Source organism: Indicator indicator, chromosome 37 (genome assembly GCF_027791375.1).
Source record: "Indicator indicator isolate 239-I01 chromosome 37, UM_Iind_1.1, whole genome shotgun sequence".
Classification (NCBI taxonomy): Eukaryota; Metazoa; Chordata; class Aves; order Piciformes; family Indicatoridae; genus Indicator; species Indicator indicator.
Window position 1 is genome coordinate 114,998 of NC_072046.1, and position 65,003 is coordinate 180,000.

The 65,003-nt window shown below is 53.0% G+C and overlaps 1 protein-coding gene across 1 annotated transcript; it reads left to right on the top strand.

Moving 5' to 3' along the window:
• Positions 1–27,715: 27,715 nt before the first annotated feature.
• MAPT (microtubule associated protein tau) lies at positions 27,716–60,147 on the top strand. The gene is made up of 16 exons (XM_054396412.1): positions 27,716–27,754; positions 28,112–28,184; positions 29,447–29,533; positions 30,886–30,972; positions 33,197–33,262; positions 36,505–37,386; positions 40,536–40,582; positions 41,908–42,087; positions 44,394–44,520; positions 45,156–45,206; positions 45,864–45,964; positions 50,675–50,767; positions 50,905–50,997; positions 55,935–56,016; positions 56,816–56,928; positions 59,905–60,147. Exons 1-16 carry the CDS (start codon positions 27,716–27,718, stop codon positions 60,118–60,120), a joined length of 2,337 nt encoding a protein of 778 aa, XP_054252387.1. The 3' UTR covers positions 60,121–60,147.
• The last annotated feature ends 4,856 nt before the right edge of the window (positions 60,148–65,003 follow it).

A 65,003-nucleotide genomic window follows, 5' to 3' on the forward strand; every position in this document is an offset into this window, starting at 1 on the left:
CCTTGCTTTTCTTGTCTCCTTGGTTTTCTCATCAATCTTTCCTGTCCTCTTTCCCATCCATTTTCAGTCTTGCCTGGCAGACCCAGACCCACATTCCTCTGCTCTGCTCTTGGGAGCTTCCTCATGAGGCAGCTGGTGCTTGCCTGGCTCTTGCCTTGGGCATGAGCTTGGAGCTGGAGTTGCTGAGAGCAAGATGGGGCCCAACTTCCTGAGGGATCTGCTGGGCTTCCAGCATTGGGAATCCCTCCTCAGCAGCTCTGCTGAGCTGTCATCACTGGGTTTGTAGCCTACTTGGCAGGAGCTTTGCCTTTCCCCCCTGTTCTGTGTGAGCTGAATTATCTTGCCAGCTCCTCCCTTCCTCCAGGTTCCTCCAGGCAAGAGGGGGAGAGAGTCATGAAGACTGCTTAGTAAAGCTTAATCTCTCAGATGTGGCACTGCTTTTCTTGTGCCTGATCACAGGGTTTATTGTCCCTGCTGTCTGAGGGCCATGCTGAGCTCCAGAGTGTGTTTCGTTAGTCACTGTCACTCAGGTCCTCCCCTTGCAGAGGTTCTTTTGCCTCCATGCCTTGGTTTGCTCTGTCACCATCCAAAAGCTTCTTGGTGCTTCAGTTCTTAAGCAGCAGAATCCTGTGCTGTAGTGGTGGCAGAGTCTGTGTGCAGCTGAAAAGCATCTTACCAAGCCCTGGTGGCAAAAGGGCTTGAAATGGCCTGGCTGAGGTACCAGAGAGCCCTCCTTAGCAAGAGGGAGCTGGGTGTACCTGGGTGATGCTGAGGGGGGATCCAGGTGTGTAAAATGAGGTTTGGGATGGATTTGGGCTCTGTGGTCTGCAGGGAGAGAAGTGCCCTGAACGCTTCCCATCTGTGAGAATGAGGATAGCTGAGAGGCTGCAGTGTCTGGGGCTGGCTTTGCTGCTGTCTCATCTCAGTGTGAGAGCAGAAGCCAGCAGCAGCCTGCTCCCTGCCTCCCTTGATAAGGAATGACAAAGCTCTGTGGCTCTAGGTGTGGCCAGAACCTCCTCAAATAGTCTGTTCATGCACAGCAGTAAAAGAAGCTGAAATGCCAGCATCCCTGTTTATCCCAGCCTTTGTATTAGTGATTTAGAGAGAGAGCCTGTGACCTTCCCCACCATCAATGGATCCCTTGTAACCTGAGAGCAGCAGGAATATTATTTTAAGCAAGAAGCAAGGCTCTGAAGCTTGCTGTCCTTTTCTGCATATCATCCCTGTGACAGCAGAGCTGCATTTAGAGCTGAAAGGGGATAAAAAATCCCTGAGCAGACTGATTGCACCTCATTTATTTTTAACAAAGGTACCAAGGAAGATTCAGTTTGAATTCCTCAACTCGAGGCAGTCTGAAATGTGGACAATTTCCACTCTTCATCCTTGTGGAAAGGGAAAAGAGGCACCCACTGGGCTGCCAGCTGTTTTCTAGGGTGGATTTAAACCACAGGGGTTCTGCTTTTTTGTTTTTAAACTGGTTCCCCCCTTTAGCCTTTGGGTTGGGAGGGGACAGAATGGTTTTACAACTCCTTGGCTTGAATTTATGGTCCAGGTTCCCGTGTGGATTGTCACTCTTCATGCTGCCTGCATCTGCTTTCGTTGCCAATCTGCTCCTTGGCTTAGTAAAACTAAAACCGAGGCAAGACAGATTGCAGCCTGATTGCCATCCCAAGTGGCCCAAACTGGGTCAAACCCAGCTGGAGGGAGACATCCAAGTGCTCCACAGGGATGTGTTTTGTGGTGAAGGTTTTTCTCTGCTGGTTCATCCTTACCTGACAATCCCTCTCGTGCCTCAGCAGGGTGCAGGATCTCTTCCCTCAGTAGGAAAAACAAAGGGACAAAGGCAGCTGCTGTTGGGTTTTTGGTTTAGAAGCAGGAGCTCTGGCTCTCACAGCATGTTAGGGGTTGGAAGGGACCTCTGGAGATCATCCAGTCCAAGCCCCCTGCCAGAGCAGGAGCACTCAGGGCAGGTCCCACAGGAACACATCCAGGTGGGGTTGGAATTCCTCCAGAGGAGACTCCACAACCTCTCTGGGCAGCTTGCTCCAGGGCTCCAGCACCCTCAGAGGTAAAAAAAATTTTCCTTCTGTTCCTGTGGAACCTTCCCTGCTCCAGCTTGCCCCCAGTCCCCCTTGTCCTGTCACTGGGCATCCCTGATCAGAGCCTGGCTCCTTCCTCCTGATACATCTTGCCCTGCACATCTTTATCCCCAGCAATGAGGGCAGCCCTCAGGCTCCTCTGCTCCAAGCCTCAGCTCCCTCAGCCTGTCCTCACAGGGAGACTGTTGTGACCCTTTTGAGGGAAGAATGTTTTTCCTGCTGTTATGCAATAGCATGAGGAGGGAGATGCAAATGTGGTGATGAATGTCCTGTTGTTTGTGTCTTCTGGCCTGAGGAAAAAAACCAAACAAACCCCAAGACATCCAGAAAACACACTCTGACTTTTGACCTCATCTGAAGTGTCTCCTAGTCAGGAAAAGCAAAATCAAAGCAGAAAAGCCAAACAGGAGCCAAAATCACCTTCTCTGAGCCCTGTCTTGTGGCATAGTGACTGCTGGGGTGAGGTCAAGTCCTGTTAAAGCCTCAAAAGCTCCTGAGATCTGGCAGGTTGGTTTGTTGCTAGGGTAAGGGAGCAGTGTGTGAGGAAGGCATCACCCTTGCCTGCCCTGCATTTATAGAGAGACCATCCTGACAGGGCATCCTGCTGCCCTCCAGTGCTGTCACTCATTTCTGGGTTGCTGGAACTGAACCCCATGAGGCCAGAGGGTGTCTGGTGCCCGGTTTGGGTCTCAGTGGCTGTGGACAATCTGTGGTAATGGTTTGTGACAGCAGCATGTAGAGAATCTTTGTTCTACTGCTGTGGTCTTCCAGGCAAGCTGGTAGTGCCTGCTCCTGCATGTGTGTGTCTGAGACACTTGTCCTGGGCTGCCCCAGGGGGACCTCAGAGCTGCCTTCCAGTACCTGAAGGGATCCTGCAGGAAGGCTGCAGGGGGACTTCTCATCAGGGTGTCTAGAGACAGGACAAGGGGGAATGGTTTGAAGCTGAGGGAGAGCAGGGTTAGACTGGAGCTGGGGAAGAAGTTCTTCAGTATGAGGGTGGTGAGAGTCTGGAGTAGGCTGCCCAGGGAGGTTGTGGATGCCTCCTGCCTGGGGATATGTTTAAGGCCAGGTTGCAACCAAGTCTAGTTGAGAGGCATCCTTGCCCAAGGCAGGGAGGTTGGGGTAGATGCTCTCTGAAGTCCCTTCCAACCTGAGCCATTCTGTGATTCTCACTGCTGCTGAGGGCAGTGAGCATCACTGCTCAACCCAGCTGCCTGGACACCCTTCCCTCCCTGTTCCTTGGGGCAGTAGTGGAAGCCTCTTTGCTGCACCACATTTCTGCGTGGGCACTTTTGCAGCCAGGAGCTCTGCAGGCTTGGATCCCATGGAATTCACACAGTTCTCCCTGGGAAGACTCACCTGACTTGGCTTCTTCCCCAGGACAGGCTTTCTGTCACTGCAAGAGCGATGCCAGCCACGGTGGCGTGACAGTAGCTGGAGCAGATGGTGCTGTTGTCATCAGTTTAATTTCTATCCATGTGTTGAACCAGCTCAAAATAACTTTTAAGAAATGAAGGCCCAATCTAAGAAGACACCTTGGATGTTTTCCTTGCCATGAGGAAACCTCCTGGGACAGTGGTGTCCACAGCACTTTGCTGGCTCTGTCGCATCCTCTCCGCCTAGGATTGCTCACCAGAGCTGTGCCAGGAGGAATTGTCTATATTTAATACCTTCATTACTGTGGCAGCATTGAATATTCAGAGAACTTTTGTCTGGGTGCAGCAAATGTTGTCAGCTCTGTGAAATCAAAGCACGAGGAGCAGCTGAGATCAAAAGCAAGCAACAAACTCCTGCCTCGTGGCTTGGCAGAGTCTTTCTCAAGCTGGAGGCAAAACCTGGAGGGGCTCAAGGTGTGGCTGGTGCTGGCCTCCCACACTGTCACAGAACAGCATCATAGAAGTGTTGAGGTTGGAAGAGACCTTTGAGATCATCCAGTCCAACCAGAGCTCACAATCCCACCACTGCTGCTAAGCCACTGCTGCTGAACCACATCCTTCAGCACCACATCCATCAGTCTTAAGTAGCTCCAGGGGTGGGGACTCCACCACCTCCCTGGGCAGCCTGATCCCGTGCCTGAGAACCCTTTCTGGGAAGCAGTTTTTCCTAACATCCAACCTCAATCTCTCTCCTCTGCATTGGTGCTCCAAAGCCAGGCTGAGAGAATCCACAGCACCACTGTCATGCACAGCTTCTGCTTGTGAGGGCTTCAGTTTCTGCTGGTTTAGTGCCTTCAACCATCTCTCAGTGAGATGTTGGAGGTAGTGTGAGGCATAAGGACCAAGCAGTGTGAGCTGAGCCTGGTTTGCAGCCTTGCTCTGCCCAGTTTTGAGGTGAGGTCCTTGTGCTTTGGTTCTTCCCATGGTCAGGATAAGCAATAGCCACACACCATGTGTCTTGCTGCTCTGAGGCTGAGGAATCTATTTTTTTTCCACCATGTGTTTTAGGCCCTTCCTGTGGTGCTGTTACCATCTTGGTTGAGGTGCTAGGACCAGGGGGAATGGAGCAAAACTAGAAATGGGGAGATTCAGATTGGATGTTAGGAAGAAATTCTTCCCCATGAGGGTGGTGAGACACTTTTTAGGGTGTGGGGTAGTGACAGGACTAGGGGGAATGGATCCAAGCTAGAGGAGGGGAGATTTAGATTAGACCTTAGGAAGAATTTCTTCCCCATGAGGGTGGTGAGACACTGGCACAGGTTGCCCAGGGAGGTGGTGGAAGCCTCATCCCTGGAGGCTTTTTGCAGCCAGGCTGGATGTGGCTCTGAGCAACCTGATCTAGTGTGAGGGGGGTTGGAACTGGCTGATCCTTGAGGTCCCTGACAATTCTGATTCTATGACAGCAAGTTCCCAAATCTTTGAGTCCATTTACAGGTGCAAAGGAAGTTTCCTCCTCATTGAATTTTCTTAAGAAGTTTCTGGTTGCACATTGATTCTTTCTCAGTGTCACCATCCTAGCCCTGAACACAGCAGCTTCATCTGGAAGGAGTGAAGGGGAAGGAGATGGTGCACAGCCTGCTCACTGCTTGCTCTGAGGCCAGCTGGCTAGAGCAGCTCCTGTGAAGTGCAGGATGTGGCCCTTCCCAGTGCAGGAAGGCTTAGTGCTGCTTGCGTGTCCCTGGGGGCTCTGTGCATTGCAGCAGAGGTGTCTGTTTTCTTCTGCAGCAAAGAAAGGAAAGACTCATGGGGCTGGCAGGAAGGCAGCTGAGTACTGCAGGGGCAATTTTTGCACTTAAAAGGAGAACATTTAGGTTAAACTCTTGGGTGCAGAGTGTGCCCATGGCGTGCGCGCTCCGCAGGCAGCTCGGGGCTCGTGTTTGATCCCATGGCCACACCAGGCTTCAGGCATTGCTCTGTCCCCTGGCTTTGGTGCACCAAATGGATGCTGCTTTGTAAGTGTGCCACCACAAGACTGCCTGCAGAGAAGGGAAAGGAGCAGAGCTCTTTGCTTCTCCCACAGGCAGTGGTCTGCACCGGGTCCTACAGCGCACGGCTGAGCTGCAGAGCTGTGAAATGGAGGTGGTGCTGGGGAGCTGGGGTGAAGGTGCACAGCAGAGCTGCTCTCAGGGGCTTGCTGTCACTAACCTGCTGGCAACACCTTCATCTGCTGCTTGGGTTGCTCACATCCCACACTTGCTGGGTGGAGGGAGTGCCCAGCTGAGAGCTCAGCCTCATGCAGTCCCCAGCCAGCGTGGGCATTTTCACCCTGCAGTCTGTTGGTGTCTGGCTGGCGAATGGGGAACCAATTTTGGGGGTATTTCTCAGTGTGGTGGCTTGAAATTACCCTCCCCCCCCCCCACCCCAAACTCATTTGGAGAATTACCCCCAAAATAAAGTTGCCAGAGCAGCTCAGTTGGACTCAGATGAAGCTCTACTAACAAGCAGACTAAGATCTGGAAATGTGAAATGCAATGAATATATACAAAACATACAATATTTACATGTAGTTACAATTTATAAACAACACAAGAACCCCCCCTGGACAAAGCCAGGGGGTTACCAATAGCTTTCCACCCTCTTCCCCCCTGTACAAAGGAAAAGAGAAAAAGAGGAGAGGAAAGCAGGGAGTAGCTTGTTAGTAGTTAGGCACAAGAAGAGTGCAGCCAAGGTCAGCAACAGCCAAGCAAAAGCAACCAGCTGGTGTCTGCTAGAGTGAAGAGCCAAGAAAAACAGAGAAAGAGTTAGTTTATACAACTAACTTTATGTTAGTTATCAGACCAGTAGAATTATTTAGCCCTTATCATTATTTTTCTTTCACCTCCAGTGGTGGTTTATTCGCATTCGACCACTTTCCACTGAAGATCTGGGGAGAATTCCCTAGGCAGCAGCCTAGAACTGCCACACTCAGCTCTTGGATGGAATTGCGTTTCAGGAGCACGTCAAGGAGGGTGCAGCAGTGCTCAGTGCCCTCCCAAAGCTGCTGTGCTCAGGGGGAAGGGGTGAGCCTGATCTGCAAGCTTCTCCCTGCCCTGGGATGTGTTGTGGTACCCACTGGAGCATGAAATAATTCCAGCCACTCTCTGACATGGTATTTATGGAGCAAATTGGGATAACCTTGAGAAGCTGCTGGCCTGGCCACCCGACTAGTCCTGCTCATGGCAGATTGCAAGTGTCCCCAGAGCAGATGAGCCCTGCCAAGCTGCTTTTACCACCCACTGCTTGTGAAGGGACCTTCCTCCACTGCTTATCGTGGGAGCAGTTCCCTGTCAGTGGCAGAGGAGTGTGGCAGCTGTCAGCCAGTGGGGATGGGTGATGGGTGGCTGTTTGTCTTCCTTCTGGCAGTGCAGTCCCTCAGGAAAGAAATTTCTCCCTCCTGGAGGCATGGTTTGATAGCCAAGGCAAAGGGCAGTTCTGATGGGATGGAATTCTGTCCTGCTGTCCACTGCCTGAATTCATTAAGACTCCAGTGGTGGGTTTGGGAGCTTTTCTTCCTTTTTTTTTTTCCCATTCCCCATCCAGGCACACAGGGATATTACTTTTCTGCTCTTGCTGGAAGGTTACATGCTAAGAACACCTTGATTTGATGCCCTCAGCACAAGAAGGACATGGACCTGATGGAGTGTGCCACAGAAATGATCAAGGGGCTGGAACACCTCTGCTGTGAGGACAGGCTGAGGGAGCTGGGGGTGTTCAGCCTGGAGAAGAGAAGGCTCCAGGGAGACCTTAGAGCAGCCTTCCAGTGCCTGAAGGGGGCTACAAGAAAGCTGCAGGGGGACTGCTTGAAAAGGCCTGGGGTGATGGTTGGAAATGAGAAGAGATTTAGGCTGATGTTAGGAGGAAGTTGCTTAACAGGAGGTTGGTGGAACACTGGAACAGGTTGCCCAAAGAGGTGGTTTGGGCCCCATCCATGGAGATAATCAAGGTGAGGCTTGATGGGGCTCTGGGTAACTTGATCTAGTGTAGAATGTCCCTGCTCACTGCAGGGGGGTTGGACTGGATGACCTTTGGAGGTCCCCTCTGACCTGGGGTAGTGAGCAGGCTGGGGCAGCAGCACCTCCCAGTACCTGCTGAGGCTGTCCAAGGACTTGGCTGTGCTGCCATGTGCACAGCAGCTCAGCCACATCTCCATCCCCTCCTTTGGAAGGCAACACCAGGCTGCCACCATTTTCAGTGGAGTCAGCCACTGCTGGAACGAGTTGGAATGCTGGTGAGCCTGCCTTAAAACCTGCAGCAGCAGGGAAGATGCTCTGATTTCCAGCAGGCTGGGCTGAGCCTGGGATGGGAAGAGTCAAAGGGAATTAGCTGGTAAATAAGATCTCCTGCCTTCTTTTTGATCCTCTCAATGTGTTCAACTGCTTAAAGGCTTCCCAAGCAAGCAGGATTTTCGGGGAGGAAGATTGTATCCACCCAGAGACCATCTCCTGGCTCTGTGAACTGCACGATCCTCTAGCAGGGGGCAGGGAAGAAATCCAAAGGTAGCCTGGTAAATCCCTACCAAAGAGGCTTCTCTTCCTCCTCTTCACAAACACACAGGCCAAGCTTTACTTTTTTTCTTTTTTGCTGCCATGTAAGCCCTACTGATCAGAGCTTTAATCTAGCTAAGGTTAGTGGACTTAGAGGCAGCCTGATCCTCGCAGGGTGGTCAGATAAGCCAGGCACAAAGTGAAAAAGAAAGGAGGGGTAGGAGAGCGAGGAAGGGAGACACCAGCACTGGCAGGAGATGCTGCAGGTTGACACAGAGGTGCACAGGGTTCAGGTGAGGTGAAGGTGGAGCTGTCCTGATGTCTCTGTAGTGTCCCAGAGGAGCTTCCTCTGATTTCTCCTCTCAAGGGCTGCTCCACAGAGCCCTGCCTGAAGGAGAACAGCACAGCTGGGAGCACACAGGCTGTGGTGGCTGTGGGAGCCTGCCTTCCATTCTGCCTTGACCCCAGCCTGCTCCTTGCCAAGTCTGAAGCCTTTCCACCTCCATTCCCCGTGCAGGGAAGGTGGGAATGACGATCCCTTTGGCAAACCACCACCATGCTCCTGTCAATAGCAACTGATGTAAGGTTTAAGGTTAATATTCCTCCATCGCACTTTGTGTTCCCTGGAGTGATTCCCAGCACATCCTTTGTCCTGGAAGGGGCCAGATTTTTGGTTCTCTTTCATTTGGGCAGAGGAGAGACATGGAGGGAGAAGCATTTCCCATCTCCTGAGTCCAGCTTCGTTTGCAGCTCAGGCTGTGGGCTGGAGTTGTGTGTTGGCTAATCTGGACTCCTAATTGCCACCCAGCATGGAGGCAGCTGCTGAGCTGGGCCTAAGCTGATTTGGGCTGGCAAATTCTGTTAGTGTAATTCTCAGCAGCACAGAGGAACGTGTCAGCACGAGAGCATCCCTTGGCTTTTCTCTAGCATGCCCCAGAGACCTCTGCCAGCTGGTGACCCCAGCAGCTAGCAGGCAGAGCTCTGGGCTGTGGGGAGCTTGGATTTACTGATGGCTGCCTGAGCTCTTGTGCCTTTGAGCCCAGCTTTTCTGTTCCCTTTTGATGCTGTTTGTACAGAATCAGGGCTTCTCATTCCTTGGACTTTTCCTCGCCCTGTCACCACCCTCACCTTTCCCCATCTCCCTGCCATCAGCTGCTGTGGGAGTCATTTGTTCCCCAGTTGCAGCAACCTTCATGTCCCAAATGGGTGTGCATGAAGCCAGTGGGACCACCCTTGCTGTGGTGATGCTTCTGTGCCTCAGAGCTCTTCTGCTGTGAACTCAAACCCATCTCACATCTGCATGGAGGATTTTCAGCCCTTAGAGAAAGGTGTCAACAGTTCCAATGTCCCCTTCCCCCCCTCAAGGAGTCAGTTTAACTATAGCATGGAAAAAAAGTGGGGAAACCCATGAAGAAAGAAACATTTTGGAGACTTTCTTCTGAGACTCTTTATTTTGCATCTCCTTTCTGCCGTTCTGAGAGGCCTTTATCTGTCTTTGAACCTGAAGGAGGTTGTTCTAGCCTCTTGAGTGGATAACTTGAAACTCCTCAGAGTTCCTCAGCTGGCTGCATATCAGGCAGTGCCTGCCATCAGTGAGCTCTCCATCCATATTCCTTCCTCTGTCAGCTTCTGGGAAAAACAGTGCTTGGAGAAGCACACAAAGGAGATGAAAAGCAAGTTGCTCATGAATTATGAAGAGCCTTTCAGGCTGATGTTGTTTCACAGGGCTGTCATTCCATTTTAATTAAGTCATTCAGATGGCAGGAGGCTGGGTTGATTTTTTTTTTTTTTTTTTAAAGCCCTGTGGGTGTTTGATCACCTTTCAGAGGTAACACTGAAAGGTGTTTGTTCAATTTTTGTTTTCAGGTCACTAGGGTTGGGTGCTGCCTGCCTGCCCTTACTGATTAAATAATGGAGGAGGAAGGCTGAGCCCAGGGCACCACAGCCAAGGGAATCAGGGAGCTGCCTGGTTGGAAAAGACTTTGAGGTCATTGAGTCCAGCTATAACCCAGCACCTCCCTGTTCCCAATTGTTAGATCATGTCCCTAAGCTTCTCATAAAAACATCTTTTAAACCACTCCAGGGATGGTGACTCCATCAGCCTGTTCCAATGCCTCATGGCCACATCTGGGAAGTATTTCCTAGTATCCAACCTGAGCCTCCCCTGGCAACCTGGAGCCATTTCCTCTTGTCTTATCACTTGGTACCTGGGAGAAGAGGCTGGCCCCCACCTCACTCCAAGCTGCTTCTCAAGGAGTTGTAGAGAGCAGTGAGGTCTCCCTTCAGCCTCCTCTTCTCCAGCTCTCCCAGCTGCTTCTCACAGGATTTATGTTTAAGACTCCTCCCCAGCCTCATTGTTCTTCTCTCCTATGAAGAGAGACTGAGACCTGTTCAGTCTGCAGAAGAGAAGGCTGAGAGGGGATCTGGTCAGTGTCTGAGGGGTGGGTGTCCAGATGAAGGTGCCAGGCTCTTTTTGGTGATGCCCAGTGATAGGACAGGGAACAGTGGCTACAAACTGGGAGACAGGAGGTTCCACCTCCACATGAGGAGAAACTGGAGCAGGCTGCCAGGAGAGGTTGTGGAGTTTCCTCTGAAGCCATTCCAAACCCACCTGGATGTGTTCCTGTGTGACCTGCTCTGGCAGGGGGGTTGGAGTGGATGATCCCTGGAGGTCCCTTCCACCCCCTAAGATTCCGTGCTCCTGTGTGTCTGGAAGTCAGCTGGCTGATCATTTTGTGGCTGGTGTGAAGGATGGAAGCTGCTGGGTTGTACCCTGGGATGAGTACTAGAGTGTGGAGCTCCCAAAGCTCTGTGCTTGCCTGCTGCTGTCTCTTCCTTGGCTCTCTCACCAACGTGTGGCTCTTCCCACCCCACGCTCAGCTGCCAACAGCTCTGCCAGTGCCTGGTTTATTTTGGGCCAGCTCTGTGTGTAAATGGAGCCCTGGGCTCCTGATCCCTGGCTTGCTGCACCCTTTGGCTTGCTGCAGATCCAGGCTCTCCTGCTGTGATCCCACAGCAGCTCTCAGGTGCTGTCCCCTCCATCCCTGGGCCGTGGCTGGAGGCCTGTGTGGTGGTGTTGGGCGCAGGGGTGAGTGGGGTGCAGCTGCTGAGCTGCTTCCCTCAGGCAGGCACTGAGGGAGCACTCATCTCCTGGCACCAGCAGGGCAGTGGGGGTGCAGTTTTGTGCCCCTTTGTGAGTGGCAATGATGTCGTCTGGCACAGCTGATGCAAGGCTGGGTGCCACCAAAGCACAGCTGTGTGGTCCCTGGCATCTGCTTTCTTCCCCCTCTGCCTCTGGCCCCCTCTCAATAGGGCAGTTGTTTTCAGCTCTGCTTTTAGTCACCTTTCATTGCCAAGAAGCCTGCTGCCAAGGGATTAAGGCTTTGGGCTGCCTAACTTTGCTTGGGAGCTAAATCTTCCCAGGTGGAGAGGGCTGGAGTGGTTTGCAGGTGGATAGCCCAACCCCAGTGCTCAAGGTGTGGTCTCACCAGTGCTGAGTACAGAGGGATAATCAATTCCCTGGTCCTGCTGATCCAAGCCAGGATGCTCTTGGTCTTCTTGGCCACCTGGGCAGACTGCTGGCTCGTCTGCAGCATTTCTCTGCTGGGCAGTTCACAGCCACTCTGCCCCAAGGCTGGAGTGTTGCATGGTGCTGTTGTGACCCAAGTGCAGGACCTGGCATTTGGCCTTGTTGAGTCTCATCCAGCCTGTCCAGGTCTCTCTGTGGAGCTTTCCCACCCTCCAGCACATCAACACTTCCTCCCAGCCTACTGTCATCTGCAGAATTATTGGGTGTCCTTGAGGGCTTCCAGCTCAGTGATAAAGATATTAAAGAGAACTGACCTCAGTACTGAGCCTTGGGGAACACCACAGCAGTTCCCTGCTTCTGCTTCATCCACTCTGACTTAGGATCACTTGCTGGAGCTGCAAGTTCATCTGTGTTCATCCCACTTTGCACAGACCTTCCCTGTTCTCCTTCCCTCTTTATGGAATACTATTTGCAGCTGATCTTACAGTTCCTCTTGGAAGAGAGGTGCAGCAGTTGCTGGGTTTGGACCAGTTTCCATGTGTGGGTGGTGCTGGGCTGGGAGGTTGCCATGGATTGAGCAGTTGGCTTTACTCAAAGCAGTGCTACCCCAGCTGGGCTTCTGCTGTAGCTTTCCTTCTGCTCACAGGCCAGACCAGGCCACCTCAGTGATGCCTTCAGGCCTAGTAAGCTCCTTAGAAAATAAATTTGCAGCCTAGGCAGTGGGAGAACAGCTGTGCTCTCAGTTCTGGCTGAGTACTCTTGGACATGAGTGCAGGACAGTGCCATGGATGTGGCTGGGATATCTCAACTCATCCTCTCACTTCTGGTCAGTTCTCCTGGATGTGAGTGCAGGACAGTGCCATGGATGTGGCTGGGATGTCTCAACTCATCCTCTCACTTCTGGTCAGTTCTCCTGGACGTGAGTGCAGGACAGTGCCATGGATGTGGCTGGGATGTCTCAACTCATCCTCTCACTTCTGGTCAGTTCTCCTGGGCATGAGTGCAGGACAGTGCCATGGATGTGGTTGGGATGTCTCAACTCATCCTCTCACTTCTGGTCAGTTCTCCTGGACGTGAGTGCAGGACAGTGCCATGGATGTGGTTGGGATGTCTCAACTCATCCTCTCACTTCTGGTCAGTTCTCCTGGGCATGAGTGCAGGACAGTGCCATGGATGTGGCTGGGATGTCTCAACTCATCCTCTCACTTCTGGTCAGTTCTCCTGGACATGAGTGCAGGACAGTGCCTTGGATGTCACTGGGATGCCTCAACTCATGCTTGTTGCATCTTGCAGCTGAAGCAAGGTCAGGCTGGCTGCAGGCTGGCACTGAGACCTTTGTGGGTGTTGGAGAAAAGGAGCTGTGGGAACCATCACTTAAAGCCTTCCTGTCAGGTCTTTGCAGCCTCCTGTGAGAGGAGAGATGCTGCTTTCAGGATCCTTGCCAAACTCCACAAGGAAAATTGTATTTATTTCCTCTCTGAATGTCTTGTGGCCCTTGAGCTGACTAATAGCTCTCACTTCCTGACCTGAACTTCGATGCTGTTGATGGCTGTTAGGGGTTGGCATCATTTCACTTAAGGCTCTTCATTACTGGACATACTTTGGGAGTGCAAATTGCTCTCTTGGCTTTTAGCCCCTAACACTTAGCACAACACAGGCCTGCAGGGACTGTTCCAGAGCCTGGTTCAGCCACAAAATGCTGGTCAAACACTGCCAGAGCTGCTCCTGCTTACCACAGTGTTGCTCTTAGCTGGGTCATGAGGTGCATCTGGAGCTGACTGATGGTCTGAGTGCCACAGACCCTGCCCTGCTGATGGACCATGCACACCTTCAGCCCACCATGGTGACAGCAAATTGGAGGATTTTGTCTTCTCCCTCTAGGTTATGCCAGTCTGGGGGTGGGCATGGCAATATTCAGCTAGTTGGAGGCCACTGGTTGTAATCCTTTGTCGTAGAGAAAGCAGCTGCAAGGCTGGCAGTGAAATATGCCACATGCCAGCCTGCATCTCATCTAACTGGTGAGAATGGCAAAGCAATTGCAGTTGGGGGCAGGAGATGCCCAGCATGTCACCAGTTTAAGCTCAGCTCCCAGGCAAGCTGGGTTTATAGAGTTACAGAATCAGAGAGCTGTTTAGGCTGGAGAAAACCTTTAGGATCATTGAGTGCAAGGTTACCCCAACACTGCCCAGGTCCCTGCTAAACCATGGCCCTCAGCACCTCATCTCCATGGCTTTGAAACCCCTCCAGGGATGGGGTCTCCACCACTGCCCTGGGCAGCCTGTTCCAGGGCTTGACAACTCTTTTGAAGAAGAAATTCTTCCTCATGTCCAACTCTGCCTCCCCTGGCACAGCTTGAGGCCATTTCCTCTCATCCTGCCAACTGCTGCTTGTGAGAAGAGACCAACCCCCACCTAGCTCTAGCCTTCTTTCAGGGGGTTGTAGAGAGTGAGAAGGTCTCCCCTGAGCCTCCTCTCCTCCATCCTGAACACCCCCAGCTCCCTCAGCTGCTCCTCCCCAGCCCTGTTCTCCAGACCCTTCCCCAGCTTTGTTGCCCTTCTCTGGACCAGCTCCAGCCTCTCAATGTCCTTCTTGAAGTGAGGGCCCCCAGACTCAACCCAGTACTCAAGGTGCAGCCTCAAGCAGTGCCCAGAAGAGGAGGACAGTCTCCTCTCTGGTGCTGCTGGCCACACTACTGCTGATAAAGCAATTCCAGGTGCTGCCCAGGACCCTAACTGGGTGGCACACACAGAGCTACTGCTGGGCTGAGGAGGGGAACAGCCTCTTCTCCTTGGTGGCAAGTGACAGGACTGGAGGAAATGGCTACAAGCTGTGCCAGGGGAGGTTCAGGCTGGATGTTAGGAAATAATTCTTCACTGAAAGGGTTCCCAAACATTGCAGTGGTCTGCCCAGGGCAGTGCTGGAGTCACCATCCCTGGAGGTGTTCCAGCAGCCTGTGGAGCTGGTGCTTAGGGACATGGTTTAGTGCTGACCCTTCAGTGCTGGGTTGAGGGTAGGGCTGGATGAGCTTGGAGGTCTCTTCCAACCAGAGATGTTCTGTGGGTCTGTGAAATTAAGCCTGTTCCTTCTGCTCCCCCTACTCACCTCCTCCTCTGCCTCCCTGAGCAGCTCAGATGGATTGCTGAGTAGGGCTGAAAGGCAGGTCTGGAAAAGGGAGGTTGGGAAGAGCTGTTAATTATGGGATGGGCTGCTGCTTTATAGATAGTGCCCCTGGTTAAGAAGAATAGTTCTGCTGGAAATGGATAAGATTCTTGGGAGGGTTTGTGCTTTATCTGTCACACGTAGAGTGCTGGCCAAGTTTATCTCTGCACAGCTCTCCTCCTGCTGCAGTTGTTCAGTACTGAGCCCCCTTCAAGGTGGGGCTGGTTTTACAGTTTTTAGAATATTGAGGGTTGGTTGGTTGTTTTTTTTTTTCCCTCATTAATGTTATGTTTTTCCCCAAGAGGGATTTCCCCCATCCCCCATTGGAAAAGATTAAAAAAAAAAAAAAAAAACAAACCCAAGGATTATCTTTATAGACTTCTTCAGAATTCAAAGCAGTTCCTCAAGCACACAATTTTCAGGGCCATCTTTGTTTGAAGAAGCCACATCTAAATTGTGCAGTTTTAATGAGCTTTCAATTTTCTACACTCACATGAATTTATTACCTGAGTGAAAACCCAAGGCAAAGCTGAGACTTTCCCTCTAGAAGAAGAGGAGCTCTTGCACAGAGGCAGTTTAGATTTACTTCTTGGTTTCAGCAGGAGGCTTCTGTCCCCGAGCTGTGTGGTTTTAGTGAGCAGTGTGGTGGTTGTGTCCCCAAGCTGTGGTTTTAGTGAGCAGTGTGGTGGTTGTGTCCCCAAGGTGTGGTTTTAGTGAGCAGTGTGGTGGTTGTGTCCCCAGGCTGTGGTTTTAGTGAGCAGTGTGGTGGTTGTGTCCCCAGGCTGTGGTTTTAGTGAGCAGTGTGGTGGTTGTGTCCCCAAGCTGTGGTTTTAGTGAGCAGTGTGGTGGTTGTGTCCCCAGGCTGTGTGGTTTTAGTGAGCAGTGTGGTGGTTGTGTCCCCAGGCTGTGGTTTTAGTGAGCAGTGTGGTGGTTGTGTCCCCAGGCTGTGGTTTTAGTGAGCAGTGTGGTGGTTGTGTCCCCAAGCTGTGGTTTTAGTGAGCAGTGTGGTGGTTGTGTCCCCAGACTGTGTGGTTTTAGTGAGCAGTGTGGTGGTTGTGTCCCCAGGCTGTGGTTTTAGTGAGCAGTGTGGTGGTTGTGTCCCCAAGCTGTGGTTTTAGTGAGCAGTGTGGTGGTTGTGTCCCCACGGTGTGGTTTTAGTGAGCAGTGTGGTGGTTGTGTCCCCAAGGTGTGGTTTTAGTGAGCAGTGTGGTGGTTGTGTCCCCAAGGTGTGGTTTTAGTGAGCAGTGTGGTGGTTGTGTCCCCAGGCTGTGGTTTTAGTGAGCAGTGTGGTGGTTGTGTCCCCAGGCTGTGTGGTTTTAGTGAGCAGTGTGGTGGTTGTGTCCCCAGGCTGTGGTTTTAGTGAGCAGTGTGGTGGTTGTGTCCCCAAGCTGTGGTTTTAGTGAGCAGTGTGGTGGTTGTGTCCCCAAGCTGTGGTTTTAGTGAGCAGTGTGGTGGTTGTGTCCCCAAGCTGTGGTTTTAGTGAGCAGTGTGGTGGTTGTGTCCCCAGGCTGTGTGGTTTTAGTGAGCAGTGTGGTGGTTGTGTCCCCAGGCTGTGGTTTTAGTGAGCAGTGTGGTGGTTGTGTCCCCAGGCTGTGGTTTTAGTGAGCAGTGTGGTGGTTGTGTCCCCAAGCTGTGGTTTTAGTGAGCAGTGTGGTGGTTGTGTCCCCAAGCTGTGGTTTTAGTGAGCAGTGTGGTGGTTGTGTCCCCAGCTGTGGTTTTAGTGAGCAGTGTGGTGGTTGTGTCCCCAGGCTGTGGTTTTAGTGAGCAGTGTGGTGGTTGTGTCCCCAAGCTGTGGTTTTAGTGAGCAGTGTGGTGGTTGTGTCCCCAGGCTGTGTGGTTTTAGTGAGCAGTGTGGTGGTTGTGTCCCCAGGCTGTGGTTTTAGTGAGCAGTGTGGTGGTTGTGTCCCCAGGCTGTGGTTTTAGTGAGCAGTGTGGTGGTTGTGTCCCCAAGCTGTGGTTTTAGTGAGCAGTGTGGTGGTTGTGTCCCCAAGCTGTGGTTTTAGTGAGCAGTGTGGTGGTTGTGTCCCCAGGCTGTGGTTTTAGTGAGCAGTGTGGTGGTTGTGTCCCCAAGGTGTGGTTTTAGTGAGCAGTGTGGTGGGTGTGTCCTCAGACTGTGGTTTTAGTGAGCAGTGTGGTGGTTGTGTCCCCAGGCTGTGGTTTTAGTGAGCAGTGTGGTGGTTGTGTCCCCAAGCTGTGTGGTTTTAGTGAGCAGTGTGGTGGTTGTGTCCCCAGGCTGTGGTTTTAGTGAGCAGTGTGGTGGTTGTGTCCCCAGGCTGTGGTTTTAGTGAGCAGTGTGGTGGTTGTGTCCCCAAGGTGTGGTTTTAGTGAGCAGTGTGGTGGTTGTGTCCCCAGGCTGTGGTTTTAGTGAGCAGTGTGGTGGTTGTGTCCCCAGGCTGTGGTTTTAGTGAGCAGTGTGGTGGTTGTGTCCCCAGGCTGTGGTTTTAGTGAGCAGTGTGGTGGTTGTGTCCCCAGGCTGTGGTTTTAGTGAGCAGTGTGGTGGTTGTGTCCCCAGACTGTGGTTTTAGTGAGCAGTGTGGTGGTTGTGTCCCCAGGCTGTGGTTTTAGTGAGCAGTGTGGTGGTTGTGTCCCCAGGCTGTGGTTTTAGTGAGCAGTGTGGTGGTTGTGTCCCCAGCTGTGGTTTTAGTGAGCAGTGTGGTGGTTGTGTCCCCAGGCTGTGGTTTTAGTGAGCAGTGTGGTGGTTGTGTCCCCACGGTGTGGTTTTAGTGAGCAGTGTGGTGGTTGTGTCCCCAAGGTGTGGTTTTAGTGAGCAGTGTGGTGGTTGTGTCCCCAGGCTGTGTGGTTTTAGTGAGCAGTGTGGTGGTTGTGTCCCCAAGGTGTGGTTTTAGTGAGCAGTGTGGTGGTTGTGTCCCCAGGCTGTGGTTTTAGTGAGCAGTGTGGTGGTTGTGTCCCCAAGCTGTGTGGTTTTAGTGAGCAGTGTGGTGGTTGTGTCCCCAAGCTGTGGTTTTAGTGAGCAGTGTGGTGGTTGTGTCCCCAGGCTGTGGTTTTAGTGAGCAGTGTGGTGGTTGTGTCCCCAGCTGTGGTTTTAGTGAGCAGTGTGGTGGTTGTGTCCCCAGCTGTGGTTTTAGTGAGCAGTGTGGTGGTTGTGTCCCCAGGCTGTGTGGTTTTAGTGAGCAGTGTGGTGGTTGTGTCCCAGCTGTGGTTTTAGTGAGCAGTGTGGTGGTTGTGTCCCCAGGCTGTGGTTTTAGTGAGCAGTGTGGTGGTTGTGTCCCCAAGGCTGTGGTTTTAGTGAGCAGTGTGGTGGTTGTGTCCCCAGGCTGTGTGGTTTTAGTGAGCAGTGTGGTGGTTGTGTCCCCAGGCTGTGGTTTTAGTGAGCAGTGTGGTGGTTGTGTCCCCAGGCTGTGGTTTTAGTGAGCAGTGTGGTGGTTGTGTCCCCAGGCTGTGGTTTTAGTGAGCAGTGTGGTGGTTGTGTCCCCAGCTGTGGTTTTAGTGAGCAGTGTGGTGGTTGTGTCCCCAGGCTGTGGTTTTAGTGAGCAGTGTGGTGGTTGTGTCCCCAGGCTGTGTGGTTTTAGTGAGCAGTGTGGTGGTTGTGTCCCCAGCTGTGGTTTTAGTGAGCAGTGTGGTGGTTGTGTCCCCAGCTGTGGTTTTAGTGAGCAGTGTGGTGGTTGTGTCCCCAGGCTGTGGTTTTAGTGAGCAGTGTGGTGGTTGTGTCCCCAGGCTGTGTGGTTTTAGTGAGCAGTGTGGTGGTTGTGTCCCCAGGCTGTGGTTTTAGTGAGCAGTGTGGTGGTTGTGTCCCCAAGCTGTGGTTTTAGTGAGCAGTGTGGTGGTTGTGTCCCCAGGCTGTGGTTTTAGTGAGCAGTGTGGTGGTTGTGTCCCCAGGCTGTGGTTTTAGTGAGCAGTGTGGTGGTTGTGTCCCCAGGCTGTGGTTTTAGTGAGCAGTGTGGTGGTTGTGTCCCCAAGGTGTGGTTTTAGTGAGCAGTGTGGTGGTTGTGTCCCCAGGCTGTGGTTTTAGTGAGCAGTGTGGTGGTTGTGTCCCCAGGCTGTGGTTTTAGTGAGCAGTGTGGTGGTTGTGTCCCCAGGCTGTGGTTTTAGTGAGCAGTGTGGTGGTTGTGTCCCCAAGGTGTGGTTTTAGTGAGCAGTGTGGTGGTTGTGTCCCCAGGCTGTGGTTTTAGTGAGCAGTGTGGTGGTTGTGTCCCCAGCTGTGGTTTTAGTGAGCAGTGTGGTGGTTGTGTCCCAGCTGTGGTTTTAGTGAGCAGTGTGGTGGTTGTGTCCCCAGGCTGTGGTTTTAGTGAGCAGTGTGGTGGTTGTGTCCCCAGGCTGTGGTTTTAGTGAGCAGTGTGGTGGTTGTGTCCCCAGGCTGTGGTTTTAGTGAGCAGTGTGGTGGTTGTGTCCCCAGGCTGTGGTTTTAGTGAGCAGTGTGGTGGTTGTGTCCCCAGGCTGTGGTTTTAGTGAGCAGTGTGGTGGTTGTGTCCCCAAGCTGTGGTTTTAGTGAGCAGTGTGGTGGTTGTGTCCCCAGGCTGTGGTTTTAGTGAGCAGTGTGGTGGTTGTGTCCCCAGGCTGTGTGGTTTTAGTGAGCAGTGTGGTGGTTGTGTCCCCAGCTGTGGTTTTAGTGAGCAGTGTGGTGGTTGTGTCCCCAGGCTGTGGTTTTAGTGAGCAGTGTGGTGGTTGTGTCCCCAGGCTGTGGTTTTAGTGAGCAGTGTGGTGGTTGTGTCCCCAGGCTGTGGTTTTAGTGAGCAGTGTGGTGGTTGTGTCCCCAGGTGTGGTTTTAGTGAGCAGTGTGGTGGTTGTGTCCCCAGGCTGTGGTTTTAGTGAGCAGTGTGGTGGTTGTGTCCCCAGGCTGTGGTTTTAGTGAGCAGTGTGGTGGTTGTGTCCCCAGGCTGTGGTTTTAGTGAGCAGTGTGGTGGTTGTGTCCCCAGGCTGTGGTTTTAGTGAGCAGTGTGGTGGTTGTGTCCCCAGCTGTGGTTTTAGTGAGCAGTGTGGTGGTTGTGTCCCCAGGCTGTGGTTTTAGTGAGCAGTGTGGTGGTTGTGTCCCCAGACTGTGGTTTTAGTGAGCAGTGTGGTGGTTGTGTCCCCAGGCTGTGGTTTTAGTGAGCAGTGTGGTGGTTGTGTCCCCAGGCTGTGTGGTTTTAGTGAGCAGTGTGGTGGTTGTGTCCCCAAGGTGTGGTTTTAGTGAGCAGTGTGGTGGTTGTGTCCCCAGGCTGTGGTTTTAGTGAGCAGTGGTGTGTCCCAGGTGTGGTGTGTGGTTGTGTCCCCAGGCTGTGGTTTTAGTGAGCAGTGTGGTGGTTGTGTCCCCAGCTGTGGTTTTAGTGAGCAGTGTGGTGGTTGTGTCCCCAGCTGTGGTTTTAGTGAGCAGTGTGGTGGTTGTGTCCCCAGGCTGTGGTTTTAGTGAGCAGTGTGGTGGTTGTGTCCCCAAGCTGTGGTTTTAGTGAGCAGTGTGGTGGTTGTGTCCCCAGGCTGTGGTTTTAGTGAGCAGTGTGGTGGTTGTGTCCCCAGGCTGTGGTTTTAGTGAGCAGTGTGGTGGTTGTGTCCCCAGGCTGTGGTTTTAGTGAGCAGTGTGGTGGTTGTGTCCCCAAGGTGTGGTTTTAGTGAGCAGTGTGGTGGTTGTGTCCCCAGGCTGTGGTTTTAGTGAGCAGTGTGGTGGTTGTGTCCCCAGGCTGTGGTTTTAGTGAGCAGTGTGGTGGTTGTGTCCCCAAGCTGTGTGGTTTTAGTGAGCAGTGTGGTGGTTGTGTCCCCAGGCTGTGGTTTTAGTGAGCAGTGTGGTGGTTGTGTCCCCAGGCTGTGTGGTTTTAGTGAGCAGTGTGGTGGTTGTGTCCCCAAGCTGTGGTTTTAGTGAGCAGTGTGGTGGTTGTGTCCCCAGGCTGTGGTTTTAGTGAGCAGTGTGGTGGTTGTGTCCCCAGGCTGTGTGGTTTTAGTGAGCAGTGTGGTGGTTGTGTCCCCAGCTGTGGTTTTAGTGAGCAGTGTGGTGGTTGTGTCCCCAGCTGTGGTTTTAGTGAGCAGTGTGGTGGTTGTGTCCCCAGGCTGTGGTTTTAGTGAGCAGTGTGGTGGTTGTGTCCCCAAGCTGTGGTTTTAGTGAGCAGTGTGGTGGTTGTGTCCCCAGGCTGTGTGGTTTTAGTGAGCACTGTGGTGGTTGTGTTCCCAAGGTGTGGTTTTAGTGAGCAGTGTGGTGGTTGTGTCCCCAGGCTGTGTGGTTTTAGTGAGCAGTGTGGTGGTTGTGTCCCCAAGCTGTGGTTTTAGTGAGCAGTGTGGTGGTTGTGTCCTCAGACTGTGGTTTTAGTGAGCAGTGTGGTGGTTGTGTCCCCAAGCTGTGGTTTTAGTGAGCAGTGTGGTGGTTGTGTTCCCAAGGTGTGGTTTTAGTGAGCAGTGTGGTGGTTGTGTCCCCAGGCTGTGTGGTTTTAGTGAGCAGTGTGGTGGTTGTGTCCCCAGGCTGTGGTTTTAGTGAGCAGTGTGGTGGTTGTGTCCCCAAGGTGTGGTTTTAGTGAGCAGTGTGGTGGTTGTGTCCCCAGGCTGTGTGGTTTTAGTGAGCAGTGTGGTGGTTGTGTCCCCAGGCTGTGGTTTTAGTGAGCAGTGTGGTGGTTGTGTCCCCAGGCTGTGTGGTTTTAGTGAGCAGTGTGGTGGTTGTGTCCCCAGGCTGTGTGGTTTTAGTGAGCAGTGTGGTGGTTGTGTCCCCAGGCTGTGTGGTTTTAGTGAGCAGTGTGGTGGTTGTGTCCCCAAGCTGTGTGGTTTTAGTGAGCAGTGTGGTGGTTGTGTCCCCAGCCTGTGGTTTTAGTGAGCAGTGTGGTGGTTGTGTCCCCAGGCTGTGGTTTTAGTGAGCAGTGTGGTGGTTGTGTCCCCAGGCTGTGTGGTTTTAGTGAGCAGTGTGGTGGTTGTGTCCCCAGGCTGTGGTTTTAGTGAGCAGTGTGGTGGTTGTGTCCCCAAGGTGTGGTTTTAGTGAGCAGTGTGGTGGTTGTGTCCCCAGGCTGTGTGGTTTTAGTGAGCAGTGTGGTGGTTGTGTCCCCAGGCTGTGGTTTTAGTGAGCAGTGTGGTGGTTGTGTCCCCAGGCTGTGGTTTTAGTGAGCAGTGTGGTGGTTGTGTCCCCAAGCTGTGTGGTTTTAGTGAGCAGTGTGGTGGTTGTGTCCCCAGCTGTGGTTTTAGTGAGCAGTGTGGTGGTTGTGTCCCCAGGCTGTGGTTTTAGTGAGCAGTGTGGTGGTTGTGTCCCCAGGTGTGTGGTTTTAGTGAGCAGTGTGGTGGTTGTGTCCCCAGCTGTGTGGTTTTAGTGAGCAGTGTGGTGGTTGTGTCCCCAAGCTGTGTGGTTTTAGTGAGCAGTGTGGTGGTTGTGTCCCCAGGCTGTGGTTTTAGTGAGCAGTGTGGTGGTTGTGTCCCCAGGCTGTGGTTTTAGTGAGCAGTGTGGTGGTTGTGTCCCCAGGCTGTGTGGTTTTAGTGAGCAGTGTGGTGGTTGTGTCCCCAGGCTGTGGTTTTAGTGAGCAGTGTGGTGGTTGTGTCCCCAGGCTGTGTGGTTTTAGTGAGCAGTGTGGTGGTTGTGTCCCCAAGCTGTGGTTTTAGTGAGCAGTGTGGTGGTTGTGTCCCCAGGCTGTGGTTTTAGAGAGCAGTGTGGTGGTTGTGTCCCCAAGCTGTGGTTTTAGTGAGCAGTGTGGTGGTTGTGTCCCCAGGCTGTGGTTTTAGTGAGCAGTGTGGTGGTTGGGTCCCCAGGTGTGGTTTTAGTGAGCAGTGTGGTGGTTGTGTCCCCAGGCTGTGTGGTTTTAGTGAGCAGTGTGGTGGTTGTGTCCCCAGGCTGTGTGGTTTTAGTGAGCAGTGTGGTGGTTGTGTCCCCAGGCTGTGTGGTTTTAGTGAGCAGTGTGGTGGTTGTGTTCCCAAGGTGTGGTTTTAGTGAGCAGTGTGGTGGTTGTGTCCCCAGGCTGTGGTTTTAGTGAGCAGTGTGGTGGTTGTGTCCCCAGGCTGTGGTTTTAGTGAGCAGTGTGGTGGTTGTGTCCCCAGGCTGTGGTTTTACCTGTGCTGGATTCTATGGTCCTGCTCTGGCAGGGGGCTTGGACTCAACGATCCTTGGAGATCCCTTCCAACCCCTAACATCCAGTGATCCTGTAATGCTTCTACCTGGGATGGTCAATAGATGGAAAGAGGGAGAGAATGACGTTCAGCAATCATTGGAGAGGCATAAAATGTCTTCAGAGATGATGGTCCTGGTGAACTGGACCATATGATTACAGGTCAGGGATTGGAACAGGCTGCCCAGGGAGGTGATGGAGTCCCCATCCCTGGAGCTATTCAAGAAACCTGTGGCCATGACACCTGGGGCCATGGTTTAGTGGCCACGCTGGTATTGGATTGAAGGTTGGACTTGACTTTAGAGGTCTTTTCCAAACAAAAGAAATCCTGAGTATTCCAGGTCCTGCTGGGGGAGCTTTGCAGCACAGAGACAATGGTGGTGGCAGCTCACAGTCAGCCACTCAAGTGCTTTGTGTGCTTGGGGTTATTTATTTGTTCATCAACTGCTGATGAAATTTCATCAGCCTCATTGTGCTGGGCTTAAATCTCAGCCCTGCCAGCCTGGGAGGGAGGGAGGGAGGGCAAGCTGCAGGGGAGACCTCACTGCCCTCTGCAGCTACCTAAAAACCAGGCTGTAGTGAGGTGGGGGTTGGTCTCCTCTCCCTAGGTGACAGAATGAGAAGAAATTATACAATGGTCTGGGTTGGAAGGGACCTCCAAAGGTGATCTAGTCCAACCCCCAAATAGCCTGAAATGGAGGATTAGGTTGGACATGAGGACCACTTCTGTCCTGCAAGAGTAATCAGGGATTGGCACAGGCTGCCCAGGGAGGTGGTGGAGTCCCCATCCCTGGAGGTGTTCAAGAAACCTGTAGCCATGGCACTTGGGGACATGGTTTGATGTCCATGGTGGTGCTGGGTTGATGGTTGGACTGGATGATCTTAGAGGCCTTTTCCAGCCCAAACAACTCTATGATCCTGTGATTCTCTGAATGCTGCACAGGACAGGCAGTGCTCATCAGAAAGGCATCTGGTGAGTGGGCACATCCTCAGCTGGAAGCAAGATGCTACAACAACCATGTGGGAGCTGGATTCCCCCTCCCTGCCCCTTACATCCTGCTGGTTTGGAGGAGATTTTGTCCTTCTCCACCACTGACTGCCACACACAGTGGCTCAGGAGCAGGTTGATGCTGCTCCTCTGCCTGCCCCACGTTGCAGACATGGTGAGAAGGCAGAGCTGTGCTTCATCTCCATTGCACCCTATGGACAAGGGGCAATGGATATAAACTACAACACAGGAGGGTCCACCTCAGCATGAGGAGGAACTTCTTCACTGTGAGGATCACAGAGCACTGGAACAGGCTCCCCAGGGAGGTTGTGGAGTCTCCTTCTCTGGAGACTTTCCAGCCCCATCTGGATGTGTTCCTGTGTGACCTGTGCTGGATTCTATGGTCCTGCTCTGGCAGGGGGGTTGGACTGGATGATTTTCAGAGGTGCCTTCCAACCCCTAACATCCTGTGATCTGCTGGGAGCTGCTTCTGCTCTGTGCAGCAAAATGGGCAGCAGCAGTTCCCCCCTCCCCCCCCAAATCACTGTGCCCAAATTAATGAGCAGCCAGGGCCTTGTGCAAGCTGCAGCCAGCCTTTAGGTGCTCTCAGGGTCCTGTTGAGTGCTTTTCTGATGGATGATTGTGGCTTTTGGTGGTGCTTTTTTTTCTTCCCCTTGGAACAGAAAAAGCAGCTCGCTCTTGTCTCTGAAAAATTAATGGCTGCATCATCCAGAGCCCTCCTCCAGCTCTGAGATGGCTGAATCCTGCCATGTGTGGAGCTCAGAGGAGCAGGGGCTGCCCCTGCCTGGCTGTCAGCAGCACAGCATTAAAAGGTTGTGGTGGGTTAAAATTCTCCCCCCCACCCCCCAGCATTAAGTTGAGCCAGACCAGCTGAGTTGGAAGCAAATGAAAGCTGCATTTACAAGCAAAGCTACAATCTACAGTGAAATGCAAGGAACCTGTACCAAATATACAATATTGGCAATATTTATAGGTATTTGCAATTAATAAACAGCACAAGGACCTCCCTGGCCAGAGAGCAGGGGAAGCTCATAGCTTCTCCTTCCCTGCTACCTCTTCCCTCCTTGTACACAAAGAAAGGGATGAGTAAAAGAGCAGAGAGATGTTAGACTTAGCCAAGGTCAAGCAGAAGCCAGCAGAAGCACAAAGTTGGTGTCTCCCAGCCTGAGGAAGCAAGAAGAGAGAGAAACTGTTTTGGTACAACTACTTTAAGTCCCTTATTTCTCCAATGGGATTGTTTAGAGCAATTACTCTTTTCCTTTGCACACCCAGTAGTGACTAATTTGCATTCTACTACTTTCTGTTCAAGATCTGTGAGAAAAATGTTAAAGGCATAGCCTAAAAGTACCCCCAGGGTTTGCTTGCAAAGCTCAGAAGCTAGTGAGGTGGTCAACACTCCAGTGGAACAGCCCTGGCACTGGCAGGGCAGTGAGGCTGCAGTCAGCCCCAGCCCCAGCAGCAGCCTTTGCTGAATCATTGGGTGCTGCCTCTGTGCCAGGCTGGGAGAGAAGCTAAATGCTCTATTCAGAGGTCTTTGGCTGGGTCAGATGCTGTCCATGGAGCCAGGAGATGAGGCTGTGTCGGGGTATGTGAGCTCACTGCTTGTCAACTTAGGAGTCCTCTCTGGATGGTGTCCCAGGAAAGCCTTGTCCGGAGGCAAGGAAGGACTAAGTCATAGAGTCACAGAATCCTGGCACAGGTTGCCCAGGGAGGTGGTGGAAGCCTCATCCCTGGAGGTTTTTGCAGCCAGGCTGGCTGTGGCTGTGAGCAACCTGCTGTGGTGTGAGGTGTCCCTGCCCATGGCAGGGGGGTTGGAACTGGCTGAGCCTTGAGGTCCCTTCCAACCCTGACAATTCTCTGATTCTATGAAAAGACCTTTAAGACCATTGAGTCCAACCATGAACCCAGCACTGCCAGGGCACCACTAACCCATGGCCCTCAGCACCACACCTGCACATCTTTTCAAGCCTTCCAGAGGTGGGGAAGGTATTTTTCCAGTGAGATCTTTCCAGGGAAGGAGGCTGGGGGAGACACTAATTGCTCTTCTCCAAGAATCAGGTGGGAGGAAGAGAGAGGAGGAGGCAGAGTAAGAAAACACAGTGTAAGCCTCTTTTTTTAAACCCAGCACAGCAGATCTGTCAGTGCTGTGCCTCTGGCTCTGTGGCTGGGAAGCAAAGATGGCAAAATCTGGAGATGTTTAGTGAACTGGGCTGGGCTGGGTGGACTCTTAGGCACCCCCAGTTGTGAGTGGGATGGGAACTGCTTCTCCTGTTCAGCTTTTCTTACCAGCAGACAAGGGAAACTGCAGTAGCCAATGCTCTGTGTGTGTCTTTGGGGCAGAGAGGTCTCTCCTCTGGCCGTGTGGAGGCACAGGAGCAGCACTTGCTGTGGTATTTAACGCTCAATTTCATGCCCAAGTTGCTTTTGTGGCCTCTTCACTAGGCTAACATTCTATTTTAGTGTTCCAGTGCTAAGTAGACCTGTAAATAATATCAGTCAGTGGCCAGATGAGACCAATCAATATGATCCTTTGAGCTCTGGAAGGAGGAGGGCAGCCAGATGTCCAAATAATTAAGGCCCCTCTATTTTGGGGGCAAAAATGAGGTACTTAATTATTTCCTATTTTAAACTTCCTTTTTTTTTTTTTTTTTTTTTTTTTTTTTTTTTTTTTTTTTTTTTTCTTTTATGGCTGATTTCCTTCCAGGACAGGTTCTCATATTTCCTTGGTACAGTTTTCTCAAGTGGCTTTGTTAGCTGCCTAAGGTAGGAGTGAAACTGCACAGTCATCTTGCTAAGGCTTTAAAAAAAAAAAGCTGGGTGAGAGCTCTGGTTCCTAGCACTTGGAGTTTTTCTCTTGGGTAGTTCCATACATCCAGTGAATTTATTGCCAGTAAACATAAACCACAGGGGTTTGCTTCCCTGCTGCTGGTAACCTGAGCTTCATTGCTGGGTTTGTTCACTGCTGTGTGATTAGGCTAATAGGTGGTCGTTAATCACTGCCAATAGCCCTCCTTGTAGCAGCAGCTATTAGGAAGGCAGCTAAAAGCAATGCCTCTCCGATGGGAGAAAAAAGCAGCTCCTGCTTCACAGAAGTGGAGGATGTCTGCTGGCAGCTTCGTTTCCTTTTGCAGATAAATGCAAATTAATGAACCCATTCTGTGCTGTAGCATTTTCCTCCTTCCACTCCAGCATCCAGCCCCAGCCCCGTGCTGGATTTCTGAGCGCTGCCAGAAGGATTCAGGGTTAAGCAGCCCTTGGGCTGTCCTCTCAGACCCACAGCCAGGCAAGACCCTCTTAGAGAAGAGTCCCTGCTCCAAATCCATCCCTGGAGAGTCCTGTGTGCCAGTTTCGGGTTGGTTTGAAGGTGGTCAGTATATGGTGGTAGCTGTGTGTCCCTGCTGGGTGTATCCACAGGGATGGGAGACATCCCTTGGTGGCAGGATCACCCCTTGCCAGCAGACACCTCTGCTGAGGGACTGAGGAAGCTGGCAAATGCTGAGCTTGGAGCATGCAGCAGAAGCACATCTGCATTAAATATGCTGCTCTTAGGAGACAAAAGGGTGGCCAAGCAGTGTCCAGGATGGTCACTTTGCTCAGGACATCATAAATACCTGTGGAATTTTGATGTTGGAAGTGAGCAGAGGTTGCCTCCATACTTATTGTGATGGAGGCAGTGACTGGCACATGCTTTGGCTTGGGCACTTTCCCTTGGTTCACATGGAACATTTGCTCCTTTATATATTTTTATGCTCCTTTTCTGTATTTTTTTATATATAGGTTTATATCTCTCATGTTTTCCTTTGGCCTCATACCCAGAGGTGAATTTTCCTGTCCTCCAGGTGTGGATTGCTGTGACCCCCTGTGCTTGGAGCTTGGTGCAGCTCTGTTGAAGACTGGTGTCTGGCTGGGCCAGCCCTATTAGATCCCAGTTTGGCATTTTAGTAATCCCAGTTTGCCATTTTATTAATCCCTTCCTTAGCACTCCCTTCCTGCTGTCCTCCCCCACTTTGGCTGGGGCAAACCATGTTCCTGGTGGATCTGGAGGCACTAGGGTTAGATGTGGTGTGAAATCCTATAGGTACCTTGAGCTGTGACCTTCTCTGAGGACAATGCTGAGATTTCAGGGCTCATCAGGCACAGGGAACAAATCAGACACCTACTTGTAGTGACTGAAAAGATGGTTGGCTGTTGCTGGCTGATGGCTTGAAGTAGGACATCATCTTAGGGCTCTTTTCCAACCAAAACAATTCCACGATCCCATGACTTAATGCTCCTGGAAAGTGGTGACAGAGCAGAACTGCCTGGTGGAGCCACAGGTGGGAGCACAGCAGCTGCAGGGCTGCAGGTGAGGGCTGTTGTGTCAGGTTTTGCTCAGGGCTGTCTGTTCTGCCTCTCCTCCTCAGGTATCTTGGCTGAGAGACGGTGGAGCAGCGTCAGGACCTCACCATGATGGAGGATCACGCAGCGACCCAGGAGAAGCACATCCCATCAGGTGAGAGGGTGTGGAGGACCTGCCCTGTTCACTGCTGGGAGAAGAATGACCCAAGTGTGGATGGAGAGCAGGGCCAGCGTGTGAGGGCTCCTTGGAGGAGAGGATCTGTGTGTCTGGAAGGCTACTGTGGCTCAGCTGGCTGCAGCCAGCCAACAGGAGGTAGCCTGCAAGACACTCTGAGGTTCACAGCTGCAGGAGAAGGCAACCTCTAGTACCCAGAACAGTGAGGGTCTTCTTGCTGCAGTTTGGCAAGTGTGTGTTTGTGTCTTCACTCCCTGGTTTGCTATAAGAATTCAGCACTGCTTTTGTTTGGAGACACAGCTCACAGGTGCTGCTTGCTGCCTGCTTTTCTCACCTGCACAGGGAAATGGGAGGGAACTGGGCAGAGAGCTCTGGGAGTGGAGGCCATGCCCCATATTTCAGACCTGCATTTCTCAAGAAGTCTTTTCCTTTCTCATTCCACTTGGAAACCCACCTAACCCCAGCAAACCTGGGGGGACTCACTCCTGGCTATGCTCCATCTAAACATCATCTTAATTTTCTTTTCTTGAGGTGCTTTGGACACAGCTTAGCTCAGATAAATGGCTTGTCTCTGTCCTGGAGAGAATCCACAGCATCCATTCATCCCAGGCTCTGCAGTGCATTTCAGTCTGGTAGCTCCTCTCAGCTTGTATCCTCAGCTTCACACATCACAAACTCCCAAGGATTTTACTTATGTTGCTTTGGATCTTCTTTTCCAAGTCATTGCCTCCAGTTCTCATAATTTTGTTTGCCCACAATCCTTGCAGAGAGGAGACTTGTGCCTCTTGCCCTGCTCTTCCAAGAGATGACTTTGGCAGCCCAGCTTTCATTGTGTGCTGCCCTGAGCCCTTCTCAAAGCCCCTGCTGCTTTGCAGTGATTCGACCTAACTCATCAGGGAAGCTTTCAGCAGCCTGCTCCAGGAGGGAGGCTAAAGGCTCCAGAAGTGGCAAGAGAGGACAGCAGTGGCTCAGAAGCTGCACATCTTTTCTGCTGACGTTGTGCTAAGCATCTCCCCCCCTGCTTGTGCCATGCTTTTGCTGTTCCCAGCTTGCCCAGTCCCCTGGGTTTTCCTTTTGCTGGTGGCTTTCTGCTCGTTCCCCTGGTGCTTTTGGTTGGCATTTCCACGCTTTGCTTTGCTTATTAGCTCCAGGTGCTTTCTGCTCTCCAAGCTGCTGTGGATCTGGGCAATCAGAGTTGGTGACTCACAGGGCCTTGTTCTAAGCATTTGACTGTTTTCCAGGCTATCCCCTTCAGATACCAGTCGATGACGGATCGGATGAGCCTGTTTCTGAAACATCTGACGCTAAGAGCACCCCAACTACGGAAGGTGGGAGCTCTTTGACTTACTGCTTGCAAACCATGATGGATGGGGGCGTGGTAAACCTTGCCCCACCCTGCTGGGGTTCCTCAGGAAGAGTGTCTGCACTCCTGGACTCTTCACTCTTCCCAAGTGACGCTTCCCGCTCTGTGCAACGAGACAATGAGCTTTGAGAGGTGGACAGGGAGTTGGAAGGCAAGAGAAAGTGAAGTGTTTGTTATAGTTCAGGAAGCTGCTTGTGCTTGGTTTCCTTTTTAGGCAGGTCCCACGAGCTCAGCACAGCCAGGAGCAATCCCCAAGTTGTCTGCTCCCAGGGCCAGAGGTTTGCAGCGTTGTGCTCCTCCAAGATCCTCACAGCACATCCTGGTCACTGGGTTCCCTTGCAGAGATAGCAGCACCACCTTGTAGCTCTTATGTTTTTTTTTTTTTAGCCCCCTCTGTATTTGCCTGGTCATTAGCACAGCAAGATTCCTGCTGGAATGATGAGATGGGCAGAGTCTATGCATAGACCACAGTTTGTCCTGATGGAAAGGCCATGCTGGCAGGACTCAGGGCATGTCTGTGATGCTCCACAGCATTATCTGAAGGCCATGTTTGGAGAAAGAATCTTAATTCCAAAGTGGTCTGGAGGCTTTGGTTCTCTGTTTTAATTAGCTGCACTTTTTGTGCTCCTCTGGCTGCTTGAATTCCAAGTATCTCTCTCTTGGAGACTTCAGGTAAAGGTTTGCAAAATGCCTCTAAAAGAAATGTGGACAGAGCTGCTGAGCAGTTCCAGCCCTGTCCTGCAGAGCTGTGGGCTGAGATTGTCTGTGCAGTGGCTCTGTGCCTGTGTATGAGGCTCAGGAAATCAGTATTTAAAACCTGCCTGGTGCAGAAAGGGATCTTGTCCCCCTTCCCAGTTGGACTGGGACTGTCATGCCAAGCAGGAGTCCCTCTGGTAGCTGGAGCCAGCTGCCTGTCTCAGTGCTCCCCAGAGCGATGCAGCCACGGTGCTCAGATGGTTCATGGAGGGATCTGCTGGGAGCTGCTCTGTCCTGCTCCAGGCCAGTGATGTCCCCATGCAGATGGCAGCACCATGCACTCAGCTCAGGGGCTGCCTTCAGCTGAGTGTTTCCAGAGTGGTTTTTCCAGCTGTGTGAGGAGTGTGCTGGAGCTGTGTGCTTGGTGTGGCAGAGGGGACAGCTCCTGGTGTCCCTGCAGTGCTGGCTTTGTCCTGTCCTGCTCAGGTGTCTCCCTCCGCAGGCACTGGCTCAGGGGAGGGTGCCAGATGCTTTTTTGAGCAAAACCTTCTTCAGGCACATCCTGGCCCCCTGCAGGGTTTTGCCACTCGTGGGCTGTGTGAAAGCTGCGTTGTTTTTCAGATGCCACAGCACCTTTAGTGGAGGAAGGAGACCACGAGGATCAGGGTGGTGTGGAACAGCACGGGGAGATCCCAGAAGGAACCACAGGTGAGGGAGACCAAGGTGCAGCTTCATCTCTTGATGCAGCCAGAGAAGAGAGCTGGACTGGTTAGTGCTTAAAACCTACACTGCAGAACCTCTTGCAGGTGCTCTGCTCCTGACACCTGCTTCTTGCTTCTCTGTGGCCTGCAGAAATAATTCGTAGATGCCTAGAATGGGTTGGCTTGGAAGGGACCTTTGAAGATCACCCAGTTCCAACCCTCCTGCCATGGGCAGAGTCACCTCCCACTAGCCCAGGTTCCTCAAGGTCTCATCCTTGAACATCTCCAGGGAGGAGACATCCCCAGCTTCCCTGGGCAACCTGTTCCAGTGTCTCACCAGCCTCACTGTAGAGAATTTCCTTCTAATCTCCAGTCTAAGTCTCCTCCTCAAGCTTCAGTCCATTCCCTCTCGTCCTATCACTACAAGCCCTCATAGAAAGTCCCTTCCAGGCTTTCTTGTAGGTCCTTTTCAGCTAATTCCCATCTTGCAGCTGTCCTCTTGCCTTCCCCATGCTGGGGGAAACTCGCAGCCTTTGCTTCTCTCTTTCTCAGCTGACAATCTTTCTGTCTTTCTGGTGTCTCTGTGGTGGCTTTGCCTCCCACCTGCAGGCTAAGTGCTTACCTCCCATCATCTGCCCTCTGCCAGCAGCTCTGCTGTGCTGCTGAGGTGAGGTGGTCACCACAGGACCCAGGTGGTTCTCTTGGAAGCCCCAGGTGAAACCAGGCCACTGCAGCACATCTGTGCCTGCTGGAGCTTTGTAAGGATAATGCAGAGGAAGTGAAGTGGCTAATTCAGCCTGAATGCTCTGTGGGGCATCATTCTACCTGGGCCTGGTTTGCCAGGGAGGGCTGAGGGTCTTTCAGGGGCAGAGCAAGAAGCTGCAGCACTGCTGTGCGTGTCCAAGAGGACAGGAGCTCCTGGGAGAGTCAGGTCTGTGTGTGGAAAGTGAGTCTGTGGCCCCTGTGTGATAGCTGCTGGCTTGTTCTGGAAGCATCAGGCAGGACCTGAGAAATGTGGTGGGGTGGGAATGGGCTTCTGCCAGTGCCTGAACACTGAAACAAGCCCACAGCACAGCCCCTTGGGCAAGCAAATTGTTTGTCCTGCATCCAGTCCCCAGGCTGCTGGGGGAGCCCTGGGCTGAAGTGCAGAGTGGTTCTCCTGCCAGCAAGGATGTGCAGTCTCTGCTTCAAGATGTGACTGCAGCAGGGAGCCAGGAAAGCAGCAGTGTGTCCTCAGCTCCTGGGGAAAACAGAGAAAGTCCTCATTTGACTTTAGAGCTGTGACAGGCAAATGGAGTGGCAGAATCCCAGCATGGTGGGGGTTTGGAAAGGACCTCTGGAGATCATCCTGTTCACCCCCTCTGCTAAACAAAGCAGGGCACCCACAGCAGCTTGCCCAGGATCACAAAGGCCAGGTGGGGTTGGAAGCTCTCCACACAAGGAGACTCCACAACCTCTCTGGGCAGCCTGCTCCAGGGCTCTGTCCCCCTCACAGCAAAGAAATTTCTCCTCCTGTTCAGATGGAACCTCCTGGGTTCCAGTTGGTGCCCATTGCCCCTTCTCCTGTCACTGGGCACCACTGAGAAGATTCTGACCCCATCCTCTTGCCCCCCCAACCCTTTAGCTGTTGATCAGCATCGATCAGATCAAGCTGGTTTGAAAGGAGTCAAATAATAAACTGGAAAAAAAACCCTTCTGCTAAGAGACAAAGCATCATTTCTGTGAGGAATATCCTGCTTCTTGAGGGTCCCAGCATTCCTGAAATGTCAGCTCTGTATCAGATTTATAGATACTGTGTCAGAGCCTTGAGTTCACCACAGTAGGCAAGGAAGCAGTCACCAAGGAAGCAGAGCTCAGGTAAGAGTTTGGTCATTTGTGTGAGTGCTGCTTGTGACAAGCTCTGTGTGCAGGCAGAAGAGGAGGTACAGATCCATGAGTTTCCCTCTACCTCAACAGCCTCTTTTCTGCCTCTCTGCCTGAAGGAGCTTGTGCTAAGCTGCTGCCCAGGATGTGCAAGCTGGTGAAATCCTCCTCCAGCCTGGTACAGCACAGGCTGGACAGATGTAGATCCATGGCTGGCCTGGGCTGATTGCCTTTCTCATACTGCCCTGCTCACAAACCAGCACTGGGCAGCATCAGCAGGGAGGTAAAGAAACCTTCTGGACAGACACCTGAACTTCAGTCTTGTTCTGACCATGTTTTTTCCCATTCTTTCTCTGAACTGGGACCAGCTGAAGAAGCAGGGGTAGGAGCCACCCCCAACCTGGAGGACCACGCTGCAGGAGATGCCACTCAAGGTTAGTGAATCATCTGCCTCTGGGCTCCAGTTTTTTGCTGCCCACAGGTGTGTCTGGTGGCTGGGGAACTGCCTTCTGTCCTGCAAGCACTGCCCTGCCAGGAGCATTGTGCACAGGTTCCCTCTTCCTGACAGAGGAGGGTCACACAGGCTTTGAGTCTCCCCCAGCATCCTCATTTTGGGAGGCTGCAGCTTTTCCTGCACTACATTTCTCTCTCAGATGGCTGCAGCCCTGCTGCTTGTTTTGTCCCGTTGCAAAACAGCCTGGAAAAGGTAAAGAACAGAGCTGGGATGTGCAGTTCATGACTTCATGCAATCACAGAATGGTTTGGCTTGGAAGGGATCTCCAAGATCATCCAGTTCCAACCCACCTGCCATGGGCAGGGACACTTTCCACTAATCCAGATTGCTGAAGGCTTCATCCAGCCTGGCCTGGAACACCTCCAGGGAGGGGGCATCCACAACCTCCCTGGGCAACCTGTTCCAGTGTCTCCCCACCCTCCTTGTGAAGAAGGTTATCCAGGAGGAGCTGCTCAGCAGTGTTGTGCCCTGAGTGTCACACAGCAAAGGAAGTGAATTGCTGAGCTCTGGTTGCTGTCTTCCCAATGCAAACCACATCTCAGACCTGCCCACTGCTGCCCTGACTTTAACACTGAGGTTGGTTCTTTCCTCATCCCAGCCTTAGGGAGTGGGACTGACAAAGCCAGGCACAGTGGGCAGGGAGTTGTTTTTTCTGACCATTGACTGTGTGTCTGCTCAGATGAGCCAAGACATGAGCCAGGGATCTCTTGGCTATCTGGAAAGCCTCTCTTGATTTGATGGAAAACTTCAGGGTGGGGTTTTCTCCAAGCACCCAGCACCAGCTTACCTCTGTTCAGACCCACTCTGGTACTGCTGCTATGCTGGCACCAGTACACCACAGCACTGATTTGCTGTGCTGTTTAAACCCTTCATGACACCCCATCCTGTGGGGTCATTTCCTGGAGAGAAATCCCTCCAGCTGCTTGAGCAGCATCTTTCCTCCTCATGGCTGCATCAGAGCCTTCACAGACATCTGTGTCTTTTAAAGAATTAAATAAGGTCTTTGCCTTCCTCTGCTGAGGGCAGAATTCTGGTTGGCTTTGCTTTCCACACACCTGAGCACAGTTCTGTGCAGTCTGCTGCCTGCAATTGGAACAAAACCTTTGCTTGCCTCTCTCAGGGGTTCTTGGACTAGCAGCTCTTCTGTATTTAAAACAGTGACACCACTACAGAAAAAGAAATCAAGGCTGTTAGCAGGAGGTGGGGGTGAAGTTCTCTCTTCTGCCTGCCTTGGCCACTCTGGTTCTAGCTGCTGTTTCTCAGCAGGTTTTCCATGAGACCTTCCTGTAGTGTGCTGGGATCGTTGCACTGTCAGATCTGGGGACACAGAGCTAGCTGGAGCTCTGACAGAGCCTGCATGGGACATTTTCTGGGCTCTTCTGTGAATTGTTACCTCTGTGAAAGTAGACTTGTGATCACCTGGCTCTCTTTGATGTGGAGGAAGTCCTGGTGATCAATACCCACAGCCTTGGATCTCTCCTTACTTGGCTGCCTTCGCTTTTCCTGCTCTGGGGTTGGGATAAATGCTCTTTGCAGGGAAGAGGGAGCACGGTGAAAATGTCTTTCTTTGGAGTCTCAGGTGGAAAAGCATCTTCTGAGTCACAGCTGGTGCTGTGGTGGCATTCTGCCAGGCTTCACCTCGTGCTGCAGAAGCCCTGCAGGTCGTGAAGTGTGGGAGTGCTGCGGGTGGGTCTGACTGACCACATCCCTGCAGCAGTGGCTGTCAGTGCTCCTGCCCTTTGGTTGTGTCCAGGACAGTCTGCTGGCTGCTGCACAAGCACCTTTCAGGTCCCTCTGGTTGTAAAAGGTGTTTCTTGATGCCACATTTCAAACACTACCTCCCAGTTTCTCTTAAACCACCAGTGTGTAGGTCCCCCTGTGGTCATTTCACTTAACCATCATAGTCTCTTGAAACAACACTGAAGGAAGACCAAATCAGTCTTAACTTCCTCTTTTCTTGTTTTAATCCTAGTCATTAACCTCTCAAAGCAGCAATCAAAAGCTCAGTGCTGAAATGCTCTGATCTAAGCTCTTTATTTTACCCCAGCAGTGCTCAAAAAGAGTCTTTGAGGCTGGACAAATCCATGCTAGGAGGTTGCACATCCTTCCTAGGGCAGTCTGCTTCAAAGCAGCTTCCCTGTGTTCAGAGTGAGTTCTCCATTGCTCAGTGCAACTGTGCTTCAGCTGGATGAATTTCTACCAGCAAAGCTCCAGCTCAACCAGAAGTTTGGGCTTAGTGCAGTGACTGTTGGGTGAAGTGGTAAAGGTCTGTGTCGTGCACGAGATCAGCCACAGAATTCTCTCTTTTAACTCTTTCCCCCCCAAAAAACAAAGGAAAAAGAGAGATCTGTGTCTCTGTGTCCTTACCTTTTGGGGTTTATCTGTCACACTTTCTGCTCTGCCCAAATGCTGGCAGCAGTGCTGGAGCTCTCCTCAACCCAAGTGGGATCCCCAGCTGCTGTAGCCATGTGGCTACAGCTACTTCTTTTTACTTCTTCCCACTGAGGCTGCCTGCTCCAGTGGCTGGTGAAACACACAGCAGTGAGGCAGGAGACACAGGAGTTGCTCTTCCCCAGGCTTGTGAGCTGTAGAAATGTTCTGGAGAACAAAGCAGAGATGGTTTGAGCTCTGGGAGGATGTAACATGGTGCCTTGATGGTGCCACATCTGCATGAACAAGTCCTGCAAGGGAGGACTTCAGGGGTTTTGCAAGCCTGGGAAGGAGGGGAGGGTGTCTGGCTTGTTTTGTTCCAGCCCTTGAGGCAGGAAGAGGTGGCCACTGAGCAGCAAAGCAGTGGTCCAGTGGTGGTGGTAGGTTAGGGAATGGGTGTGCTCTTGGCTTCTGAAAGCCTCTGTAGCTACACCAGCTCCTAGAGCTCAGCTGTGGGAGGTGGTGGTGGCAGCTGGATACCCAAACCACCTCCAAAAACAGCTCCAGGGAGGAGTCTGGGCTGTGGCTGCCATGCTCCTGATTGCCATGGGGATCAGAGCTTCTTCAGAGGCAAAAGGCACCACAGAAGTGAGTCCTCTGCTCAGTGGGGCAATGTGGGACTTGCTTTTCTCCTTGTCCTAAGACATCCTCAGTCTCTCTTCAGCATGACATGACTGACTTCCTGTCTGATCTGCTAATTCTTTGCCCATGCTTCATACCCTGCATCTTCAGCTCCAAGGGAGCCAAGCTCTGCAAAGCCACAGCCTGGCCCTCAGGAACCTGTGGGAGATGCAACGAAAAGAGAAAGCCAGCCCAGGAAGCTGGCAGCTGGGCTTCCTCAGCAGCCTCTGCTGGCACATGAAACAAAGGCTACCACAGCAGCTCCCACCCGGATCGAGGTCACCATCCCAATCCCCCTGGATATGTACCAAGGCTCCAGAGCAGCTGAAGGCAGCAGTGAGTTGTGGGAGCGTCGAGGCAGAGAAGGCATCGGTGTGGATCCAGCCCTGGGTCCTGCTGTGCACACTGAGGGGCTGGCAGGAGCAGGTGACACAGGGGACACCCAGGTTAAAGGTGAGCCATCTCCTTTGTGTGTCAGAGCTCCTTTAAGAGAAGATGCCAGTGGCCAGGAGAAGAGAGATGAGGATGGTGGTGTTGATGAAGCTTCTGAGCAGAATTTGCTTCCCCTGGTGGGTCAGATTGCTTCACCAGGACCTGAAATGGGCTCGTGTCCAGCAACAGCCAAGGAAGCTCTTGAAGAGCATGGCTTTGGAGAAAAGAAGTCCAAAGATGTCCTCAGAGGCATCCCAAGAGAGGATGAATCTGACCCACGTAAGGTGGGAGAGGACCAAGAAGAGAGGAAACAGCCACTGAGGGGGGAGGAAGGTACAGAGGTCACCCCATCAGAGCCTTCTCAAGTCATGTCCCAGCCAGAAGCAGAGCCTAGGGAGGGAGAAGGTTCTGCACCCTTGCAAGAAACAGCTGCTGAGCTAAAAGGTGATGCTGCAGACAGAGATGCTGCTGTGGAAGAGGCTGTGCCAGACACAGGAGAACGTCAGACGCCCAAGAAGAAGCCCTCTGCCCAAGCTGCCAGCCGTGTCCCCCTGCTGCAAGGTGTGTGCCCCCTCTGCCTGCCCTCAGCTCACCCTGCTGGGGGCTTGCTCAGGACAAGGCTGCCTGACCCAGCAGCTTGCTGCCACCTCTCCAGTCCTGCTGCTTTGGGAGCCGATGGACAACCTTGGTGCCGCCGCTTCTCCCTCCCTGCCCTTCCCTCTTTACTTTGCCCCTGGGTGTCCTGACCCCAGAGCCTTGTGCTTGGGTTTGGTGTCCCCTTGCATGGCACTGGCCTGTCCCCAGTTATGTTTTGTTCAGCTGGTTTTGGTTTGGTTTCTTTGGGTCTGTGGGGTGGGTGCCTTCACTCCTGCCTGGCACCTGCCCAGGGAAGATGAAGACCTGGAGGAGGATCTTCTGGCATGTTGGAGTGGGGCTAACCCTGCAGCTTGTTCCAGCAAGACACTGGTTTGCCTGTGTCCACTGGCACTCTTGGCTTTCCTCAAGAGGAGGGAGGAGGACAAAGGCAAGTGAGACCAGGTCTGACCATGGAGAAGGTCCCTCCTTGGTTGTGTTTCTTCTACTGTTCCCTTAAAGATCCACTGCTGAGTGCTGCTGGAGGCAAAGTCTGCAGCTGGCTGGACCTCTCCCTGCTGCATGGCACGTCCCATGCTCCTACATCCTGCTCCAGCACCACTTCTGGGTGGTGTGTGCCTGACTGGTCCAACCTGATGGCTCTACTTGGGGTGCTGGGAGCTGCCTGGCTGTGTGGAGGCCTGGCCCTTAGGTGCATCTAACAGCCTGTGGGTCTGGAGGCTGGGCTGGAAGGGCAGTCAGACCCTGGAGCTGCAGCAATCTCAGTCTTAGCTGTCTTAGAATCATAGAGAATAGTTTGGGTTGGAAGGGATCTTTCATGATCACCTAAGCCCAACCCTTTGGTGCTGGGTGAAGGTCTGACTTCACTGCTGAATGCACAAGCAACAGAGCAGCTCTTAGACCTTTTCTCTCTCCAAGAGCTATTTTTCACCTTTATTGGGCTCACCAGGGGCCCTGCTCAGGTGTGCAGTGAGTTGGTGTCAAAAAGCTGAGGCAGGAGGACACACATCAATACCCAGTGGTGTCTCACCATGTTCTACCTCAGCTCCAGCTGTCCAGGGCCTGGCCTGGGGGCTGCTCTGCCTTTCACCCCAGTGTCTCAGCCCACAGGCTGCCTTGGCTGCCTCCATCAGCCTGGCAGCTCTGCTCTTTGCTGCACGAGGCTCAGGAGGAAGTTGTTGGTGCAGCTTTTTCCATTGGAGCCAAAGCTCACAGCAGATTTCTCCTCATTCATTACCTGACAAGGCAAGCAGGGAGCTTCACCCAGGTGCTGCAGGGCTTTGGCATGGCTTGCTGCTGCTCACACCAGAGCCTGGAGACCTTGGGGGGTGCATTGCTTGGAGCCCAGCAGGTTCTGATTCATTAGGAAGAATTTCTTTTCCTTATTTCATGGTCATTTCCTTCAGAGACAGAGGCACTTTGTGGCTGTTCTGCTCCAGCCTTGCTCCAGACCCCAGTTTGACTGGATCTGGGGAGGGGAGTGCCCCAGGAGTGGCTGCTGGGGTGGGTCAGTGCTGGATGAACAACACTCTTCAGAGAATTATAGAATTGAATCACAGAATTGTCAAGGCTGGAAGGGACCTCAAGGCTCAGCCAGTCCCAACCCCCCTGCCATGGGCAGGGACACCTCACACCACAGCAGGTTGCTCACAGCCACATCCAGCCTGGCTGCAAAACCCTCCAGGGATGAGGCTTCCACCACCTCCCTGGGCAACCTGGGCCAGTCTCTCACCGCCCTCATGGGGAAGAATTTCTTCCTGACATCCAATCTGAATCTCCCCACTTCTAGTTTTGCTCCATTCCCCCCAGTCCTATCACTCCCTGACACCCTGAAGAGTCCTTCCCCAGCTTTCCTGTAGGCCCTTTTAAGATACTGGAAGACCACAAGAAGGTCTCCTGGGAGCCTTCTTCAGACTGCACAACCCCAACTCTCTCAGTCTGTCTCCAGAACAGCTCCAGCCCTCTGCTCATCCTCATGGCCCTTCTCTGGACACCTTCCAGCACCCCTCAGAACAGGTTTCATAGAGTCATAGAATCAGTCAGGGTTGGAAGGGACCACAAGGCTCATCCAGTTCCAACCCCCCTGCCATGGGCATGGACACCTCACACTAGATCAGGCTGGCCAGAGCCTCATCCAGCCTGGCCTTTGTGTTTCCACAACACTGGGAGAATATCAGTGGATTTCCCTCCCAGATTAAGGAGGAATTAGCTGAAAACAGGGGGAGAGGAGCTTTGTCCTGAGTGTCTTAGCACAAACATCACTTCCTCCCTCTTCCTGATCTGAGTGATGCTGCACTCTGCCATGCTTGGAGGGCAAAACACTGCAATGTTGGCAGCCACTGTGAGCTTGGTGCAAGTCAGGGAATGGCTTGAGCTGGGAGAGACCCCAGAGCTCAGCCAGTTCCAACCCCCCTCCCATGGGCAGGGACACCTCTCACACCAGGTTGCTCAAGACCTCATCCAGCCTGGTTTTAAACACTTCCAGGGATGAGGCATCCACAACTTCTCTGGGTAAATTAAGTAGGGCAACAACTAAAACCTTAAGACCCTGCAGAGCCTGACCCAGATGGAAGCAGCGTGTTGGGAGAGGAGGGAATTAACAACCACCAGGTATAAAACTGCTTCTCAACACTAACAATGCTGAGCAGCTGCTTTAAATGAGATCATGAGCAACCCAGTGCTGCTGCAACTGGGGCATCCCTCAGCTGCAGCCTTTATTTGTGTGGTTGCTAGAGCCAAAGGGGTGTTTGAGAGAGGAGGACTCATGTCTAGGCTTGAAGAGAACTGCTCTGTCCCACACTGAGTGGCTGCTGCTGGGAGACTGAGAGCAAGTCTGGGCAGAATGGTCTCCTACCAGCCTTGGTGTCTGATGGTGGCTGCTGGCTGTGCAGAGGATCATCTGTTAACCCAGAGAGAATGTCTCTAGGATGTGGAAATCCCTCTGTAACATTTCTAAGAGTGGTGTTTAATTTAAAAAGGGGGGGGGGGAGGGAGGAGCAGGAACATAGACACCCCCCCTCCCCCAGTTTGCATGTGGCTGCAGTGCAGGCTTTGCCATCTCTCTAGAGCTTCCTGACCAGTGCCAAGGCCTCTGACTGTGTCTCTCCATTTCTCAGGACGTATTGACAAGGAAGGGACTGAAGCTGAGGAAAAGAAACCCAAGGTAAGCAAAAAAACCCAAAGCCAGGGGTGATACCACTAAGCTCTGTGCATGTCCCTGACCCCCTCTCCTGCCCTCCCTGCCTCTGGTTGTGTCCCTTAGGAACCCTCTACCATTATCTCCTGGTTTTCCATCTGTCTTTCCAAAGTGCTTTAATTTTTTCCCTTCCCTCAGCCTGGTTTGGATGGTGCAATCCCTGGTGAGCTTTGGTGGCAAGGGAGTGAGGCAAATCTAAAGCAGACACAGGGGTGGGTGGGTGGTTAGAGAGATCACTTCTCAGCCTGAGAATGGAAAGCAAACCTCTCTGACCTGACTGGGGCAAACTGGTGTGAAAGCAAACTCAAAGCTCCATTGGGCTGTACTGAGGACAAGCAGAGTGTCAGTGAAAAGAGCAAGGCATGTAGTTGGGAAAAAAAAAATCAAATTAAATACTCCAGGCCTTGCAGATGCTGAGTTCTGGATGAGGAACAAGTTTCAGAGTGGGTGAATCCCAGAAGTTTAAGGTCATCTGTCACACTGCTGGCTTGGAGGAGGCTTAGCTCCTGGCCAAGCTCTCCTGGGCAAGCTGCTGGACAGTTCAGTGGGGGGAAGAAGGTTGTGATTATCTTCCAGCAATGCCCAATCAAGTTTTTTTCTCTGTAGGGAGGTTTGGCAGGGCTGCCTCAGAGCAGGCATTTGTCAGGATACCAAGCAGCCTTCTGGATAAAAACCAGGGAGCCATTCTTGACAGAGGAGCTGGGATGGGGTTGGGAGACCTGGGAGCAGTCACCTGCAGCTCCCAGCAGTGCTGGTGTTGGTGGTGCTGTTCCTGCAGTGCCTTTGCCAGCTGAGCAGAGAGAGCTGGGGAGGAAATCAAGCAGGCCAGGGGGCAGAGTGCCACTGGTGTGCAGGGTGGTGGCAGGGGCAGGCTGACACAGGGTGACACTTTCCCCAGAAAGGGGTTTGGGTGGTGGTGTGCCCCGTGGGAGGAGCAGGGCTGAGGGATGCCAGACTTAGTGCAGCCCTGGGTGGAATCTGAGCCCTCAGCTCTGTGCTGCAGGGTAAGGGCAGTTCCAGCTCCCACCCAGCCCAGCCCAGGATTGCAGCAGAGCCCTCAGCTCTGTGCTGCAGGGTAAGGGCAGTTCCAGCTCCCACCCAGCCCATCCCAGGACTGCAGCAGAGCCCTCAGCTCTGTGCTGCAGGCTGAGGGCAGTTCCAGCTCCCACCCAGCCCAGGACTGCACCTTCCACTCCTGTTTGATGTCACTGATCCCTTTATGTTTCCCTCCCATACTGATTTCATTTTTTGTTGTTGTTCCCACGTTTTTTATTTTTGTCTCCATGTTTAAGAAATCCTCACCTTGCACTGCCAAACCCCCAGGTGCTAGACCCTCCATCCCCCCCCACCGCAACACCTCCTGTAGCACAACCCCTCTGAGAGCAGCCTCCAGCCCTGCTTCCACCTCTAAAGGAGGCTCTCCTGTCACATCCCGACCTGCCAGTACAGGAACACAAGAAACCAAAGCCAAGGTAAGGAAAAGGGATGTGAGAGAGGCAACCCTGCTGCTGGGAGCACCTTCAAGCACTCCTGACAGGCCTGGTGATGGGCAGTGTGTGGCTGAGCAGCCTCCCTGTGTCCCACCCAGTGGAAGGGGTGGGAGGTGCTTCCCCTTCCAGTGCCTGTGGCTCCAGTTCTGGGGTTTCATAGAATGGCTTGAGTTGGAAGGGATCTTAGAGATCATCCAGTTCCAACCCCCCCTGCCATGGACAGGGACACCTCCCACTAGACCAGGTTGCTCCAAGCCTCATTCAGCCTGGTCTTCTCTTCAACATTTCCAGGGATGAGGTGTGCACAGCTTCTCTGGGCAGCCTGTCCCAGTGTCTCCCCACCCTCATGGTAAAGACCTTCTTCCTAATGTCCAGTCTAAATCCTCCATGCTCTAGTTTCAAACCATTGCCCCTTGTCCTGTCACCACAGATCCTTCTCCAGATCTTCTGTAGCCCCCTCCAGGTACTGGGAGGCTGCTCTGAGGTCTCCCTGGAGCCTTCTCTTCTCCAGGCTGAACAGCCCCAGCTCTCTCCCAGCCTGTTGCCCACTTTGAGCATCTTTGAGGCTCTCCTCTGGACCCTCTCCAACACTTCCATGTCCTTCTTTTGTTGGGGGCTCCAGCACTGGCCACAGTGCTCCAGGTGGGGTCTCACAAGGGCAGAGCAGAGCAGAGGGGCAGAATCACCTCCCTTGACCTGCTGCCCAACACTGCTTTTGGTGCAGCCCAGGGCAGGGCTGGCAACCCTTTGAGGCAACTGAGTGCATCTCATCAGCCTCTGGATGCCTTTGCTCTGCACTACAGCAGAAAGAATCTCATTGTTGCAGGGTGTTACCTGCTCTCCCTGAGGCATTCCAGGGCTCTTTATGCTCTTTCAGGCTTTTCTTGGTTTCTGCAGCTTTCTGCTGGGTTTTCTGGGTGGGTTGGCTGTAAGCAGCAGCTGTGTTTGGGATGAGCTGCAGCCAGCCCTGCCAGGTGCTGCATGGAGAGCAGGAAACACCAACCTGGTGGCTTCCAGAGAGTGAAAGGAGCTTGGAGCTTCCCTTGGTGCTGTTTAGTCATCCAGAGGCACCCAGAGTGAGGGGAAGAGCCAAGGTGGCAGGGCACAGGCAGTGGGGGGTGGGTTGGCTGTGAGAGGGATGGCAACAGCTCTGCTCTGCTTCCCTGCTGCCTTGGGACTTGTCACTGGCACTGCTGAGGTCACACCACGAATCCTGGGCTCAGTTTTGGGCCTCTCACTCCAAGAAGGACATTGAGGAGCTGGAGCAGGTCCAGAGAAGGGCAGCAAAGCTGGGGAAGGGTCTGGAGAACAGGGCTAGGGAGGAGCAGCTGAGGGAGCTGGGGGTGTTCAAGCCTGGAGAAGAGGAGGCTGAGAGGAGACCTCATTGCTCTCTACAGCTCCCTGAGAGGAGGCTGGAGCCAGGTGGGGGTTTGGTCTCTTCTCCCAAGGAGCAATTGTCAGGATGAGAGGAAATGTCCTCAGGTTGCCCCAGGGGAGGTAGAGTTGGACATGAGGAACAATTTCACCCCCAAAAGAGTTGTCAAGCCCTGTCCCAGGCTGCCCAGGGCAGTGGATGCAGTCCCCATCCCTGGAGGGAGGGTTTCAAAGCCTTGGAGATGTGGTGCTGAGGGCCATGGCTTAGTGGTGCCCTGGCAGTGCTGGGTTAAGGGTTGGACTCTATGACCTTAAAGGTCTTCTCCAACCAAAATGTTTCTGCAATTGTGTTTTCCATGAGCATTTTATACACATAGCAGCATCAGAAAGAGACAGATTTGGGGCAGCTTCTCTGCAGGATCAGAAGACAGCAGGTAGCATATTGCTATTGCCATGGCACTGGAGATGCTGCACATGGCACATGTCACAGCAGTGGGTGGCACATGGGGGGGGTAAAGGAAATGCCTCTCTGGTTTTGGAGCCTGGCACTGTGCTCCTGCACACAGCCTTTGGCCCAGCAATGGATTTGTTTCACTTCTGTACAGAATTTTAGCAGAACAGGAGAAACAGGATGATGAAATGTAGAGAACAAAGGTGTGGGACAGCTGAGTGTGTGGTGAAGGATGCAGCTGAAACTGAGAGCTCACGAGGGAGAGCAGCACTGCCACTGTGCCAGCCCGGGAGGGACAGGAGCGATGGTGATGGGAACACAGGGTGTGAGTGGCACGTCTCAGCTCCCTGCACGGGGGGAAAACCCTGTGGGCTGTCAGAATGGGGAGCAGGAGGGTCTTGTGTGGCTCTGCTCATCCCTGGGCAGCTCCCCCTGCATCAGCCTTTCCCCCTTGCACCCCCAGGGCCCGGAGGTGAGAGGTGGCACCAAGGCAGGCACACCGCGGAGCGCAGCCGGGCAGAGGAACTCCACCAATGCCACACGCATCCCAGCAAAGACCCCCACGGCCCCCAAGACACCTCCCAGCTCTGGTAAGTGAGGGAGGGAGCCTTCCCCTGCTGTCTTTTGACTCCGAAAGCTCTGCTTGGGTTCTCCCTGCAATCACCTAGAGTTTGCCCCCGTGCTGGGGTCATGCCCGGCACTAAGCAAGGGCAGGGCCAGCAGGTTGAGGTCTGTGTGGTGCTTCAGAGCTGCTCAGCCTCCTCATGGGGCTGTGGGGCAGAGCCTAGGGACAGGTCCTCTGCAGTGAGCCTGTCTGGATGCTGCTTTAACCCTGCAGAGAGTTGCCTGTGTGTAAGAGAGGGCAGCTGCTGTGTCTCGTTGGCATTTCCTCCAGATTCAGGCAGCTCCCTGAGGTGTTTTTTGTTTGGGTTTTGTTTTGTTTTTTTTGTTTTAATCCATCTATTCCTTTTCTCTTGACAATATTTCACAAAGAGCAGGGGCAAGAGGATTCAGTTCTTCGATTGCAGGAGTGGAGGTTAGCCAATTATTTCTCAGAGAAGAAAACCTCCCCTCAGAAAGCATCAGGCACTGTGCATTGCCATTGAAACGCTGCATTTCCCCTGCAGATTCTGTTCCACCCTTAACCAGAGCTGCATAAAAACCATCAGCCTCTTCAGTTTCCACCTTTGTGATGTTTAAGCATCTTTTTCGTTCAATTAAACAGGCAGAAAGGAGCAGAAGAAACCACCTCCTGCAGCAGCCAAGTCCGAGAAAGGTGATGTTCAAGGGGTTTCTTTGCTTTCTTTTTGCTTTCCTCTTTCTTGTCCAAACTGGGGACAGTTCTAAGGTGCCGAGTGATCAGCTTCATTCAGTTGCATCCAATAATCCTCTGAAAGTGCTTCTAAATGTCCAAGAGCAAAGTGGTTTGAGTTGTCCTTTTGTCCATCCTGCATGCTTGCATCAAGCTCGGGGTTGTGAGGGTCCCAGAGCACTGAAGAGGCTCCTCAGAGGGGTTGTGGAGTCTCCTTCTCTGGAGACTTTCAAGGCCCATCTGGATGTGCTCCTGTGTGCCCTGTGCTGGGGGATTCTATTGGGGGGGGGGCCCCTTCTACTGGCCGCTGGGATTTTACCCAGGCGGGGGTTGGCTCCTGCTGGATCATCCCTAAAATATGGATATTCGGGAGAGGGGCGTTTTTCTATACAACCACTTATCCCAAAAACAACTTCTCTCATTCCCATAAATTACCCTAAAATAACCCCTCCTTCCTCCTTCGCCTAGGGCGCTCTCTTCCTTGGTTTCTTCTTGGGGGTAGGGGGAGGGGGGGAGAAGGGGTCTTACAAGGGCCGGCGGGGGGACCCCATTTTTTTCCTTATACCTTGGAGGAGTTGGCATAACACTTATCTCCTCCTAATTCTCTTCACAGTCTTAAAGCCCCCTATTCCTTAACCCGTGGGGGCTGGGGCAGAATAGGCAGCGAAGCCGGCCTGGCGGGCGCCTCCGTAGTCCTGAGGAAGGCCCTGAGGGGGCAGGCAGTAAATCGGGAGGGGGGCTCAATGGGGCTCCTTTTGTGGGCCCAGGTTCTTCCCCTTACCTCCCATGGCCTTCCATCTGGCCCTTCTTTTCTACCCTTATTAATTCAATCTTTTTATAATCTTTTATATATATTATATAAAATTTCATTTCCATAATTCAGGTATGGTCTGGCAGCAGGCCCCAAAGTATTTGGGAGGGAGGGGGTGTGGGTGTTTTTATTTTTTTTTTACCCCCCCCAGGACCATTTTTTTATTTGGCGGGTTTACAGCAACCGAGAGTTTTCCCCGGGCTCCCCCTGGCGGAACTCCCAGGCAACCAAGCCGTTTTTTTCCCCCCGCCCCCACTCCCCTCTCTGCCCACCCCACCCCAGCCAGGGGGGAGGGCCCAAGAAGGTTGGCAGGAGGAATCGTTACCCCCCCCACGTTCTCCTGCTCTATGCCAAAGACCTCGCATCCAAGCCCCATCCGCCGCGCCCCCATTTGGCCCCGGACCCCTGAAAAAAACGGTGTTCCAACGTCAAAAAAATCGGGGCTCCCCAACCGAGAAACCCTGAAGCAACCAAGGTCCCGGGGATGGGGTGGGGCGGGTGGCAAGGTAAAAGGTGCCTTCATGGCCTTGCCAGGGGGGCTTTGTTCTCTGGGGCAGGGGGGGGGGGGCAAGGTGGGTGGCCTGGTATGCAGGTGTTGTTGGGAGGGAGGGCAACCCTACCGTGGGGAGTTAAGGGTTGCCCCAGCCAAGGGGCCCAGTTGGGGTGGGGGGTGGGGACCAGAGAGGATGTGGCAGCGGGCAGCCAAGCTGCAGCTGATCTCCAGCCTGCATCTGGAGGTTCTGGAGCTGGTTGGGCTGGGTCCTGTCCTGCTGTGTCTTGCCTGGCTTAGTGCAGCTGTGCTGCAGAGAGGGCTGCAGAGAGCTCGTGGTGTGGTTGGCACAGGGTGGCACATCCCTGTGGGACTGGCTGCCAGGGGAGCGTCGTTCCCTCACGGTGGCCAGTTTGGGAGAGCAAATTGTGTCCTGAAGCCCTGGAGAGTCGCAGGACCAGGGTTGTGCTTCTGAATCCTCCTCTGTGGGATCTGGAGAGGTCCCTCCAGCACTGCCTCTGCTGCTTCCTTTTTGGTCTCTTCCCCTTAGTAGTGACCAGTGACAGGATGAGAGGAAGCGGCCTCAGGTTTCACCAGGGGAGCTTTAGGTTGGGTGTTAGAAGAAACTTCTTCACTGAAAGGGTTCTCAGAGACTGGCACAGGCTGCCCAGGGAGGTGGCTGAATCCCCATCCCTGGAGGCGCTTCAAAGAGGCAGAGATGTGGTGCTGAGGGCCATGGTTTAGCAGCAGCCCTGGCAGAGTTAGAGAGTGGTTGGAGCTGATGATCTTGAAGGTGTTTCCCAAGCAGAAGGATTCTGTGGTCAGTGAGCAGACAGGATGCTCCACGAGGCCTCCAGCCTTGGCCTGTTCTCAGAACGTCGTGGTTCTGGACCCAGCTCTGTGGGCAGGGTCTGGGGTTGTGTTCTGTCACCAGGTGCTGTCTTGCTCCCTGGTGCAGTGTGACGTGGCCAGAGCTGGTGTCACCATCCCATAGTCCTCCTGCCCCCCAGAGAGGCTGTTCCCCGAGCAGCAGAGTGAACTCCTTGCTCCAAGTGCTTGGGATCGAGGGTCTTGGGTTAAATTTCCCAAGCCCAGCAGAGGAGGGTTTGGAGGAGGGAGTGGTGTGAGCAGCAGTGTGTGGTGGCAGGGCTCCAGCTGTGGTGCTGGCTGCTCAGCACCTCTCAGCGCTGCTCTGCTGCACTGTGTGGCCACATCCTGAGGCTTCTGTCAAGCCTCCCCTTGCTGTGTGGGTGCAGGCATGAAAGCAGCTGGTGCCTCTGGCTGCAGGAGGTGGCTCTCACACATGTTCAGTGCTGCACATCTGATGGCTGCTGCAGCCAAAAGCCCCTGGGTGCTTGGGTCCTTGTCCTTGCCTGCCCTTGGGGGGGGGTGGAACACAGCCCTGCAGCCCTTGCTCTGCACCTGCTGATGCCACAGAGCTGTGACAAACCTTCCCCAAGTGCACTGCAAGCCATTTTCTGTGACTAGGGTAACTCCATGGCTCCACTTTGGCATGGGGGGAAGCCTTGAGATGGCTTCTCTTGACCATCTCAACAGCAGCTTGCTTTGCCATTGCCTTATCTGCATTTTTTTCTGGGGCCATTTACTGGACAGGTTTTTGGGGAGCACTTTACTGACCAGAGCACATTTTGCTTTGTGCTGAATCCTGGGGGGCCCTGGAGCCTGGGCAAGGCTGCTCTGGTTGTTGGTCATGAGTTGAGGGCCAAGCGTGAGGAACATTTTAGGTGTGGGGTAGTGATAGAACTAGGGGGAATGGATCCAAGCAAGAGGAGGGGAGATTTAGATTAGACCTTAGGAAGAAATTCTTCCCCATGAGGGTGGTGAGAGACTGGCACAGGTTGCCCAGGGAGGTGGTGGAAGCCTCATCCCTGGAGGTTTTTGCAGCCAGGCTGGATGTGGCTGTGAGCAACCTGCTGTGGTGTGAGGTGTCCCTGCCCATGGCAGGGGGGTTGGGACTGGCTGATCCTTGAGGTCTCTTCCAGCCCTGACAATTCTGTGCCCATGTGTCCCTCCTGCCTGCCTAGCACAGGGTCTGTGAGTTTTCCTGCTCTGCAGGGATTTTTGGAAGGAGCTCTTCCTTTTCCTGGGATTTGGTTTAATTATTTGCTTGTCCTTTTTTCTCCAGCCTTTAAGAGTATTTTTTTTTTTCTCCTTCTGTCTGCTTCTCTGTCAGACAAAAATGTTTACTGTTGTGACAGCTGAATTTGGGACAGTTTGTTGCTCTTTGCAGGGAGGAATGAGTGGATGCTCTGTTGGGGGAATTGTGTAGGCCACGAGGCTGCTCTTAGATGAATGGTTGGAGCTGGGGAGCAGAAGAGGCTGATCCCACAGGTTTGATTTTTTTAGGGTGGCCAGAAGGAGATGGGTCTGGAGCCTGCTGTCCACACAGGTTTCAGCCTCTCCAGCCTAGGGGATCAAAGGCACATGGGGCACCCCCCTCTCCCAGTATTTCCAGTCTCTTCCAGTACTGCTGCATGGTCTGAGCACTTCTGTTGTTGCTGGATTGCTGAGCACTGCTCTGGCAAAGCCTGGCCTGGCAGATCTGGGTCCTGATTTGCAGGATTAGTTGGTGTGAGCTTGGAGAACCATGCTGGAGGGAGACATCAGCCTCAGTGCTTGGCAGGGTGCAGTGAGAGGCTCTCCTTGCAGCAGCAGCAGGCTGGGGACATCTGAAGCAGAAGGAGAGGTTCCTGCTGGGGCAGCTTCGAGGATCCTGTCAGCCAGGGGCTGTGTGTGCAGTGTGGTGATGCTGCTCTCCTGCAGGGTGCTGTGGCTCTCTCCCTCTTCTGAGGGTTGTGCCTCAGATAAGCTTTCTCCTGAGGCAGGTTTTCAGCTGCTTGCCCTCTGGGTTATGCTTGGACAGGCTGCAAAGCCAGCTCCAGGCTGTGGAGGGGAGGGAGCAGAGGCTGCCTTCACCTTTGTGTTGTCTGGAAGAGCTGCTTCCTGGGGAGGGGTTACCCCAGCCCTTAGAAAACCCCAACAGGGAAAACAAGCCCTGAGTGGACACAGCTTCAGTGCTCCAAAAATCTGAGTGTGTGGGGAGAGGGCAGGCAGACCCTGGGGAGTGGAGGGTGAAGGGGACATGGTGTGGGTGGCACCAAGCCATTGCCAGGCTCTCTCCCACCTGAGAGGGCATGAGGAAGGTGAAGCAGAGCTGCTGTCTTTGGGCTTGGTCTGTGCTACCCTTTTCATCTCTTCTCCATGGGAGTCAGGAAAACTGCAGGCAGGGAACTGCATCCTGGCAGCTTTGCTCCTTCTCTTAGTGGCTGCAGAGGCACTTTGAGCCCTGCCCAGTGCAGAGCTCAGACCTCCTCTCCCAGACCCTGCTGTGTGTGCCCTGCAGAGGGGACAGTGTGTGTGTGCCCTGCAGAGGGGACAGTGTGTGTGTGCCCTGCAGAGGGGACAGTGTGTGTGTGTGTGCCCTGCAGAGGGCACATGCTGCCTGGCACTGAGCTGGGGCTGAGCTGGCATTTTTCTCTCAGCTCCATCCTTCCTCCTTCCCCTGGCTCTGCAGCAGCTGAGTCTCAGAGCTCTGGTGCCTTGCAGCATTGCTGCCCTGTTCTCTGTTCTGATCAGTGAAGGAGCATGGGGCCAGCTGCTTGTTTCCATCCTGGAACCTCCCTAGCTAAATGTATCCAACCTCTGGTGATAATCTGCCCACCTCCATCTTCAGTTTCCAACCCAGGAGCAGACAACCCATTCCCTCTTGTAGTGATGGGATGAGAGGGAATGGATTGAAGCTCGAGGAGGGCAGATTGAGACTGGAGACTAGGAAGAAATTCTTTCCAGTGAGGGTGGTGAGACACTGGAACAGGTTGCCCAGGGAGGCTGTGGATGCCTCCCCCCTGGAGGTGTTCAAGGCCAGGTTGGATGAGACCCTGAGCAACCTGGGCTGGTGGGAGGTGTCCCTGCCCATGGCAGGGGGGTTGGAACTGGATGTTCTTTGGGGTCCCTTCCAACTCAGACCAATCTATGAAAACCTGTGCATGGAGCCAGAGGTTCTGCTCTGCTGCTGGGCCTGGAAAGCAGGTTGCTGGTGTTGGTGCTGTGACACAGAGTGCAGCTGCAGATGGTCATGTTGTTTCTCACACTCTTTTCTGGCTACCAAAGGTGCAGATAATTAATAAGAAGCTGGACTTTAGCAGCGTTCAATCCAAGTGTGGCTCAAAGGATAATATCAAACACATCCCAGGAGGAGGCAGTGTGAGTACCTCCACACTTTGAATGCACTCTAACAGTTCTGCTGATAAAAAAAGTGGCATGCTGTGTACACTGAAGTGCCAATGCTATCCCCAGATAGCCATTGGTGACGTGCAATGACTCTTTTCTGGCTACCAAAGGTGCAGATAATTAATAAGAAGCTGGACTTTAGCAGCGTTCAATCCAGGTGTGGCTCAAAGGATAATATCAAACACATCCCAGGAGGAGGCAGTGTGAGTACCTCCACACTTTGAATGCTCTGTGACTCCCTGATGACCAGTGGCATGTTGTACACACACTGAACCACCAATGCTATCCCCAGCTGCCCTGCTGGCTCATAGCCATTGGTGCTGGCATCTAACCCCATTAACCCAACCAGGCGTGGTTAGATGGACCCTTAACAAGTCCTGTACATGCCTGGCATGGACAGAACTAACTGACCTGTGTAGAAGCCATGTCTGTAACCCAACATCCTGTTAACCCCAAGCTTTGACACTACCTGGAGGGCTCCAGTGCCTCGCTGTCTGCAGGGTGGATGGCCTCTAGCAGACAGTGATGCCAGAGCTGGGTAGGTCTCTGAGCAAACAGAGTCTTTGTTGCTTGATGTATTGCTGACTTGCCCCTGGCTCCACACAACACCTGAAAGCTCAGGTCCCTGCCTAGGTTCCTGCCCCTTCCCACCAGGCAAGTATGATCCAAGCTTCATCCTTGCTACTGAATGTGTCCAGCAGTGCCTGGGGGAGGCTGAGCTTGAGGCAGTGTGGAGTTGCTTGATTTAAACGTTGACATTTCCAGCCACTCCCAGGCAGAGCTGGGCTCAGCTCTCAGTTACTGTGCCAGAAACCTGGAGAAACTCCCCAGAGGTTGGTGAATTTGCACTGGTCTCTCTGGAGGCAGCGTTTGGGTCCAGGAAAGATGAAGGACCAAGGAAGGTGAATCACTGAGACCCCAACCAGTGCGACCTAGGGGCTGTGGTTGGCTGCTCTGTGGCCCTCTGAGCCTCTGTGCCTCTCAGATGTTCCCAATGGATTCTTGGTGCTGGTTTTGACCTCTCTGGCTGCCCTCCCTGAGAAACTGAGCGTTGCAGAGGTCTTGGCACATAAGCATTGGGTTTGCAACCTCCATCTCCAATTTGATGTCACTCTGCATTTGTTGGAGGGGCCAGAGGAGCTGCTTGGAGGAGCTCACACCTCTCTGCAGCAGGGTCCATGCTGGCTCTGCTCTTTCTTACCCCAGGGTCCTGCTCTGGCTGGACTGGCTGGTGCGTGGTGCCCACTGGTGATGCCAGGAGCTGGTGTTCATCATCAGTGCTGTGGCTGGTGATGAGCTCCAGCTGAGGGTGCTGAGCTCATCCCTTTCTCCACCAGGAGCTCCCACCATGGGCAGTGCAGTTTGCAGCTGGCTTGAGCATTAGGTGGGTTTTTGGCTGAGGGTTGTCATCCCTCCCCAGGCTCTCATCCCTCCTGGCTGTGTTCACACACAGAGAGCAGCAGCTGAGCTCTGGCTGTGGGTGCTCAGAGCAAGGCCCAGTGCTGAGGTGGCTGCAGAGGCTGTCCTGGAGCAGAGCTGTGCTGTGTGGCTTCTCTGATAGAGGGGCAACAGGAGACCACTGGCCTTTGATGGCCATCACACCTCAATCCTCCAGCATGCAGGGACTGCCTGCCCAGCCACTGCTGCTTCCAGAGGAGCAGAAAGGAGCTGTTCCTGCAGGAACCTGGGCTTGGGTCCTGGGTTTTTGAAGCCAGTGGATGCTCTGACAAGGTGATGCCTTAGGCAAAAGCTGAGCTGAGCATTGCTGATGAAGAGAGGTGGGATCCCCAGGTCTCTGGCACTGCTTTCACAGGCAAGCAACTCTGTGTACCCCTTTTCCTTTCTTGCTGAAATGGGGAGGAGCCTTCTCTGCTCCCCAGCAGGATGGGAAGGGTTGATGGAGTCCTGTCTGTGAAAAAGGGAACTGGAATGAGGGCAGAGAGTGTTTCAGTTGCTCATGGCTGGCTCTGCAAATGGGAGCCCCAGGTCCCACTGGTGCCCAAACTGCTCCCAGGCCCTTTGGGGTTGTGAATGGGGTCAGGAAGGTGCCAGCTGCCCATTTTTGGGGTCTGTTTTCTGCCTCCTGGCTGGTGTATATTCCACCTGTGACCTTCCCCCAGCACTGTCTTCATGTCTGTGTCTGCAATGTGCTCCCAAGCCCTGGGGCTGCTTTCCTCCCCTCTCTCTGTCTCCTCTCCCTGTCAGATGTGCCTTCTGGTGAGCATTGGAGACAAGGCAGGGCCCTGTGAGCTCCATGCTGCTGGGACACTGGCACCCAGCTTCTGTTGCCCACTCCTTTTCCTGGCTGGGTGATGGAGGGGGAAGTGTTTCTCAATGCTGTGCACACCAGGGTCCAGCACCAAGCTGTGAGGGTGATGAGGCCAGCATGAGACCTTGAGGGATGCACCTTCCCCCTGGGCTTTTGAGGCAGCACAGGCTGCTGGGGTGCACTGAAGGGTGCTGAAGCCTTTGTGCTGGCTCTTGGCCTCGGTGGTCTGGAGGCTGCTGGGAGGAGTCAGCTCCTCTGCAGAGGTCCCCTTGGCGCTGGCACATCCTGGGATATGTGAGAGCATCGTGCCCAGCGTGGTGCTTGGGGAGGACACAGAGTGCAGCACATCCTCCCCCTGAGCTCCAGTAAGTGCCAGACACTTCCCAGTGAGCAGGAACCAACCCAACCCTGAGGTGCTGATGATCTGATCAGCCCCAGCAGCACCTCCTTCACACCCAGGGTGTGAGTCCCAAACCAGGGGCTGGGCTACCTGCTAGGGCTGTGGGGATGTCCTCTCACCCCCTTGTCTCCTGCTCCTGCTGTAGCTGCTGTGTTTGTGCTTGGGGTTGTGTGGTGTTTGCTGTCACCAGTGGTCCCAGACCTCTCCAGTGTTCTCCTCCAGTGTGGTGTTTAGCTGCTAACATCACCACTAAACAGCTCCACCTTAACCTCCCTCCTGTCTGCGTCTCCTTTGTCACTTGGTTGTCCCTGCCCAGGAGGGCTTCCAGTGGTGGTGGGGGGAGGGTGGTGGGGAGGGGGTTGTCCTTCCAGTGGGATTCTGGAGCCCTTGTTCAGAGTTCTAACGAGTAAAACCCAACTCAAACCCACACCCTGATGCCATGAGACGATGCTGTTGTGGGTCAGGATGTCCCAAGTGCTATTTGAATTGATGTCAGGAAGAAGTTCTTCCCCAGGAGGGTGGTGAGAGCCTGGCACAGGCTGCCCAGGGAGGTGGTGGAAGCCTCATCCCTGGAGGTTTTTGCAGCCAGGCTGGAGGTGGCTGTGAGCAACCTGCTGTGGTGTGAGGTGTCCCTGGCCATGGCAGGGGGAAGGGGGTTGGAAGATGATTCTTGAGGTCCCTTCCAACCCTGACAGTTCTATCTATGAATCTATGATGTGAGCTCCTGCAGATATTTAGACTTTGATTATTATTTTTCTTCTTCTTCTATTATTATTATTATTGTTATTATTATTATCATATTGTCATTTTCATATTTGAAATTATATTCAGTATTTATTATATTTGCAATATTTTTATTATTACTATTTTTAAATTATATAATTATTACTGCGTTTTATATTCATTATTTACTATTAAATATTGATAGCATTTTTATTATTTATTTTTTCATAATTTAATTATGATAATATTTAAATTATTACATTAAGTATTTATTATATGCTGATAGCATTTTTATTATTTATTGGTTTTATAATTTAATAATGATGATGGTAATATTTAAATTATTATAGTCATTATTATATGTTGGTAGCATTTTTATTATTTTTTTATAATTTAATAATTATGATAATGTTTAAATGATTATATTCATTATTATATATTGATAGTATTATTTATTGTTTTTATAATTTAAATCATAGAATCATAGAATAATTTATAATATAATTTAATAATGATAATATTTAAATTATTATATTCATTATTATATATTGATAGCATTTTTATTATTTATTGTTTTTTATAATTTAATAATGATGATAATATTTAAATTATTATATTCATTATTATATATTGATAGCATTTTTATTATTTATTGTTTTTTATAATTTAATAATGATGATAATATTTAAATTATTATATTCATTATTATATATTGATAGCATTTTTATTATTTATTGTTTTTTATAATTTAATAATGATGATAATATTTAAATTATTATATTCATTATTATATATTGATAGCATTTTTATTATTTATTGTTTTTCTAATTTAATAATGATGGTAATATTTAAATGATTATATTCATTATTTATTATATATTGATAGCATTTTTATTATTTATTGTTTTTCTAATTTAATAATGATGATAATATTTAAATGATTATATTCATTATTTATTATATATTGATAGCATTTTTATTATTTATTGTTTTTCTAATTTAATAATAATAAAATGCTATCAATATATAATAAATAATGAATATAATCATTTAAGTATTATCATCATTTTTTGTAGTATAATAATAATAATAATAATAATAATAATAATAATAATAATAATAATAATAAATATTTTAAACTTTTATTTCCATTGCAGTGTTTTTCATAAATACCTTTTTTTTTAATTTTTAAAAACATTTTTTTGGTCTCTCTTTGAAAAGAATAAAAAAACCCCAAAGGTTCTGTGCACATTGATCATTTCTGTTCTTTCAGTTTTTGTGGACATAAGCTTTATGTTTTCCATCAGAAAAGGTATTTATTTTTTTTTCTACTCTTTTTTTTTGTTTGTTTGTTTTTTTTGTTTGTTTGGTTTTTTTTCTCTCCTCTCTGATACATCTCTTTCTTTTTGGCTGATGTTGTATGCAGCTCTCTTTTAATTAATTACCACTCCACTTTTTCTCTCTCACTTTAAGCACTTTGAGACTCTGCCTCTCCTCCCCTCTTCACCCCTCTGTGGAGAGGTAGCTCTCGTGCATGCTGATATGTTTGAGAGAGGCTTCTGCACATGGGCATTAATGACCTCCCATTTCTGGTGACAGCTCCTCTGGTGTCATTAATCTTGCTGGGGGGTCTCAGCTGGCCTTTCCCTCCAATCCAGATCAGGTGCTGCTGTGTGTTGTGCCTCCCCCTCCCCAGCCTGCCCACGGTGCCAACCAGCTCATGCCCTTTTCCTTCCTCCTGCGGGCAGGTCCAAATCGTTTACAAGCCAGTTGACCTGAGCCATGTCACGTCCAAGTGTGGGTCCCTGGGCAACATCCACCACAAACCAGGTATGGCAGGCCTGGGTGCTGAGCTTGGGAGCTCACAGGGGCTGGGTGCTGGGCACTGGGAGCTCACAGGGGCTGGGTGCTGGGCACTGGGAGCTCACAGGGGCTGGGTGCTGGGCACTGGGAGCTCACAGGGGCTGGGTGCTGGGCACTGGGAGCTCACAGGGGCTTGGTGCTGGGCACTGGGAGCTCACAGGGCTGGATGCTGGTACCTGGAAGCTCACAGGACCAGGTTCTGATCTTTGGGAGCTCTCAGTGCTGGGTGCTGGCTCTTGGCAGCTTGCAGGCTCTGTCTTGATGTGCATCTGGGGATGGGGAGAGGGTTGGGGCAGTGCTGGGAGCAAGGGGAGGCACATGGAGCAGTGAGCAGAGGGTCAGAGTGAGCCTTGGGAGTGCTGGATGCTGTTCCCAGCTCCATCACTGCCAGACCCTCTCCAGCCTGCCCAATCACTCTGAGTTAAGGGATCTGGTGGGATCCGTGGACACCTTGTCCTTAAATGGGAAGTGCTGGTGTTAGGGCAGTAAGGTGAGCTCCCTGCCCTTGGTCTGTAAAGCACTGGGATGTCTTCCAGCTCTGCACAGCATCCTCTAAGGAGTCTCTTCACCTTGGTTCCCACTTGCCCTGGCTCCTGGATGTCCCAAATCACCACAGGGTTGCCCTTTTTGCCATTTTCCTGGTCCTCACCCTCTGCTCATCCTCACCTTGCTTTGACTGAGCCTCCTTGGAGTGGCAGCTGAGCCCTCAGGGCTTTCTCTCCAGCCTGGCCTGGGAGCTAACCCAGCTTGTGCTCTTCTCTTCCAGGTGGTGGCCAGGTGGAGGTGAAATCTGAGAAACTGGACTTCAAAGATAAGGTGCAATCGAAAATTGGGTCCTTAGATAACATCAGCCACGTCCCTGGAGGAGGAAACAAAAAGGTAAAGGGGCACTGGGTGGAGAGCAGCTGCAAAGGTCTCCAGGAAACCAAAGGCTGCCTGAAATCTGGGCTGAGGGAAGGTCCTGCTTGCTCCACTCATCTTTGGACCACACAACCTCTCCTCCCTGCTCACCAGGCAGCACTTTTGGGTGCTTGAAATGATTTGCTGCCCATGTCCTAGCAGTGGGTTATCTGTGTGTCCTCCCTTCTTCAGAGGGCACAAAGTGCTCAGCTCAGGGCTGAGCCACTCAGCCACTGCCCACTCACCTTCCTGCCAGTGGCTGCTGCTGCTGGGCAGAGCCCAGGGCTCCAGAGCTGCATCTCCCCAACCCTGGGGATGTTTGCAGAGTGGTGAGGACAGCAGGCTCTGTTCTGCTGAGCCCTGCAGATGTCAGTGGTAGCCTCTCCTGTGGGATCCTGCTCTCTGCTGGGCTCTGAAGCTGGTACAGAAACACATTCATGTCTGAGACCTTTCACATTAAGAGGTGCCAGTGCCAGCTGCTTTGGCACTCTGTGCTGCCAGCCTGGAGGTGGCACAAAGCTGGCAGCTCAGGGTGCTGCACAGGTGCTGGTTGCCCAGTGAAAGTGGAGCATTAAGGGCTTAGATACATTTAGAAGAGGTGACCTTGCAGCAGGCCCTCAGATGACCTCCTTCAAGTCTCAGCCTCTCAGGGAAGGCTCTGTGCCCACACCAGGGAGTGGTACTTGTTGAGGCAGGGGGGTGGGGTGGTTAAATTGAAAGACAAAAGCCAATCAGGGCAGAAATGCTGAACTTGGGGTGACCCTTTCCTGCCAGAGGCTTTGATGGTGACTCCACAGTAGGTCTTGGCTAAGGAAAGCATCACCAGAACCTCCCTTTGGGGCCAGCCAGGTCCCTTGCAGGCAGGGGAGCAGGTGGAGCAGGTAAGCAGAGCTGAATTCCTGCAGGGCAAAGTGGGCTTCCTCTTGCTTGTTTCTCAACCACTTTTTCTTCCCAAGGGGAGGGAAAGGCTCTCTTTTGGCTTCTGTATTTTGGCACTTTGTTCTTGGCCACGTTTCCTCTGTGCACCTCCCAGCTCTGACTGAGGGACTGCTTGACTTCCTTACCCTTCTCTCGCTGCTGCTGTGCATCAGCCTGCCCTGTGCTTCACTCAGCCCCTTTGTGGTGCCACTGATGATGCTTCCACAGCCTGGCACCTTCACTGGGCCATAGTTTGAAGAACTTGTCCTTTGGAGGGGGAATTGATGTGCAAGGCTGTGACCCAACAGTGGTGTTGCCTGCCTCAGCCCTCCTGTGTGGCAGTTGCTCAGATCCACTCTAGGAAGAGGTTGTTGGTGTAACCTGAGGCCAGATGCTGCCTCAGATTTTGTCCCTCGTGCAGCCCACTCCCCTTCACACCTTGGCACCTGGGACCATCCCCAGACAGTGCCACTCTGAGGTGGGACACTGCATTGAGGGGCCAGGACACCCTTGAGCCCCATCAGCCCTCCATGTGGAGCAGCTGTGGGCAGCTCCCTGCCCCTTCCCCAGCCTTCTCCATCTGCCCAGGTGCCCTCCTTGCTCTGCCACACAGAGGATCCAGATTTGGACACCCCATCCACAGCTCTTGAGGCTGAACACTGTGCTGAGGCTCCTATGAGGAGCTCCATGAAGCTTTCCTCCCCATCTCCAAAGTTCTTCCTATGAGTCAGTGAACTGCCCTGGTTTTCAGATCTTTTTCTCCCCCAATTTTCTATTTCTTTTTTTTTTTTGTGTCTTTTTTTCTCCTGCTGGTTGACGTTTGTTGGATCTTGGATTTTTACTTTTTTTTTTTTTTGTTGCTGATGCATTTTTTGCCCCCCCACCACCCTGGGTGGCTTTCTTCACCTGTAGAGAGAGAAAGGCAAGGAAGACAAGACCCAGCCCCAGGCCGCTCGGACCCCGAGCCCAGACCCTGTTGGGCTCCAGGCCCTGGTGCTGGAGCCACTCACCCCCCCGGAGAGCCAGCCCCCAGCCCTGCACTTGGCTGGGGAGGGCATCAGTAAGTAGCAAACCTCATCCACATCACCTCCCCTCCCCAGCAGAGAGGGGTTCAGCTCCTGGGAGCAGCCTTTTGAGGGGCCATGGGTTAAGGGGCAGCTGTGTGGGGATCCCACTCCCCATCTGTGGTTGGACTTGATGACCTTAAAGGTCTTTTCCAACCAAAACCATTCTGTGACCTCTGCCAGGGGAGTGGGAGCAGCCCAGGCTGTGCCATCTGAGCCTGGGGCCAGGGTGCTCAAGATGGATTTGGCAGCATCTCAAGGCTCTCCAGTCCTGCCATCCTCTCTGGTTGTGCCTACTCCTTGTGTGGGCTACTGGAAGGGACATGCCTGTGGACTGGGGGCACCGGGAGGGGGCACCATGCCAACGAGTATAGCTTTCCTCCCAGCTGCACAACAGCCACCAGCTGGCAGGTAAAAGCCTGCCTGGATGCATGCCTGTGCAGACTACCCTCAGTGATCCTGCTTTGCTAGAGGGGTTGGACTGGATGATCTCTGGAGGTCCCTATGAGGAGAGGCCTAGAGCCTTGGGGGCTTTTTAGTCTGGAGGGAAGACTGAGAGGGGATTTAATAAATATCTGAGGGCTGAGGGACAGGCTCTGCTCAGTTGCACCCTGGGATAGGACAAGGGACAATGGATATAAACTACAGCACAGGAATGCAGAGGAGGAACTTCTTCACAGTGAGGGTCACAGAGCACTGGAGGAGGCTGCCCAGAGAGGTTGAGGAGTCTCCTCTGGGAGACTTTCAAGCCCCATCTGGATGCATTCCTGTGCGACCTGCGCTGGATTCTATGGTCCTGCTCTGGCAGGGGGGTTGGACTCGATGATCTCCGGAGGTCCCTTCCAACCCCTAACATCCTGTGATCCTGTGATCTGTGATCCTTCCAACCTCTAACCCCCTGTGAGCCTGCAGATCCCCTGGGGCCGTCCCCCGCCGCAGCCTCCCCGCTCAGCAGCCTCTCCTCTCCCTGCAGATTGAGACTCACAAGCTGACCTTCCGCGAGAACGCCAAAGCCAAGACCGACCACGGCGCCGAGATCGTCTACAAGTCCCCTACCATCTCCGGAGATGCCTCCCCACGCCGCCTTAGCAACGTCTCCTCCACCGGCAGCATCAACATGGTGGACTCCCCCCAGCTGGCCACGCTAGCCGACGAAGTGTCTGCTTCGCTGGCCAAGCAGGGCTTGTGATCGGGGCACGGCGGGGCCGAGAGGAGAGAGAAGATGAGGAAACAAAAAAAAAAAACAAAACAGAAAAAAAAAAAAGAAAGAAAAATAATAATAATCTGGCCTTCTTCCTCTGTTCCTTTTACAGCTGCTTCCCCCCACCCCCCCCACCCCTAACTGGTTAATGATTTAACCTGCTTTTACTGTTCATTCAGCTCTAGCTCCAGGACTTCAAAAATCAGTGACACGATGAGGTACAAAACCTCCTCTCCCCCTGCTCCTCGGAGCACACAGCCCCTGCCCGTCCTCCTTTCCCTCCTTCCCCTCTGCAAGGTCCCTGGGATCCCCTCGCTGTCCCCACCCTGGCAGCACCCTCCCTGGGAAGCGGGGAGGGGGTAGAGGGAGGGGGCAGCCACTGACCCGAGCTCCCCCACAGCACACGGGGGGGTCCTCAGGGGAGGGGCCGGGACCCTTCCGACTGTTCCCAGGCTGGGGTCTGCGAGGAGGGACCCTCCCTTTCTGCACTAAAGTTGCCTGCTGATTTGGAAGAAACCTTTTGGGGTTTGTTTTTGGGTTATTTTTCTTTTACCTCCGAAAGCCGAGATGTGTCTGAAGGTGACTGCCAGGTGTCCCCTAAACCCGTTCCCAGCTCCGGCAGCTGGGGTACTGGTGATGCCAGGCTCTCTCATGGCGGCAGGGGTCCCCCCCTACCCCGGGCAGCCCCTTCCCGTCTCTCTGTGGCTGTGCTGGAACCGCTGAGTGGATGAGTAGAGGCTTTCCCCCCCGTCCCTTTGGCAGCCCCTCGTGTCGTAGAGTAGATTTGTCTGTATATGCTTGGACCGTGCCAGGGTGATGATTGTTTTCATAAACGAGCATGTGTTTAAAAAAAAGAAAAGAAGGAAAAAAAAAAAAAAAAAAAAGAAACTAATAAATGCTGTAAGTAGTTTTGAGCTGCCCCGCGCCGGCTCGGGGCCAGGAGGGTCCAAGGGGAGCCTGGCTGAGCTCCAGGCTGTGCCCAGCCCTGGCACCGCATGCCTGCCGGGCACATGGGTGGGTGCAGAGCTGCTGCCTCGCTGCGCAAGGAGGGCCTGGGGCTGCGCTGGGGCTGCGCTGGGGCTGCGGCACTGCCCCAAAGGATGGTGTGCAAGGGGCACTCGCAGCTCCAGGGCGGGGATGGGCCCTGGATTTGGGTGCAGTTTGTAACAGTTTTGGGTTGTTCTTTTTTTTTTGTTGTTGTTGTTGTTGTTGTTTTTCCCTGCAAGGTCAGCTCAGAGATCGCGGAAGCGGCAGCTCCATGGCTCTGCTGGTCTGGTGCCGTTGGCAGCGGTAGGAGACAAGCGGGAGGACGCGAGGGCAGCTCTGGCTGGTGGCTCTCCCAGCTCGGGGGCCAGCAGCTGCTCCTTGACCCTGAGCCCCCTTCCCGCTCCCACCCCAGGCACTCTCCTGGCCGGGGTTTGCTGCATGTCACCCGTCACGGTGTCTCCTGCGCATAGCACCGACCCTCCCCAGCTCACACAGGGGAAAGGAGCCGATTTCTCTCTTTCTTTTGCTGCTTTTTTTTTTTTTTTTTTTTTTTTTTTTCCTCTGGCAACTGAGAGAGCGTGAGGGGGTGGTCCAGGGCTGTGCTGCACCCATGGCTGTCCCTTTGTGCCCCTTTTTTCTACAACCAAAGAGGCTGAGGTGCAACCAGTGCAGCTCAGCGAGCGTCCTCCCTCCCAGCTGCCCCCTGAGACGCACCAGCTGAGCTGTGGGGTAGAGCTGGGGCAGTGGTGGTGAGGGCAGAGGCTGCAGCCCAGGGAGGGCAAAGCTTTCCCAGCAAGGGCCTCGAGAGCCTGGGCTGACTGGGACAGTGCAGGAAGGGTCTCACTGAGGCACCAGTATGGTTGTCCTTGGGATGGTGGCTGGGAGGACGCTGAGGCTGCTTTAGCAGCTGTCACCTGGGGTGAAGCAGCTGTTCCTCCCCGGACAGGACCTACCCCATCCTTAGCAGACACCGAGGAACCTGCTGCGGCCTTTGCACAGCCCACATGGGCCCCACAGAGGGTTTTCTGGCTGGTGCTGGGCAGCTCATTAGAGGAAGGCTTGGTCATGTTGGTGGTGGTGGGGGGATGGTGGTTTTTGGGAGGGTCCAACCCTTGTCTCTGCAGCCCCAGGAGCTACTTTATTGCTGGGGAGAGGCTGGTCCAGCAGCACCACGAGCAGGCCAAGTGAAGGCCAGTCCAGCTTGTTGCTCACTCCGTTTTAGTTGACTCAATGATTGTAAGACTCCATTCTCAGTCCCTGACTCTGTATCGCTGTGGGAGCCGCCGCGGTGTCTGTGCCCTCTGTAAAACCCAGCACGGGGAGAACCAATCCCCTGCCCCCTTGTCACCCTTTCTGGCTGCAGGACGGTGCCCAGCTGCACTCGCCCGTCCTGGCCTGCCCCGTGCCACCCCCAGCCCCTCTGTGCCCCTCCTGCCGGTCACCAACACCCCAGGCCGGGGGTGTCCGTAGCGTGTGGTGAGCTGCAGTGAGCAGCCCCTTCCCACTGCAAGTGTCCTCAGCCGAGCACGACGCGTCCCCAGCCTGTCTGTCGTCCCCTCCTGGGGTCCCAGGACAGCCCTTTCCATCCGCTGCTCTCCCGCTGTCCCTGTCCAGCAGCCTAAGCCACATCCCCCAGCCCCCCGACCCCACGTTCAGACCCAGGCCCGAGGGTTACGAGGAGCAGCTGGACAGACCTGCCCCACGGCTTTTTCCTTTTACTCCACACACACACACACACACACACATATATCGGTCTGGAAAGGGTTCAAACCGGCACCGATTCAACTAAAAACCTGTGTTCCTGCACTCAAAAAAGAACTGCGGTTGTGACGTGAACTGCCAGCAGCAGCCTGCCGGTGGTGCTGGCAGCCCCTGGGAGGGGAGGGAAGGTTTGATCTCAGTGTATCATTCTAGCTTAGCTTCTGTCTGTGGGTGTCCATGGTGTATCGTGCGTTTTAACAACTGGTTTACACTGTTGCCGTACAAGTGAATTTGGAAATAAAGTCCTTACTACGAGCCGCGGCTCCTCTTTCGCGCCGCGGGGAGCGGGAGGGGACACCAGGGGAGGCTGCAGCTTGGATTTGGGCCACATTCCGACTTCATCCTCTCCCTCTGCGGCAGCTGCCGAGCCCCCAGCAGCCAAACCAGCAGCCAGGGGCTGTAGGGCCAGCTACCGATGGGCAGGGCTGCTTTGCTCTTCCAAGTACCAACCACCCCCCCCAGCCCTGGCTGTGGCTTCCCCAGCTCCCCATTCTCTCTGGCACACGGGGTGCAGGAAGGCAGCAGCGCACGGGCAGGGAAGGGCAGAGGCTCTGCAGCCAGGAAGCTCACATTTTATTTTCGGCCCATGGTGTGGCCATGGACACTTCCTCAGAGACTGCACACAGCTCTGCCCCTACCCTAACTGGTGAGCACTGGGGCTGGGCAGAAGCTGTTCCTTACTCCCCAGTTCCATCCATCACTGTAGCAGCTCTCACAGCCAGTACACCCCCCCCCCCCTTACCAGCACTGGGGTGGCCATGAAGCCACACCATGAGCCCTTTGCTCCACACTGACCCCCAGGACCTGGCTGCTCTGCAGCTCAGCAGTTCCCAGAGGACCAGGATCAGCTTTTTCCTCCTGTTAATTACCTGCAACAAACCTGATGCTGCCCAAGTTGCTGCCTCCTCCTTTGATCATCTGGCTGACGATCACCAAGCAGCTTCCTGCTTCCCATCCACTCAGGTAAGGAGGAACCAAGTGCAAGTCTCTTCTCCTGGAAACTCTGGAGCACTCTGGGAAGTCACCTCCCACCACTCACCTCTTGCAAACATTCAATTTCCACAGCAAATCCACCCCTGATGACTAACTGGGTGCGAGTTGGCATGGGGGTGTCAAACCAACCCCTCGCCCACCATGAGGGGTCCAACTGCGCTACACCAAGGCTGAGCTCACTCCTCCTGGGCTCTCCCGGGCCTGCTGCATCATCTCCCAGCACAAAGCCCAAAACCCACAATCCTGCTGTGAGGACCTGCTTGGGGAGCTGGGGTTGTTCAGCCTGGAGAAGACTCTGGGGGGACCTTGAGCTGCCTTCCACTGCCTGAAGGGATCCTACAGGAAGGCTGCAGAGGGACTTTTCCTGAGGGCATCTAGAGACAGGTGCAGAGGGATCTTAGACTGGATCTTAAGTTCTTCAGTACATGGGTGGTGATACTCTGGAATAGGCTGCCCAGGGAAGTTGTGGATGCCTCCTCGTGGGTGTTCAAGGCCAGGTTGGATGAGGTCTTGAGCAGCTGAGTCTAATTGGAGGCATCCCTGTCCATGGCAGGGAGGTTGGAGTACAGAACCTCTGAGATCCCTTCCAACCGAAGCCATTCTCTGATTCACTAATAAGAGCTGCTGGGAAACAAGGAAAAAACAAGAGGCACTTGGAACACAGGGTGGGAGCAGCAGATCCAGCCCAGGCTGAGCACACCCAAAGGATCACAAGATGTTAGGGGTTGGAAGGGACCTCCTGAGGTCATTGAGTCCAACCCCCCCTGCCAGAGCAGGACCATAGAATGTATCACAGGTCACACAGGAACAAATCCAGATAGGTCTTGAAAGTCTCCCGAGGAGACTCCACAACCTCTCTGGGGAGGCTGTTCCAGCGCTCTGTGACCCTCACAGTGAAAAAGTTCCAACACGAGGAGCAATCTCTTGTGCTGTAGTTTCTGTCCATTGCCCCTTGTCCTATCCCAGGGTGCAACTGAGCAGAGCCCTCCCCCTAGCCCTCAGATATTTATAAACATTAAAATCCCATCTCAGTCTTCTCCAGACCAACCAGCGTCAGCTCTTTCAGCCTCTCCTCACCAGGCAGTGCTCCAGTCCCTTCAGCATCCTGGTAGCTTCCCTTGGACTCTCGC

Excerpts from the sequence above, each read along its gene's own strand:
- MAPT (XM_054396412.1), top strand. The coding sequence starts at position 27,716 with ATGTTCCTGGTGGATCTGGAGGCACTAGGGTTAGATGTG. Across the intron at positions 44,521-45,155 it reads CAAGACACCTCCCAGCTCTG|GCAGAAAGGAGCAGAAGAAA; the intron begins GTAAGTGAGGGA and ends TCAATTAAACAG. Across the intron at positions 45,207-45,863 it reads AGCAGCCAAGTCCGAGAAAG|CCCCCTATTCCTTAACCCGT; the intron begins GTGATGTTCAAG and ends ACAGTCTTAAAG.